Source organism: Callorhinus ursinus, unplaced genomic scaffold, assembly GCF_003265705.2.
Source record: "Callorhinus ursinus isolate GAN/ISIS: 27379988/994484 unplaced genomic scaffold, GSC_fseal_2.0 scaffold1, whole genome shotgun sequence".
Classification (NCBI taxonomy): domain Eukaryota; kingdom Metazoa; phylum Chordata; class Mammalia; order Carnivora; family Otariidae; genus Callorhinus; species Callorhinus ursinus.
In genome coordinates this window covers 12,517,116-12,589,204 of record NW_027397063.1, presented here as the reverse complement: position 1 = coordinate 12,589,204, position 72,089 = coordinate 12,517,116, and the positions used below count along the sequence as shown (strand labels likewise).

Sequence of the window (72,089 nt, the reverse complement as noted above, 5' to 3'; positions counted from 1 at the left end):
CCAACAGAAGATCATAGGGGAAGAAAGGGAAAAAATGAAACAAGATGAAACCAGAGAGGGAGACAAACAATAAGAGACTCTTAATCTCAGGAAACAAACTGAGGGTTGCTGGAGTTGGAGCTGGGGAGGGAGAGGGTGGCTGGGTGATAGACACTGGGGAAGTATAGGGTATATGCTATGGTGAGCGTTGTGAGTTGTGTGAGACTGACGAATCACAGACCCGCACCCCTGAAACAAATAATACATTATATGTTAATTAAAAAAAATTATGGTCCAGTAAAATTCTCCACATTTAAGTTACTCACAAGACACTGCCTATTCTTAACTTTACTAAAGTAAGGTCATTTTTAAAAATCTGGCATTTTTAATTTTAAAACATTAAGAAGGAGATAATCCCAGAATAAAGATAGCCCTTTAATGAAAATCTCAAAAAAAAAAAAGCTCTCTTATATTTTGGAAATATTCCTACTTTTCATATAGCTTCCTCTTCCCCTCAACCCATGAGATGGAATCAGGTGATCAGTCATTCTATGGCCTCTGATTCCCACTCCCCTAACAAACTATGAGCATTTTGCCCACTTTAGGATACTGTTTGGTTCTGATAGTTAATTATTTGAGTAATTCGTTTCACGGATATTAAATTTCATTTTTTTAAAGATTTTATTTATTTATTTGACAGAAAGAGAGACAGCGAGAGCAGGAGCACAAGCAGGGGGAGTGGGAGAGGGAGAAGCCAAGCAGGGAGCCTGATGTGGGGCTCAATGCCAAGACCCTGGGATCATGACCTGTGCCAAAGGCAGACACTTAATAATTGAGCCACCCAGGCACCCCAGGGATATTAAGTTTTAAAGATTTATTAAATATAGAATTTTTTATATGAATCTTTGCAGGAATGGCTTATGTTTTGAAGTAAAATTATAATTTTTCTATTCAGATCCCATTTTCTCTAAATTTCAATAGTTAGAATTCTCCCTAAAAATTTGCCTCAGAGCATCTGTCACTTCTTACCAGAGTGCAAATATACACACCATATTTCCTTTAGCAGTTATGTGAAGGAGAGAATGCAATGGGGGCCTTGGCTTAATTTTTAATGTTTTCATATGTACAAGACAATGTGCAATTGTATTAACACAAAGGGTTGAGTTTTTTTTTTTAAGATTTTATTTATTTATTTGAGAGAGAGAGAATGAGAGACAGAGAGCGTGAGAGGGAAGAGGGTCAGAGGGAGAAGCAGACTCCCTGCTGAGCAGGGAGCCCGATGCAGGACTTGATCCCAGGACTCCAGGATCATGACCTGAGCCGAAAGCAGTCGCTTAACCAACTGAGCCACCCAGGCACCCAAAGGGTTGACTTTTTTAAAGTCAGAGCAAACTCTGAATTTGAGTGGGTCTCTGAGTAGAAACAAGATTTACAGTGGTGCAGGCCATCCTCTTAGACTCATTGTGATTCAGCTCTTAGGATGATATTAGAAGTAACTACAAAAGAGATATGCAAACTTGATTCTTTGGCAGAAAGAAAATTTGGTGATTCCGTAAAGGTCTCCTGAGTTTTGGATCTGAAACACCTGAGGCAACTGCCCACTGAAAACCATTTGAAAGACAATTTGCGACCTTGCTACTGGCAGTTGGTTGAAACTGTTCCCACTACCTGAAGACATCAGATGATTATAAGGCCACAAATATTGATCACATGTTGTGTGTTACAAAAACACATATGCCTCCCATCACAGTCAGTTACACACTCTGATTCCCTCCCAAGCAAGATAAAGGAGGCCATCTGGATCAACTGTGTTTTCATCTTGTCATTCCAACTCTTTCTATCAGTTTCTGGGGAGTGTGAATTTAATACAACTCTAAGTAGAGCCGGTGGTTGTGAATCTACTTGTGTACTTGTCACCGTAAAGTTGTTTTCCTGGCTAAAGACTCTATTGTGATATATGGATTCAATAAGCCATAAGTCCTTACATAATGTTGCTACTTGAACCCTGGGAAAAGAAAAGCAAATCCAAACCTGAAGAGTATGTCTATTCTTGGGAAAATAAACCATTGTTCTTTCCGGGATAAAAGAGGACCAATGCAGTCAACTTGCCACCAAATAGTCAATCAATTTCTTAGAAATTATACTATTAGTACTATACCAGGAACTCAGACTTGTTCTTTCTTATTGAAAATTTGGATATTCAAGCTGGAAGTAGCTAGATCAGCCTTAACATGTAAAAATGCATGCTATTGGTTCCATGTATAACTTAACTTATGCAAGTATGAATTCCTCATTTGTGTGTCCATCATGGCAGCAGTCGGATGGCTGTTGATAAAGACTTCCTAACATCAATTTGCTAATTAATCATTTTATGTTTTCTGGTGGAGATTAACATGAAAGACAAAGAGGTCAAATGATTTTTCTTTGTCAGGACTAGTATCAAAGAAGGAAATCTTTTTCAAATGATGAATTATTCTGATGATTGCATGAATTTGTTCCAGAATTCCAGGGCTCTGTGTAGTGTCTGTATCCTACTGGGGCTTGCCATAAGCTCTATACCTCATCCCTTTTCCACTGAAGTCATCTTTAATAATTTAGAGTCCGCTGGTTTGTGGTTAGGCTATACAGCTACTATAAGAATTTCCTCATAGGAGTTTCATTGTTTGAACCTCCTTGTTGGTGTTAATAGAGCACTCATACTTTGTTATAAGTGTTCCAGGTATGGGAAAAATACAAAAGGAGTGAGATGAGGCTTAAAGGCTATCAGTGGCCAACAGCAAACACAGTCAAATTATTTATTACAGAAAGGGGAGAAATTGGAGGGGGAGATGAACCATGAGAGACTATGGACTCTGAGAAAAAAACTGAGGGTTCTAGAGGGGAGGGGGGTGGGGGGATAGGTTAGCCTGGTGATGGGTATTAAAGAGGGCATGTACTGCATGGAGCACTGGGTGTTATATGCAAACAATGTATCATGGAACACTACATCAAAAACTAATGATGTAATGTATGGTGATTAACATAACATAATAAAAGAAAAAAATGAAAAAAAATTATTACATTCATGTAGCAGATGGAACTCAAAATTTACTAGACAGTGATCTATGGTCACTACCTTAATCACTGGTACCCTGTAGAACATAAAACAAAGGAAATGTCATTTCTCTGGAGATTCTATAGTAATTTGAATTGATGTATGCTATGTCAAACATTATTTTAGTATCTCTTCTATAGCTATCTGGTGTAACAAAGAATTTGTAAATTAATTTATTGTAAGCAGTAGTATTCCAGTATGAGAAAATATTTTGGGAAGCTGAGTCAAAGCCCCCCAAAACCAATTTCTGGCAAAGAAAATGAAGTTAGCCTTAGGAAAAAGAAATTACTATTTCAATTAATTATTTTAAAGGCTAACAAAATAGTCTAAATAACTGTGGATGATAGAAAAAAAGAAGAAATTGAACTGATAAAAGAATACAGATCTGAGAAAGGATCTGATGATGCCCAAATTTTTGTAGAAGGAATTTTTCTTCCTCCATTGGATGGCCCATATTTTGGTGGTCATTGGGCTATTAGTAGGCTAATTCTCAGTGTAGTGTATTACAGAAATTGGTCTACATCAAATATTGAAAGAGAATGTGGGCAATAGGGTATTTACTGATGTCAGAGGGTCAACTGGAAATGAAGGAGTTAAAGTAGCTGGGTTATGATCCATTTCTCCCCAACTACTATGGGCTGAGTGCTCTTGGGAAAGAAAAAAGAAAGTGTCTCAGTCTGATAGTCTTACAAAAATGATAATTGAACATGAAGTTTCCTAGAAGAGTATTACTATCTATAGAATGCTTTGAGCAATGATTTTCTTATTTTAGGATTGTTTATGACAAATAAACCTACAATATTTGAATTTGTGAGACATGGCTCCTTGAAGCATACCACGTAAGTAAATAATTATCTAGTATAAACAACAACTAAAAGATGTTTAAGAACTTAAAGAACGCTGCTGGGCAAGGTGACCTACCAACCTTATTTAAAGACCTTGTTTACTTTGGGGTGATAGCATGTGTCAGATGTGGGAAGGGGCAAATTTTAGAGTCAGTTGAATGTCTTCTCTCTGAATCTTCTTTGCTTGTAACTTCATAATTGTTAGTAAAGCTTACTTCTGGGAAAACAAAACAAAACAAAACAACCTATGATTTGTGTGATTCCAATTACATAGGCAGATTTTTGTGTTAATATTCCTACTTTTTAAGCACTTTGCTGAAATTGATTTTGTGATACTTTAATGAGAATTTATCTATCTCAATTCATAGTTAAATTGACCTGTAGTTTTAACTTTTATTTGCTCTTTCTTAAAACTGAGGAAATAAATTTTTATTACTTTCATAAAAAGGATTGAGAAATATTCCATATATATATATATTTTTTTTTAAGTTTAGGTAGACTTAAAATAACATAAGAGGTTAGAGACGTGAGCATATGTCCATGATTTCTTCTTAGGACTAACTCAATATTTGAAGAAATACAACAATCAGGTCCCAGTTGGCATGTTAATGACAATAAGTTGCATAAAGATCTCATTGTAGATTGCAGGTATCATAATGTTCTCTTCATCATGCCATGTAGGATTCCAGGCCTCCATGATAATGTACTGGTGTGCTCCACTTGATGCCTGGTACAAAGCCTGAGATTTTATTGTTATTCAGGGGGCTCAGTGGAGAGTGGCCTGGGATTTTGCTTAATAAGGAGCTGAGATTTAGGTAATTCTAATGAGTTCTGTTGACCCTGGTGTAAATGGTAGTAGAGTGGACCTATGGGATGATGTGCTTCCCTTTCTGCACAGTTGAGAGAGAACATTCCCTTACACTGGCAAGGTTGGCTGGTCAAGACAGAGTGGCTGGGAAGTTGGGGATGGGGAGCAGGTGGAGGATGGAATGGAGCTTCCTTCCAGAAATTCAACACAAAGTCAAGATTTTGTTTTCCTCTTCAGCCCCCAGTGAAACTGGTGTTTTGTCGTTTCTACTTGCTTTTCCATTGTACAAGAGACCCTAATTACTTGAAAAGTCCAGGAATGCAAAATTATGAGCAGATAAAAAAAAATTACAACTCACTTGAGAAGACTCAGGAACTTGAAAAGGGAAGACAAGGTAAATGTCCAGAATAGTTGGTTTGCATTATGAGTAGAAATAGCAGAAGAAGCCAACTTTAATTCTAAACAAAACTTTAATTCTAAACCAAATTCTCATAAGAATATTTAAGAAGTTAAACTTAAGGTAAGAAAAAGACTTTCTGAAATTTGAATACAATGTAAATTTAACATTAAAAGCTATAGTAGATTAATTGAAGATGGGATAGTTAGTGTTTAAAGATTTGATGCTCATACATCCCCCCAATTTTCTTAAACTATGTACCTTCTTGCATATTTTAAGGTGATACCCAAAACTAACTGCACCTAAAAGTTGCAGATAAATGGTACCATTTCAGCATATTGTAAAAAGTGGCTTTAGAAAATAAAATGTTCATACCATTCTTTTATTACAACAAGTAAAGGGGCGCCTTGGTGGCTCAGTCAGCTAAATGTCCAGCTCTTGGTTTTGGCTCAGGTCTTGATCTCATGGGTTATGGGATTGAGTTCAGGCTCCTCGTTTTGCAGGGAGTCTGCTGGAAAGATTCTCTCCCTCTGCCCCTCCCCCTGCTCTCGCTCTCCCTCTCTCTCTCTCTCTCAGAGAAATTCATATTAATGTAAGATATTTCATAATTATACTTATTTTTGATACTGATTCTATAATATTTCTTTGCTATTAAATAAGTATACAAAGTGAAATTTTATTATTTTTCATTCTTGTCCCCATAAGGTTTTAAGTATTAAAAACATTATTTTGGCTTGAGGTATTATTTTAGTTATTATTATAGGCTATTAATCATAGAATCAATATATTACTAATTTTATACATAATTAATGACTATCAAAACTACATAAATATATACCATTTACAACAGTAAATGGGTCTTAATTCTCAATAGCTTAGCTTAATATGGCTATCATTTATTGCTTGTGTAAGACAGGATTCAACACTGAGTCTATGCTTAATTTCCATTTATATTGATGTGAAATGGGGTGAACTTCACTGTGCAATGTCACTTAGCAATATGCTAAAAAATCATACAGTGTTCTTTCATGAAAAATTATCCATAATGGTTATTCCATGGACAAATCATTTAGATCTTTTTTTTTGGCCATGTTGAAAATAAAGAACTGGAAATATTTGATGTGCAAAATCATTTATTTCCCAATTATTAGACACATTGACTAGACAACATTGTTTAGGAATAAACAATGAAATTGAAAATAAAATGGGGGTACCTGGGTTAGTCAGTAAAGCATCTGCTTTTGACTTGGGTCATGATCCCAGGGTCCTGGGATTGAGCCGTGAGTCGGACTCCCTGATCAGTGGGAAGTCTGCTTCTCCCTCTCCCTCTGCTCTGCTTCCCACACATGTGCTCTCACTCTCTCTCTCAAATAAAGAAATAAATAAAATCTTAAAAAAATAATAAGAGAAGAAAATGAAGGAAATAGTGATAAAAATCAGGATGAGATTTTCCCCAAGAGAATGAGGATGGTTATGTTCGGGTTAAGGAATGCCAGGAGATTCCAGAGAGAGAAGAGCTATAAGTGGATAAATTATTGTTATTCCATAAAAAGTGTACAAATATCTATATACACATGTGTATACATATATATACACATATATATGTCATAGAGAAATATGTAATGTTAGAATAAAATGGAAATTTAAAAAATAAAAATAAATTAATAACATCAGGCTAAAATTAATACTAAGGGAATTAAAATAATAAACTTCAAAAATATAAGGGGGCAAGTGTCAGCAGAGGACACATGTATTTGGTTTTAAAAATTGCAAAGTTTTGCAGACTTTTCCACATTGAACATTTTAAGACAATTTTTAAAATCAAATAATAGTATCAGCCCTAAATATAATGTATTTCAGCTACTATCCAAATATAACCAAGTTCCTACTGAAGAAACCTGTTTATATTTCTGCAAATTGAGGGCATGACATCAGACAAATTAGATATGGTAAGTTATAAAAGAAACTATTATAAAAATACTCTTTATACATCAGGGAAATGTGCTTGCATAAAGATAATTTTCATAGAAAATGTAAAATTCTCTGTCAGCAAAGCCAGCAGATTTTTTTTTCCATCTAGATTAAGAAGATCATCTCACATGATGGAACTACCTGCAAAAAATTCTCTCGTTCACCGACCCCATCTGAAACATTGTGCACCTTTTTCTGGGCCAAGGACTTTCAGATGATCGTTATACAGGAAATTATAAAATAATACATCATTAATATTGCATTGTAGTTTGATATCAGAGCAATTCTGGCTCTAAGATAATGAAAGATCATCAGGAAAGTTTTGCTAAGAAGAAGGCATGAGAAAGTTTTTGAACCAGAAAGGAAGAAAACCCCAGCTTTTGAGTACATTATATTTGTTCCAAGACCCAATCCCAGCACAAAACAGTTGTTACGTCCTGAGAAGTCCTGGTAACTTTCCTAAGCCTCTGTGTCTCTTTATCTGCAACATGGGTTTTGTGAAGTTTAAAAGCAATGATACATGCAAAGCACTTAAAAAGTGCTGTCAGTAACAGTGTTACATCAGAGAGCTGGAATGCATCCCAGGCAAACAATGTGTGTTAAGGAAGGAAGAGATGAATGATATTAATACCAATATTAATATTTTTGAAACATTTTTCTTAAAGTACAGCATATATAAATTAAAATGTGTAAATCTTAGCTCAATGAAATTTTATAAAATAAATGCTCCCATATAACTATCACTCTTGAAAATACTGGCCTTAACTAAGACTTGAGTGTTTCACGTATCCCCCAGCACAGGAAACCACCAGAGATGAATATTCATCGGTTTTAAACTTTATAACAATGAAAGCATCGGTATGCAGTACTCATATGCTGCAAGAGCCTTATGGCTCAGTCTTATGCCCTGAGAGTCATCTATGTTGTTAGGGAGTAGTAGTTTTGTTTTGTTTTTTCATATTTTTATAGCAGCTCTGTCCAACAGTAAATAATGTGTACTTACTAGGTAATTTAAAATTTTCTAGTCATCACATCCAAAAGGTACAAGTAAATAAAGTTAAATTTACAAATGTATCTTATTTACTCCAATATATCCAAATATTAGTTTAGAATGTGATCAATATAAAAATTATGAATGGGGTATTTTATATATTTTATTTTACTAAATCTTAAAAAGTCACTTTGTGTTTTACACTTTAGCATATCTCAAATTTAATTAGCTTAGATTTCAAGTGCTTGGTAGCCACATGTGTCTAGTAGCTCCGGTTTTGCACAGTCATGCTCTTTGTTTCTCTTATATTGATTTAGTTCTCTTATATTCTCTTTCAACCGTTAATTATTATGTACATTCTTTCTAGTTTGGGGCTATTACTATTAATGCTTCTTTGAAAATTCTAGTACATATTTCTTGGTACTCATATGTATGCATTTCCATCTCATATGCATGCAGGAGTGGAATTACTTTTAGTCTATGACTATGCATATGGGCAATTTTATAAATTGCAGGGAAATAATTTTCCATAGGGTTGTTCCAATTTACCCTCCTGGCAGTATTGTACAAAAGTCCAGTTATTTCATATGCTCTCAGATAGTTTGCATTGGTATTTCTTTTTAATATTTTAGTCACATTGGCTGTGTACCACTTTATATTGCCTTTCCTTGATGAAAAATTGCATCTATGTGTTTTATTAGTCATTTTGAAATCTTTTTTTGTGTGGGTGAAGGTTGCATTCTGATTTTTGCCTATCTTAAAAATTGGTTGACTATATTTAGTTATTTACCTTTATGAATTTTTGTATATTTCTATATACGTTCTGGATACACACAACACACACATATTAAAGTTAAAGGATTTGCTTTACGAGATACCAAGATTTAGTTTAAGTCTGTAGTGATTGAAGCTAAAGGGCAGAGAGGATTAAACAGAGTACAATAGAATAGGGAGTCTTGAAACAATCTCACATGTACACGGGTATCTGATATATATAACAACGGTACCACTGCAGTGCAGGAAGGAGAGGATGACATTTTCTTTTTCTTTTTTTAAGATTTTATTTATTTATTTATTTTACAGAGAGAGAGACCGCTAGAGAGGGAATACAAGCAGGCGGAATAGGAGAGGGAGAAGCAGGGGGAGTGGGAGAGGGAGAAGCAGGCTTCCTGCTGATCAGGGAGCCCGATGTGGGGCTCAATTCCAGGACCCTGGGATCATGACCTGAGCTGAAGACGGACGCTTAATGACTGAGCCACCCAGGCGCCCCAAGGATGACATTTTCAGTAAATAATGCTGGATAACTGGATAAACCAAATAGACTTCTGGGTATCAGTATAAAAGAAGAAAATTTCCTCAATTTCTTCCTCACATCATACACAATAATAAACTCTAAATAAATTGTAGGACTATGTTGAAACACTGAAATAATAAAGCTTTTAAAAGAACACAAGATAGGGGTGCCTGGGTGGCTCAGTCGGTTAAGCGTCTGCCTTTGGCTCAGGTCATGATCCCAGAGTCCTGGGATCAAGCCCTGTGTTGGGCTCCCTGCTCAGCAGAGAGCCTGCTTCTTCCTCTCCCTCTGTCCCTCTGTCCACTTGTGTATGTGCTCTCTCTCTCTCTTGCTCACTCTCTCTCAAATATATAAATAAAATCTTAAAAAAAAAGAACACAAGATAATACTTTAATGACCTTTGTATAGTCAAAACACAAGGCATACAGAAAATGGGGATTGAATATCAACATTTTTAATGATGCATGTTTACTTTTATCGGAGTTTATTGCTAATCTGTGATAGTGTTATGCAAATTATGTAAATTATTGAACCCATTGTTAATAGATAATAAAGCCAGATGTTTAAACATTTAAAATCTGTAATAGAGTCTAACATGAAAAGTTAGTGTCCCTTCCACCCTTTGCCCTCACTCACCCAGTTAACCTTCCTAGAAATAATCATCATTACCCTTTTCTTGGGATATAAGGGGAACTCTAGATCTTTACCTCATTTTTGCTTCGCTGTCTACTTAGAACAGAGTTTCCATCAAGGGTACAATACCAGGTGTTAAATAATTTAAATTACATATAAATATTAGTATTATGAATACAAAATTATTGCTCTCTTCTTTCAGCTAATGACTTCATTGCAAGTCCAAGTATCTCCACTTTTAATAATGGTGATACTATGCTTCATTTAGATCTGAAGGTTTGGGGAAGAGAAATAAGACCCCAGGACAATGAGGTTCCCTCAAGGTGACAACTTGTGAAAAATTATACATAAATAATACTTCCAGAATTCCCAGTTCCTGACACAGGTTCTTTTTTTTTTTTTTTTTTTTTCTGACACAGGTTCTTAAGCTTGGTTTTGTTTTGTTTGTTTTTTTGTTTGTTTTTTTAAGATTTTATTTATTTATTTCAGAGAGAGAGAGAGCAGTGGAGAAGCAGAGGGAGAAGGACAAACAGACTCCATGCTGAACGCAGAGCTCGAGGTGGGGCTCGATTACTCAACCCTGAGACCATGACCTGAAAATCAAGTCAGACGCTCAACCGACTGAGCCACTCAGATGCCGCATAGGTCCTTAAGTTTTGCTCTTGCTAGTGGAGGTGCACCCTGTCATTCAAAAGTGTTATTTCATCAAATATTGTGTGAACACGTGCCACTAGCATTATACTTGATGTCAAAATAGATGGATATAAAGAATCTTCTAGTTAATAAAAATGTCCTAGTGAGTGGTATAGACAAATCTGAAAGCTTATACTAGAAGCTATATTTAATTTAGAAGAGAATATAAAGAAAGTGCAGGAAAAAGTTTTCAGTATTTTAATCTGTTAATTCTCAGGGGAGGAAGAAACATTTGGCCTGGTCTTTGAACAATAAGTAGAAAGCATTCCAGTTGAAAATTAAGACTGGTCAAGCAGATGGACTATATTCCAAAGAGAGCTGCTTATCATTCATTTACTCGCTCCTGCACTTCATAAATTCAAACATTTATTGGCCAGCTTTTGTATGCTAGTTGTTACATTAGACATTGAAGATACAAAAGTCAATGATTATACAGGAGTCTGTAGCATAGTGAAAAAGATAATAATGCAAACAGATGATAGTATTGCAATTGTGATATTGTTTAAACATAAAAACCCCGTGCATCCTTTGTGACCTTTAGTAGTTGCTATTAAAATACCAGACTCCAAAGATATTAAGTATTTGCTTTTAGGGTCTCCTGTGTCTGTTGCCTCCTTTTTTTTTTTTTTTTTTTTTTATTCCTCTGGTAGTATACTATATTGCGACCCACTATCCCATGCTCTGTTTTACTCTGAGGTAGAGCAAAGTTTTATGGACACATTGGAGAATTTTGATTAGATCCCTCATGCCCAACTGGAAGTATCCAAACAGATGTAACTGGAGAGCTTTGCAAAGATACCTATTTCTTCTGCAGAGGTCATCTGCTAGAATATAAAAGGGACGGATGCACGCAAAGGACACGTGAGACCTGATACAAGGACAAAAGTCTGTGACTCTCAATTATGTGATTCAGAGCAATGTTCTGAAGCTTATTTAATAAAAAGATCTAGAGTGTGGAATCAAATACACCTGAGATAAAGATCCCCAATTATCCTTTAAAATTTAGACTTCTTTTTAAAGATTTTATTTATTTATTTGACGGAGAACAAGCAAGAGAGAGAATGCACAAGCAGCGCGGAGGGGCAGAGGGAGAGGGAGAAAGAGACTCCTTGCCAAGGATCAGGACCTGAGCCGAAGGCAGACACTTTACCGACTAAGCTACCCAGGCACCCCTAAAATTTAGACTCTGAGAAAAAGTTTTCTCTCCTATAAAATTAGCTTATGATGTTAACCTAAAGGGCTTTAAGAATATATGAGTAAATTTCTTAGGATAATCCCTGTTCTTCAGTATCTATGTCAGCATTTGCTTGAGGTTTATTTTGAAAGCATCTGAATATCTTAGGAAGACATAACTGTGATGAAAGTGGAAGATATGAAGTTACATGAATTTCAGGGATGTAATTTTCAATGCAAAAGGCAGGTAAAATTATGTCACATATCAAGTAAGCAAGCTGGGGGTGGGAAATGGGGAGCAAAAAACAAACAAACAAAAAAAAGCAAGGGCATTCCAAGAAAGGGAGAGTAAAACATTGTCCAAGAACACACACTATAAAGCAGGGCAATGGAAGAGAGAACTTGCGCAACAGAGGTGCAAATTGTAGTTAATAGTCTGGAAGGAAGGAAATGGCGGCTGCCCAGTCACCTCTAACTTGGAACACACATGATGAGGAAAACTGCAGAAGCTTTTACCCTATGTCCTAAAATTAACTGTTTAATTCCATGAAGAAATCACTACCAAATCTGATATTGTAACTCGATTCTCTGATGATGTGCAGTCTCAGATACTAAATTCTGCCTTATGGTGACAAAATTTAATGGCATATATACATTTATAAAGGCAACTATTAAAGAATTATGTGGCTGAAATATAAAGGATTATTCTATCTGCAAGGCCATGATCAATTGTTTTTAAATCAGTGTAAAAATAAAGGGCATAACTTCTAGAAACACAGCCCCAAGAAAAATTTATAAAGTTATCTAAGCTAGACATGAATAGGTTATTTAAGTGCTTGACTTTTCATAATTTAGATCCTGTGGTGATATTTTTTTCACTAAAGCCCATCTATTAACTCTAGAACATAATGAGGCCCTGAAAACAGAAATAGAAGAAAGTGTTGATCAACTCTGTAAAGATGTAATCTGTTATCTTGTACAAGTGTAGAGGGAGGCATGGCTCATCGGGAAACTGAACAAGCCAACATAACAGTGAAGCTGCTATGATCATCACGTTTTCTCGTGGTGGATGGTGGTGAGGGTACATGGGATGAGGTGTGGTTGTGTGTTGGCTGAGGAGCTCAGACTTAAATTTCATATTAGACCGCCGTAATATGATCATATGTTCTTAGATATTTAGTATTTTTATTATTCTCTATATCTCTAAGTTTTGTTGTTTTTATTTGTCTTTATGTTTGTCATTTTCATAGTGTGGATTTCTAATAAGTTATTACTATCCCCCTGTAGAATTGTATCAAAGGGAATAAAGGAGGGTAGGTATAAAAGAGAGAGAGGGAGAAAAAAAGAAATAAGGAAAGATTATTAACTTTGAGTCATTTTGGATGGAAAGAGGAGCAGACAGATATTTTTATTAAATATCCCTAGTGCACATGAACTTAAAATTCAATTATTTTTTTCTATCATTCTTATGCTGGAAGAAATAGAAAGAAAATTAGAATAAAGCAAATTGAAACAACATCTATAGGCAATAGGAGAAAGATTGTGGAGTGAATGAGTTAATAAAATTCCTCAGAAGGCCTAATTTACTCCTGAGCCTTACCTTAAGTAAGTATTGGAAAGATTTAGGTCAGGGTAAAAATGTATTTTATCTTTATGTCAAAGCTCTTATTGGGATAACTAAAAAAGACTAAATTAGATCTTTAGTACCCTTCATATGGAAAAAAAATCAAATATATATAGAAACTTACATGCCCCTATAGTTAAACAACCTTTAGTTTGATTGACAATTTAAAATTATAAATAAAAGATAAGTTTTAATTTACCAGCTCAGTATGCATTGTTGGAAAATTTAATCATACTTGCATAACAAAATTTATTAACCATAATTAACTAACCTTTAGCAAAATGTATTTTCAATTTCCTCCTGTCAAGATATCTGGAAAATTCAAAGTTAATAAGCACTGCATATAAGCAACTCCATTCATATAGAAACTGGCAAGTACTAGATGGATGTAGCAGTCAAGTTCTAAGTTAATTAAAAAGTTGTCAACCTATCACAATGTTCACTTGAAAACATATGAAGAAATATTTTACATCATTTCTAAATAACAAAAAAGTACATGTCAGTTATAAAGTAGTACACTAAAGTAACCTATTGATTAGCAATATTGGATCAGCAATATTTTCCCCTAAGTCCTTCCTATTGTGAGAACATCTGACTTTCATAACTTAACAAAGCCTAAATTAAAATCTGATTATTTAATACTGAATTTTATGTACATATTCTGTATATATATATATATATATATATCCATATATCTCAATGACAGAATATATAGGTGTGTGTATATACACACACACAAATTAGGAATACTCAAATGAAGTTGCTCAGAAAAGTGAAACTAATTTATGCTTTAGAGGTTAATAAAATTCTACACTGGGGCACCTGGGTGGCTCAGTCATTAAGCGTCTGCCTTTGGCTCAGGTCATGATCCCAGGGTCCTGGGATCAAGTCCCACATCGGGCTCCCTGCTCGGCGGGAAGTCTGCTTCTCCCTCTCCCATTCCCCCTGCTTGTATTCCCTCTCTCGCTGTGTCTCTGTCAAATAAGTAAATAAAATCTTTAAAAATAAAATAAAATGTTACACTTGGGGTCATATTTTCTTTCTTTTTTTTCAGGAATTTTTCTGAGCTATTGTAGCAATGGTGGTGAAAATAGAAGGAACAAGAATAGCAATAATAAATAAGGAATAGCTGTTTAAGAATAAAATGAGTAGAAGTAACCTTGAGAAAAGCAGGAGAAAGTTGGTTGGCAGAGATACTATGGTGATTTTATCAACAAATGAACAAACTATTATTAAACATCTGTAGAAGCCAGCCTGAAATTTGGCCAGGCCCTGGTATTGGAAAAAGTTGATAGACATTCAGTTTGGTCAGAAGAGAAGCTACTGGGATGACTAAAGGGACCGTATTTTCTATAGGATGAATACCAATTGACCTTTCCTGCACAAAATTTAATTACAGTGCTATTGACAATGATAATTTGTATTACTGTTTTATTTCATCTTAAATTCTGAATCTTCAGAGTTATAAAATATTCTAGGCAATTGAAAGCCAATCAAAGGAGCTGAAACCTATAGAATCAGTAATGTTGGAAGGTCCAGGGGACAGTGCCAGCACACCACCTAAAGGACACCCAGAAATTTCTTTTGTCTATTTCTAAGTCTAACAATGTAAAGAGGAAAAAGGGATTCAAGATTACATTCTCACAAAGTTGTTTTTCCCTCTCCATACATTCTTGGTTAATAGGAAATATTTATGCTTCTTGGGATTTGATGGATATTTTTGTTTTGAATAAGAAAAGTAAACAGCAAAGCAGTTACAAAGAAAACAAGCATTTTTCCCCAGTGTTATCGAGCCCTGGTAAGTGCTATGTCTTAGTCATTACAGTGCATGGTAACAAAGGCAGTAGTAACAGGTGGCAGCATGAATTTAAATTACATCCAATGTTCTGTGAGACTGCAGGAGGTCTTCTATATCAGTTTCTTGAGTGTGCATCCGAGACACCCACAAGATTAAGTGCTGCAAACTACTCTACCCATTTATGTCTTTCTATTTTACTAGAGTGCTCACTTTCTCTCAATATATGAGTCTTTTTTACTCATCAAAGCATTTTATAATCAGACTGACTAAAGAAATCCTGGATCTTTTTTCTTCAAGATGACAAATACAACAAAACAAAATGATTTGTCTGTTAAGCCAACTCTAGGAAGGTTGGTGATGACATGGCACTTGTGTATTTACACACAAAACACACACTCACTTATGATAATCTAACCTGACTTCACAGCCTGACCTTTGCAAAAAGAAATGCAATCACATAATCCTTAAAAAATTGTATCAAGTTTCTACTGGATATTATTTACTGGATTTTTAAAATATCAGACTTTTTTTCTTTATAACATGCTTTAGAAAATATAGAGAGGCCAAGCCTTGTTAAAAAAGACCAATTACTCCCACAAGCTTCGTTTATTCTGCCACTACCATACATCTAGTTATTTGAGAGAGAAATAATCTGTTCAGAACCATATGCTATAGATTTTACCTCTTGAAAATGACTCGTTTTTCTACTTGTCTTCATCTTCACCAAGCCCATCTTGATTGAAAACAATTTCATCTCGTGGCAGTATTCAATGACTCTTGTCATACAAAATTCATGAATGTAAAGTCATTAAGAGTTAAATTGCTTCTCATTCTTACAAGAAATCTTTAAAAATCCATTCTAATACTAATCTATAGATCATAAACAAATGAAATAAATAATTAAATCTCATGTCACATGCCTAAGAAGAGAATTGAACGCAGTATTACTTAAAGATAAAAAGAGGCCTCCTTATAAACAGAAGCAAATAGGTAGGTCAATTATACTTCAATAAAAAAATTTAAAATAAAGATACAAAAGAAGCTTCTTCTTAAGTCAATATCATAGACCTCTACTTCTTAAAAAAATGTTTTCAGAGAAAAAGAAAATATCTTATATAATTAATATTATTTTATTGGTATGATCATTATATGTTTGCCCTCTTAGGGCAACAGCTATGGTAAAATTATAAAATTTGATAGATCATACTTTCTCATATCAATAATGTTTTATTCCCACTTCCCCTCCATTGATCTTTCTTTTTCTCCAATAACTATTCATTTGAATGGGTCATAGTAAGACGAATACAAGGTTGTTATGGGTAACTCACTTTGTTAAAAGACCAATGAAATTATACCACAGAAAACAAAAACTTACCACTAAATATATTGCTGAATTTCCAATCCAAACACCTACAGGAAGTCCTTTACTCAGCCTCTCAATCCTTAAGGCTCACTTGCAGGGAGTCACTGTCTCTTTCAAACCTATTATCTTCTCAAATTCTAGAGATTCCCATAACTCCTGCAAAGAGAAATTAAACATTCCTTCACATAATAAATATATGTCCATCCATAGGAGACATGGTTTTACTTGTTAAGCAGGGTAACTTACCACTTCACTGCCTTGACCAGCCTGTTTCCTTTGAAACTAGGAACTAATTAGTGAAACCAAGTTAAATTAGTATAATTTTAAATTAGACCTAAGAATTTTATTTTTTTATTTTTTAAAGATTTTATTTATTTATTTGACAGAGAGAAACACAGCGAGAGAGGGAACACGAGCAGGGGGAGTGGGAGAGGGAGAAGCAGGCTTCCCGCGGAGCAGGGAGCCCGATGTGGGGCTCGATCCCAGGACCCTGGGATCATGACCTGAGCCGAAGGCAGACGCTTAACGACTGAGCCACCCAGGCGCCCTAGACCTAAGAATTTTAACTACACAAAAGTCAAAGGGCGTATTAACTACATTCCTTTGCAAAATATGCTCCTGCAGTGACCCCTTATGAAGAGAGCAATGGATGCAGTAAGGACAATGAGAATGGAGTGATAGTTTCCTATAGGTTTGCAGAAAATATTAACCTAGTAAAAAGGTTGCATACTACTATAAAAGCTGCTCACTACACCAAAAGAACTTAATTCTGGGACTCTGGGTTGGATCCCATGTATTTTCTTTCAGTGAGGACCAATGGCCTATCACATTCTCAGCTCTGCATAACTCAAAAACTGTGCCTCCAAATGTTGGCTGGATTGTTTGTTTTGTTACTGCCTAACACAATCTTTCTAAATAAATATCTATCAACTATGAATGCATTCTAGAATAAAAATAAAATGTTAAACTAAGAAAGAATGCAATAAGATGTGACAAAATAATTATTTTCCATAATTTTTAAGCTTTTAAAACAATCAATCAAAAATACTAAATTTACCAAGGAAGATGGAAAAGTACACAGATAATTCACGGATAAAAAACAACTGTAAAAACCAATAGGATTTCCATTGATAATTAATGAAAGGCAAATTAAAAACAGCATATTATAGTGATAATATTATATAATTTTTCATCCTCCCAACTGGAAATAAAATAATAGAAAATAAAACTCGGCTATTGTAAAGAGAGAAAAGACTGATATTCTCAAAAACTGCTCGTTGAAGGAAATATTGGTTAATCTTTTGAAAAAAAAAAAAAAAACCTTAGAAATTTCCATCAAGACTGTGAATAGTTTTTTACTTGATCAAGCTTTTTTATCTATTTGTTTATCCTGAGGAATAATCACACAAAAAATACTATAACGTATATAAAAAGTAATTATTTAGCCAAAATTTGATAAATACTTATTATAAAATAATCATAGCTTGGAATATTTTACAGCTTTAAAAATAATTTCTTTGAGATGGGAGTGCCTGGGTGGCTCAGTCAGTTAAGTGGTTGACTCTTGGTTTCGGCTCAGGTCATGGTCTTAGAGCTGCGAGGTCAAGCCCTGCATCCAGCTCTGCACTCAGTGTGGAGTCTGCTTGAGATTCTCTCTCCCTCTCCCTCTGCCCCTCCCCCTGCTCATGCTCCCTCTCTCTCAAAATAAATAAATAATTAATTAAAAAATAAAATAAAAATCATTTCTTTGAGAGAAATTTAGTAAGAGGTAATATTGATAATCATACAGTAATTTTAAGTTTAAAATTTTGAAAACTATCATCACTCCAAATCACATTTCCTCTTTTCCAGTAAGAGGATTTACACATTACTCTCCTTTGCTATGTGACTTGTAGGACCACACTAGAGAGAAAATAATATTCTCTACCTCATTGCTAGGTTGACAATGTCATTTGCTTTGCCAGTGATATGTGAGTGTAAACCATGCACATTAACGACCAGCAAAGGTTTAAGAGACATTATATATTCCACCCCTCTCTTAAAATTTGACAGCGTTTGTGTGTGTGTGTGCATGCGTGAGATATACATATATATATATGTATAGCTGATGAACAGATAAAGAAGTGATAGATGATAGATGATATATGATAGATAGATAAATAGAAAGATAGATAGATGATAGAAAGATAGATGATAGATGGATAGATAGATATATTTTGTATAGATAACGTTTTGTTTACCTTGCCTCACGAGACATATTTAGTAAGAAGTTGCTATGGCCAATGTCAAAAAGGTTGCTGTGTTCTCTTTTAGGATTTTGATGGTTTTCTGTCTCACGTTTAGTTCTTTAATCCACTTCAAATTTATTTTTGTGTATGGTGTAAGAAATTGGTCCAGTTTGATTTGATTGTATCTTGCTGTCCATTTTTCCCAACACCATTTGTTGAAAAGACGGACTTTTTCCCATTGGATATTCTTTGCTGCTTTCTTGGAGATCAATTGACCATATAGTTGTGGGTTCATTTCTGGGTTTTCTATTCTGTGCTATTGGTCTATGTGTCTATTTTTGTGCCAATACCATACTGTTTTGATCACTACAGCTTTGTAACATAACTTTTTGAAGTCTGGAATTGTGATACCTTCATCTTTGCTTTTCTTTTTCAAAATTGCGTTGGCTATTCAGGGTCTTTTCTGCTTCCATACAAATTTTATGATTGTTTGTTCTAGCTCTGTGAAAAATGCTGATGGTATTTTGATAGGGGTTGCATTAAATGTGTAGATTGCTTTGGGCAGTATAGACATTTTAACACTATGTGTTCTTTCAACCCATGAGCATGGAATGTTTTTCCATTTCTTTGTGTCATCCTCAATTTCTTTCATAAGTTTTCTATAGTTTTCAGAGAACAGATCTTTTACCTCTTTGGTTAGTTTTATTCCTATGTATCTTATGGTTTTGGGTGCAGTTGTAAGTGGGATCAGTTCCTTGATTTCTTCTTCTACTGTTTCATTATTGGTGTATAAAAATGCAACAGATTTCTGTCTATTGATTTTGTATCCTGCAACTTTACTGAATTTGTCTATCAATTATAGCATTTTTTTGGGTGGAATCTTTCGGTTTTTCCATATAGAGTATCATGTTGTCTGCAAATAGTGAAAGTTTGACTACTTCCTTCTTGATTTGGATGGCTTTTATTTTTATGTTGCCTCATTGCTATGGCTAGGACTTCCAGGACTATGTTAAGTAGTGGCGATGAGAGTGGACATCGTTGCCTTGTTCTTGATCATAGAGGAAAAGCTCTCAGTATTTCCCCATTGAAGATGATATTAGCTGTGGGTTTTTCCTATTTGGCCTTTATTATGTTAAGTTATGTTCCGTCTAGGGTGCCTGGGTGGCTCAGTTGGTTAAGCGACTGCCTTCGGCTCAGGTCATGATCCTAGAGTCCCGGGATCGAGTCCCGCATCGGGCTCCCTGCTCAGCAGGGAGTCTGCTTCTCCCTCTGACCCTCTTCCCTCTCGTGTTCTCTATCTCTCATTCTCTCTCTCTCTCAAATAAATAAATAAAATCTTAAAAAAAAAAGGTATGTTCCGTCTAACCTTACTTTGTTGAGGGTTTTTATCATAAATGAATATTGTACTTTATCAAATGCTTTTTCTGTATCTATTGAAAGAATCATATGGTTCTTATCCTTTCTTTGATTAATGGAGTGGATCACATTGACATGGATTTGTGAATATTGAATCCCCCTTGAAGCCAAGGAATAAGTCCCACTTGATTGTGGTGAATGAATCTTTTAATGTACTATTGGGTTCAGTTTCTAATATTTTATTGAGACTTTTTGCATCTATGTTCATCAGGGATATTGGCCTATAGTCCTCTTTTTTGGTAGAGTCTTTAACTGGTTTTGAAATCAGGGTAACGTCGGCTTCCTAGAATAAATTTGGAAGTGTTCCTTCCCTTTCTATTTTTTGAATAGTTTTAGAAGAATAGGTATTAACTCTTCTTTAAATGTTTGACAGAATTTGACTGTGAAACCATCTGGCCCTGGACTTTTGTTTGTTGGGAGATGTTTTACTACTGATTCAATTTCTTTGCTGGTTATTGGCCTTTTCAAGTTTTCTCTTTCTTCCTGTTTCAGTTTTGGCAGTTTATATGTTTCTAGGAATTTATTCATTTCTTCCAGGTTGTCCAGGGTGTGGGCATATAGTTTTTCAAAGTATTCTCTTATAATTGTTTATATTTCTGTGGTGTTGGTTGTTATTCTTCCTCTCTCATTTGTGATTTTACTTATTTAGGTCCTTTCTCTTTTCTTTTTGATAAGTCTGGCTACTGGTTTAACAATTTTATTAATTTTTTCAGAGAGCCAGCTCCTGGTCTCACTGATCTGTTCTATTGTGTTTTTGTTTTTGTTTAGTTTTTCTAGCATTTATTTCTGTTTTAATCTCTGTTATTTCCCTCCTTATGCTGACTTTAGGCTTGTTTGTTCTTCTCTTTCTACCCCCTTTAGGTATAAAGTTAGGTTGTGTATTTGAGATTTTTCTTGCTTCTTTAGGTAGGCCTGTATGGCTATATATTTTCCTCTTAGGACCACTTTTGTTGCATCCCAAAGGTTTTAGAATGTTGTGTTTTCATTTTCATTTGTTTCCATGGATTTTTTTTTTTTAATTTCTTCTTTGATTTCTTGGTTGACCCTTTCATTAACATCATTTAAAAAAAATACCCAGGCTCCTGGGTGGCTCAGTTGGTTTAGCAGCTGCCTTCGGCTCAGGTCATGATCCTGGAGTCCCAGGATCGAGTCCCACATTGGGCTCCCTGTTCAGCAGGGAGTCTGCTTCTCCCTCTGACCCTCTTCCCTCTCGTGCTCTCTATCTCTCATTCTCTCTCTCTCGAATAAGTAAATAAAATCTTAAAAAAAAAAGTATGTTGTTTAACTTCTATGTATTTGTGGTCTTTCCAATTTTTTCTTGTGGTTCCCTTCAAGTTTCATAGTATTGCAGTCAGAAAATATGCTTGGTATGATTTCAATCTTTTTGTACTTGTTGAGGCCTGATTTGTGACTTAGTATGTGATCTATTCTGGAGAATGTCCCATTTGTACTTGAAAAGAATGTATATTCTGCTGCTTTAGGATGGAATGTTCTGAATATATGTGTTAAGTCCATCTAGTCCAGTGTGTCATTCAAACCCATTGTTTTCCTTGTTGATTTTCTGCTTAGCTGATCTGTCCATTGATGTGAGTGGGTGTTAATGTCCCGTACTATTATTATATTATTATCAATGAGTTCTTTCATATTTACTAGTAATTGTTTTATATATTTGTGTGCTCCCATATTGGGGTATAAATATTTACAATTGTTAGATCTTCTTGTTGGATAGTCCCCTTTATTATGATAGTGTCCCTCTTCATCTCTTGTTATAGACTTTGGTTTAAAATCTAGTTTTTCTGATACGAGTATTGCTAATCTGACTTTCTTTTCATGCCCTTTACATAATAAATGTTTCTCTCTCTCCTGACTTTCAAACTGCAGGTATCTTTAAATCTAAAAATCTTATAAGCAATATATAGAAAAATCTTTTTTATCCATTCTGACACCTAGGTCTTTTGATTTGAGTGCTTAGTCCATTTATATTCAGAGTAATTACTGATAGATATGTATTTAGTGCCATCTTATAACTTGTTTTGTCATTGTTTCTGGAGATTTTCTCTGTTCCTTTTTTGTCTTGGTCACTTTTGGCCTTTCCTTTCCACTCAAAGAGTAGAAGGATCAAAATCCTCTTTAATATTTCTTGCAGACCTGGTTTAGTGGTCACGATCTCCTTTAGTTTTTGTTTGTCTGGGAAACTGTTTATCTTTTCTTCTATTCTGAATGCCAGATAGCCTTGCTGGGTAGAATATTCTTGGCTGCAAATTTTTCCCACTCAGCAGGTTAAATATATCATGCCACTGCCTTCTGGCTTGCCAAGTGTCTGTTGAGAGATCTGCAGCTAGTCTTATGGGTCTTCCCTTATAAGTAGTGGACTTCATCTGTCTTGCTGCTTTTATGATTTTTTCTTTATCACTACATTTTGCAAATTTAATTACAATGTGTGTCTTGGTGTTGGCCTGTTTTTGTTGATTTTGATGAGAGTTCTCTGAGCCTCTTGGATCTGGATATATTTTCCTTCCCCAGATTAAGGAAATTTTTAGCTATTATTTCCTCAAATAAATTTTCTGTCCCCTTTTCTCTCTCTTCTTCAGGGACTCCTATAATACAAATGTTATTATGTTTGATAGAGTCACTGAGTTTGCTAAGTCTATTATCATGTTCCTTAATTCTTCTTTCTCTCTTTTGTTCAGCTTCATTATTTTCCGTTATTTTGTCCTCTATATCATTTATTCATTCCTCTGCTTCTTCCAGCCTTGTGTTCATTGCATCACATCTGTTTCCAACTTCAGTTATTGCATTTTTCATTTCTGACTATAATTTAATAACTGTAGACCTTGAAGGTATATGTAAGATAGTTTGTAAAATATATAAAATATGAGTAGATTATTCATAAAATTTATAAAATGTAAAATATAAACTAATACATAGACTATATATTTCTATATAAACTAATATTTATGTACTAATTAGCAGAAATAAAATATTTTACAAAGTCATATTTATAAATTATTAGTATGGGTGAATATATATGATTATATTTTTCTTGTATTAATAAAAATAGATTTATGTATATTTGCTTTCAGTCATTAGTTTCATATTCTTAAATATGACTTGAATATTCCAATATCAAGATGCATCTTTTAAGTCTTAAAAAATGTATGTACGACTAAAACAATTAGTTTATTACATAAGATAAAGTGTGTAAATTTTTATTTAAAATTTTTCATAAATTTGGAAATTTTTTATTTATATTATGTACTTTCTTAAAGGCATTTATACTTTTACAATTATTTTACATTTTTAACTATGTATTTTTCAGGAAGTGTAGGGATGTAGTATGTGGTATTTGAAGTATGCAAGGCTGGTGAGTGTGACACTAGCATAGTCTGTATTCCTATTTTATGTAGAGTCTTTTATGGTAATTATGTTATGTTACATTTTTAAAAACTGACAAAAAGTCCTTTTAAAGACTAAGAGTAAGAGTAGCTCATTCCTGACACAACATTTGCAGAATAACTAGTGAATTGATATCTGTTTCTTGTATTGTAGTTTTATGTATTTGTTGTTGACTCATCTTTACATGCAACCTATCCAGAAATCTGCAGCCAAGCAAAACTTGGGTAAAAGACTTAAAATGATTCCCTTCCAAATAAATTTGATATTTAGTTTGTTTTCTATTTATTTCACATTATTTTTTCATCTTTCATCTTTTAATTTTCTTTTGATTTTCACAAGATAAATTTTTACTCTTAAGAGACATCTCTACAAATATTGACTTGATAGTGTATCTATTTTTGTCCTGTTAATACCACTTCATCTCATTGCTTTTGTCATTCAAGGTAGTTGAGAAAATATGGAACTTACTCTACTCTATATAGGGTTAAATAATATTTTTCACTTCATTATAATTGTGTTTAAGATGTTATAACTACAAAACATGAAAAATATAAAAAATAGAAAAAAACAGCAAATGAAAGGGAAATGCAATAGTGAAATAACACTGATAAAATGAATTGCTTAGCTAAAATATATTTATATTTCTAAGAAATAAAAGATCATAAGTACATTACCTCACATCTTCGCTGCCTTTTTTTAATGAGAAATGTAAATTTAAGTGACTTTAGTAAATTTTTTTTGCATAAAAATCACTACAAAATAAAATAATATATCTGATGCACCAACTTAATCAGCATTTTCCAAACAGTTACAAAGTCCCTACTATGTACTGGACCACTCCTAACCTTTAGGAAAAAGAAAAAAGAATAGTATATAATGTCTGAAGTCTATAGTTTGTAGTCTGGGTCATTAGATAGACATCTAAATAGGTAATGACAACATGATGAGGTAAGTGCAAATAAAGAGCTAGGCAGTTACTGCCCCATGTCATCTAGTCAAATTACTTTGAGTGCACTGAACCCTTCCAGCAGCTAATGTGTGCAATTTGATGAAGTGTGTGCAGAGTGTCACCAGCATTCCAGTCATTGTTTGCTTTAAATCACTGCTGAATACCTCCTTTTAGGCACCCAGTGTTCTCCTCCATCAACTTCTGCTTTTATATCAGTCATTACACATCAGAAGTAAGTCACATCATTGTGGGTGGTGTTTCCTGTTTACTGTAGTGCAGAATGCAGTGCTGAGCAGCTGAGGCTTTAGGGTATGGGCTCAACCATGTCTCTTCCACTTACCAGTCAGAACAAAATATTTCATTGCTTATACTTTGAATTTTTTTCTTCCTGATAAAAAGTGATTAATAACAACACCTACCTTAGCAAGTTATAATGTAGGCAAAGCCTTAGCATGGAATTTGTTATATGATACTCACTGAATGATAGTAATATATAGGAGTCATAGCAATTACTGCCAACACTGATCTTGTCATTGTTATTACATCATTTTGTTTACATCTGTGCAATAATTGCATCATAATTATGCAATTAATAAAGGAATGCAAATTGAAAGCACAAAGGAATATAGTTATTATAAAATGATTAATATGTGGGGCTGTATGTATGCTTAAGAACATAGCCTTTGGGAATAAATTGCCTGGGTTTAAATCCCATGTCACTCGCTAGCTTACAATGTGAATATGGTAAAAGTTTTTTTATCCCCATCCTACTTCAGTTTCCCCATCAAATAAATTAGAAAAATAATAGTTCCTCTCTCATGAAGTTACTATGAAATTATGATTTGAAAAGTAAAGGACAACATGATACCTAGCAGATAATAAGTACTATATAGGTGTTTTATCATTAACATTACCATTGTCATTATTATTAATAATACTATTAATATTCTCTTGGAAAGCATATAAAGTGTATGTGGTTACTCTGATCTTCTATCCTTCTAATACCTATGTCACTTATTCTTTGCCACTTTGTAAGGAGAGCTGTTTTTCAGCTGCTTCCACCATAAGGGTAAAGGAATTCCTCCAATGGAGATGTCTTAGGGGTCCAAACTTCTTTCTGAAACCTGGCAAGTAGTCTCCATAAGATGTCTATATGAAATAGAACATAGTGCATTAACGGATACAGAATTCTTATCACTTAAAAGGAATTCAGTGGGTTGAGCACCTTCCAGATGTTGTTATTATAACAGCTTTATATCTTTCCTGGGCTTCTCCATCTCCTGTACACACCTCATCTTCTCGCTGGTAGACATCACTGTTCCCAGTCTTTTCTCCTTGGATCTTTTCTTTCTCTTGTCTACCTTTTCCCTGAAAGATCCCCATCACATCCACAATTTGAAAAACCAACTATTTCACTAGGCTTGGTCTTCCTCCTGAATTCCAAATGCTGATTTCCACAGGCATATTGAATGTCTCTTCTCCACCACCATATGGGGCCACAGGATTTTTAGACTCATCTTCTACAAAACTGAACTCTTCTCATCTACCTTACTAACTAAAAAGGGCATTCTTTTTGAATGATATCATCATCTATTCATCCCCCCAAGGGACTTGGAAAAATGTTATGAATTCTTCCCCATCCTTCATACCTTATACCTAGTAAAGTGTCAGAATTTCTCTTCCAAAAGCTCCATGTCACCCTACTAATACTGCTCTTGTCTCAGTCTAGACTTCATCATCTCTCACTTGAACTAATGCAGTAGCCCTTGACTACCCCCTTTTTCTCCAGTGTGATCCCTCTCCAATGTCATCTTTCTCTAAAGTAACATAAATTAAGGGTACCTGGGTGGCTCATTTGGTTAAGTGACTACGTTCAGCTCAGGTCATGATCCCAGGGTCCTGGGATTGAGCCCCGCATTGGGCTCCCTGCTCAGCGGGGAACATGTTTCTCCCTCTTCCATTACCCTTGCTGTGCTCTTTCTCTTTCTGTCAAATAAATAAATAAAATCTTAAAAAAATAAAGTAACATAAATTAGAATGCAATGGCTTTGCTCTACTTAAGAATCTTCAGTAAATTCCCATATTACCAGTTTACATTCCTTACCATGATATATAAGACCATGCATTATCTGATTCTTGTATGCATTCTAGTCTCATTTTTGTATGTCAGTTCAGATTTATTTAAAGACTCTAAATCTCTTCTCATGCTGTTCTCACTGCTGAAAATGTTCTTTCCTCCTCCACTTCAAAATTAAAGTCAATTATTTGTTCTTATTAGATTGGCTTTTGTCTAATTTAAATGTATCAATTGAAATCAGTTAATGTAATTTACTCTTTATTCTCCCACAAACTTCATGTATGCCTCTTTTCAAACTCACTCAGAGTCATTTATATTCAATCCACTTTTTCCCACTGGACTGTGAACTCCATGTAGTCAGGTTCTGGGGCATGATCTTAGTTCTAATCCATGCTGCAAAACAGGTTCTGGCATATTGTAGATGTTTAAAATATTTTTTGAAGTCATGAATAATGGAATGAATAAGTGAATAACTCATGTAAGTTGAAGGATTTTTTTCAAAAGCTGGTTGATGTCATTTTACTAAAAGATGTTTCATTGGGTTAAACTTTCAGAAAAATGTTGAGTTCAAAGTGCAATGCTAATGAAAACAACAACCAAGAACAAAATTGTGAGACAATATTTTCCTAAATAACTAGACATTATCGACAGAAAACAACCAAAAAGATAGAGTCATAAAGGTGAACCTATTTTATTTAAAAGGTAGTGATTCATTAGGAAGACTTTATTGTGGTACCACAAGAATTCTTAATACATGGAACCTTAATAATTCAAAGGACCCTAGGAATTACAGTGTCTGATCATCTACATGTGCACGAATCACCTTTGTAAAAGTCCTGACATAGTCATTCAAATGTAATTTTTAAAAATGCACATCGACAACAATACAATAATAGTAGGAAATTTTAAAAGCCCCCTCACTGAAATGGACAGATCATCTAAGCAAAATATCAACAAGGAAATAAAGACTTTAAATGACACACTGGACCAAATGGACTTCACAGATATATTCAGAATATTCCATCCCAAAGCAACGGAATACACATTCTTCTCTAGTGCCCATGGTACATTCTCCAGAATAGATCACATCCTCGGTCACAAATCAGGTCTCAACTGGTACCAAAAGATTGGGATCATTCCCTGCATATTTTGGGACCACTACGCTTTGAAACTAGAACTCAATCACAAGAGGAGAGTCAGAAAGAACTCAAACACATGGAGGCTAAAGAGCATCCTACTAAAAAATGAATGGGTCAACCAGGAAATTAAAGAAGAATTAAGAAATTCATGGAAACAAATGAAAATGAAAACACAACTGTTCAAAATCTTTGGGATGCAGCAAAGGCAGTCCTAAGAAGAAAGTATATAGCAATACAAGCCTTTCTCAGGAAACAAGAAAGGTCTCAAATACACAACCTAACCCTACACCTAAAGGACCTGGAGAAAGAACAGCAAATAAAGCCTAAACCCAGCAGGAGAAGAGAAATAATAAAGACCAGAGCAGAAATCAATGAAATAGAAACCAAAAAAACAGTAGAACAGATCAACAAAGTTAGGAGCTGGCTTTTTGAAGGAATTAATAAGATTGATAAACCTCTGGCCAGACTTATCAAAAAGAAAAGAGAAAGGACCCAAATCAATAAGATCATGAATGAAAGAGGAGTGATCACAACTGACACCAAAGAAATACAAACAATTATAAGAACATATTATGAGCAACTACATGCCAGCAAATTAGATAATCTGGAAGAAATGATGCATTCCTAGAGATGTATAAACTACCAAAACTGAACCAGGAAGAAATAGAAAACCTGAATAGACCTATAAACACTAAGGAAATTGAAGCAGTCATCAAAAATTTCCCAACAAACAAGAGCCCAGGGCCAGATGGCTTCCCAGGGGAATTCTACCAAACATTTAAAGAAGAATTAATGCCATTTTTCTGAAACTGTTCCAAAAAATAGAAATAGAAGGAAAACTTCCAAACTTGTTTTATGAGGCCACCATTACCTTGATCCCAAAACCAGACAAAGACCCCATCAAAAAGGAGAATTACAGACCCATATCCTCGATGAACACAGATGCAAAAATTCTCACCAAAATACTAGCCAATAGGGTCCAACAGTACATTAAAAGGATTATTCACCACAACCAAGTGGGATTTATTTCTGGGCTGCAAGGTTGTTCCATCATCTGCAAATCAATCAATGTGATACAATATATTAATAAAAGAAAGAACAAGAACCATATGATCCTCTCAATAGATGCAGAAAAAGCATTTGACAAAGTACAGCATCCTTTCTTGATCAAAACTCTTCAGAGTAAAGGGGTAGAGGGTACATATTTCAATATCATAAAGGCCATCTATGAAAAACCCACCAGTGAATATCATTCTCAATGGGGAAAAACTTAGAACTTTCCCCCTGAGGTCAGGAACACAGCAGAGATGTCCACTATCACCACTGCTATTCAACACAGTACTAGAAGTCCTAGCCACAGCAATCAGACAACAAATAGAAATAAAAGGCATCCAAATCGGCAAAGAAGAAGTCAAACTCTCACTGTTTGCAGATGATATGATACTTTATGTGGAAAACCCAAAAACTCCACCCCAAAACTGTTAGAATTCATACAGGAATTCAGTAAAGTGGCAGGATATAAAATCAATGCACAGAAATCAATGGCATTCCTATACACAAACAACAAGACAGAAGAAAGAGAAATTAAGGAGTCGATCCCATTTACAATTGCACCCAAAACCATAAGATACCTAGGAATAAACCTAACCAAAGAGACAAAGAATCTGTACTCAAAAAACTATAAAATACTCATGAAAGAAATTGAGGAAGGCACAAAGAAATGGAATAACGTTCCATGCTCATGGATTGGAAAACAAATATTGTGACGATGTCAATGCTACCTAGAGCAATCTACACATTTAATGCAATCCCTATCAAAATACCATCAACTTTTTTCAAACAAATGGAACAAATAATCTTAAAATTTGTATGGAACCAGAAAACACTCCGAATACCCAGAGGAATGTTAAAAAAGAAAAGCAAAGCTGGTGGCATCACAATTCCGGACTTCAAGCTCTATTACAAAGCTGTCATCATCAAGACAGTATGGTATTGGCACAAAAACAAATACACAGATCAATGGAACAGAATAGAGAGCACAGACATGAACCCTCAAGTCTATGGTCAACTAATCTTCAACAAAGCAGGAAAGAATGTCCAATGGAAAAGAGACTGTCTCTTCAACAAATGGCATTGTGAAAGTTGGACAGCCATGTACAGAAGAATGAAGCTGAACCATTTCCTTACACCACACACAAAAACAGACTCAAAATGGTTGAGAGACCTAAATGTGAGACAGGAGTCCATCAATATCCTAAAGGAGAACACAGGCAGCAACTTCCTCGACCTCAACCACAACTTCTTCCTAGAAACATTGCCAAAGGCAAGGGAACCAAGGGGAAAAATGAACTATTGGGAATTCATCAAGATAAAAAGCTTTTGCACAGCAAAAGAAACCGTCAACAAAACCAAAAGACAACCAACAAAATGGGAGAAGATATTTGCAAATGACATATCAGATAAAGGGCTAGTATCCAAAATCTATAATGAACTTATCAAGCTCAACACCCAAAGAACAAATGATCCAATCAAGAAATGGGCAGAAGATATGAACAGACATTTTTCCAAAGAAGACATCCAAATGGCCAACAGACACGTGAAAAGTGCTCAACATTGCTTGGCGTCAGGGAAATCCAAATCAAAACCTCAATGAGATATCACCTCACACCAGTCAGAATGGCTAAAATTAACAAGTCAGGAAACGACAGATGTTGGCGGGGATGCGGAGAAAAGGGAACCCTCCTACACTGTTGGTGAGAATGCAAGCTGGTGCAACCACTCTGGAAAACAGTATGGAGGTTCCTCAAAAAGTTTAAAATAGAGCTACCATACAACCCAGCAATTGCACTACTGGGTATTTACCCCAAGGATACAAATGTAGTGATCCAAAGGGGTACATGCACCCCCATGTTTATAGCAGTAACGTCCACAATAGCCAAACTATGGAAAGAGCCAAGGTGTCCATCAACAGATGAATGGATAAAGAAGATGTGATACACACACACACACACACACACACACACACACACACACACACAATGGAATATTATACAGCCATCAAAAGGAATGAAATCTTGCCATTTGCAGTTACATGGATGGAACTGGAGGGTATTATGCTGAGCGAAATAAGTCAGTCAGAGAAAGACACGTATCATTTGATCTCACTGATATGAGAAATTCCTAACTTCAGGAAACAAACTGAGGGTTGCTGGAGTTGTGGGGTGTGGGAGGCATGGGTGGCTGGGTGATAGACATTGGGGCGGGTATGTGCTATGGTGAGTGCTGTGAAATGTGTAAGACTGAATCACAGACCTGTACCTCTGAAACAAATAATACATTATATATTAAAAAAAAGAAGATAGTAGGAAGGGAAAAATGAAGAGGGGGAATTTGGAGGGGGAGACGAACCATGACAGACTATAGACTCTGAGAAACAAACTGAGGGTTCTAGAGGGGAGGGTCCTGGGGGGATGGGTTAGCCTGGTGATGGGTATTAAAGAGGGCATGTAGTTCATGGAGCACTGGGTGTTATGCACAAACAATGAATCATGGAACACTACATCAAAAACTAATGATGTAATGTATGGTGATTAACAGAACAGAATAAAATAAAATTTAAAAAATACTAAAATTAAAAAATGCACTGAGAAACAGAACAAATTTGCTATTGCTAGTCATTCATTCCCTTGTTAAAATTTTTTTAAAAATTTATTTATTTATTTGAGAGAGAAAGAGAGCAGGGAAGGAGGGGAAGAGGGAGATGGAGAAAGAGAATCTCAAGCAGGTCCATGCCCAGTCTGGAGCCCAATGTGGGGCTTAAGCTCAAGACCCTGAGATCATGAGCCGAGGCAAAATCAAGATTCAGACGTTTAACCAACTGAGCCACGCAGAAACCCCTATCTTTTTGTTTTTCATTGTTAATTAATATTAGTTTTTTTATGTGAAAATCAATATATATGTTTTTATATTTGTTCTTAGAAAAAGATTAAGAAACTTAAAATTATGCACTTTTGTTATTATGAATGTTGAGATTATAAAATCTCTTACCTATTTCCTGTTTGTTTAAAGAGTTATCAAATTTCCTCACATGGGTTTCCTTTTTAGAACAAAAGGAAAAACAAAAGAACAAAAAGAAGTTAGACAAAGGGAAAGAGATGGAATGAGAGAAAAGGAAGGAAGGAAGGGAGGAAGGAAGGAAGAAGGAAAGAAAGAGAGGAGGAAAGAGAAGGAGGAGGAAAGGAAGATTGTTCTTACTGAACTGAAAAATTCCTCTTTCAAAATTAGGTTCACTAGTTGTCTTGAATAACATGGAAAAGTTAAGTCTATAATAAATATAATGATTCTACAACTATCTACTATGAAAGTCTTTATAGTTCTCCTTAGATTTTGCTTTTTCAAGTTAATAATGATCTTTTCCTTTCCTATCTATCTCTCCATTTATTTCAAAAAAGTTATCTGAAGTGATAGAGAAATGTCCAGTTTCAGCAAATCAGCTATTTTTCTTCTGTGCTATTTTTCAAAAAAGAAAATAAGCTCAAGTATATTTTTAAGAAATATTTGGGTTAATTTACACAAATCCAAATCAATTATCTAAATCTTTTTTTTTTAAGATTTTATTTATTTGACAGAGAGCAGGAGAGAACAAGCAGGGGGAGCAGCAGAGGGAGAGGAAAAAGCAGGTTCCCTGCTCAGCCTGATGCGGAGCTCGATCCCAAGACCCCAGGATCATGACTTGAGTCGAAGGCAGTCGCTTAACCAACTGAGCAATCCAGGTGCCCCATCAATTATCTAAATCTTGTAGATATATATATTATATTTATATAAACCTACTCTTCCTATGAAATTTAATTTCATCCACAATTGTTCTCAGTGGGATATTTTAGGAATAGGCAAGTGATAGAAATAATTATTTATATAATATGCATTATTATAAATTATATATGAAAGGCAAATGAATATAAAAGAATCATAATAAAATAACTTGAGATTCCATGTTTTGTTCATTTCCACAAAGGAAAAACAAAGATATTATTGGTTCAATTAAAAAACTGATGCGGGGCGCCTGGGTGGCTCAGTCGTTAAGCATCTGCCTTCCGCTCAGGTCATGATCCTAGGGTCCTGGGATTGAGCCCCGCACTGGGCTCCCTGCTCAGCAGGAAGCCTGCTTCTCCCTCTCCCACTCCCCCTGCTTGTGTTCCCTCTCTCTCTGTCTCTCTCTCTGTCAAATAAATAAATAAAGTCTTTAAAAAAAACAAAAAACTGATGCATTTAGGGGTGCGTGAGTGGTTCAGTTGGTTGAGTTTCTGACTCTTGATCTCAGCTCAGGTCTTGATCTCAGGGTTGTGAGTTCAGGCCCCATGTTGGGCCCTCTATTGGGCATGGAGTCTACTTTAAAAAACAAAACAAAACAAAATTTATGCATTTACTTAAAGAAATTATGTGAGAAGTTTGAGTCAACTTTTTTTATAACTAAGACAGAAAATGATAAGCTTCATACATCCATGTGAAACTCAATCATGATTTCACTATTAACAAACATCCTAAGGCAGTAATGAAGTAAGAGGAGTTTGGTTAATTAAACATGTTAATAGTATTGACAATGGATAAGAAAGTGTGACACTATTTAATTAACATGTTGGTGATTCCCTACAGACCCTGACATATCCACGGATTGCTCTTACCAAAATACTTCATTGAGTATTAATGACATTACTTTCTAATCTATCAATCTACCTAGTGTAGAGTATTATATCAGTGACAACTAAATTTTAGAGATTGCATTTTCTAATATGGGCCATTTCATGAGTGTATGATTTTTTTGTACCTTTTTTTTTTTTACTTAGTTCATATGACAGAATTGATTTGCAGTACTTTTCTTGTCACTAAATTAAATCTTCCCACCTGAGAAAGAATCAGCAAGAACAGCTACAGTTAATGAATAGCTAATGCTGTTTTCCATGCAATTATCTTGCCTGAAATAACAGGAATTACATACAGCAGTTGATAGGATAATGTATTGGATATTATACTCCCTTTAAAAGGGTTTTATCTTAAATCATACAAAATACATTTTGACAGGACCTTTACATTCCTAATTATCTTAAAAAGAACTTCCTTCTAAAGTTTGTGTTCCTGAAACTATTTCTGTCCGTTCATTTCTCCACATTGTTTTCCATTTGCTTCTCTTTTTATTTTTATTTTATCTGGGTAAAATAGAGAGCAGCACTGCTTAATTTCGTGAAAATTATTAGTTTAAGGAGAATGTGGTCAGCTATAAAAGGTATGCCAACACAAATATCCTATGATTTGTCAAATCCCTTGCCATTAATAATTATTTGCATACATGGACAAGAAAAAATAGTTACCTGATGATAATTATAACAAAACAATCATAAAGGTGGTTTGTATTTATTAGGTTCTTACTAGGGAGGAGACAGTGTTTTAAGTCCTCCACATGTGTGAACTTATTAAAATGAGTAGCTGGCAGTGAATCAGATTTGAGAAAATTTGAACCCGTTTGGCCCTTGTCTGTTCTATTATTTGAGGTCAGTGGGCCAGAAATTACTAATCTGACATAAATTTTTACATTTGAGTAACAGTCTGGGTCAGTTGTCTGATATAATTCAACAATCCATTTAAAGTTAAGGAGAACCATATTGTTTCTCCCAGTTCCAACATTTGTTTTTTTCTATTAATGCTTATGTCAGTGTGACTTGGGGGCTGACTCTGAAAATAGAAATACTGTGGTCATCAATGATTTTAGAAAAAAGAGTTGAAAGAGTTAGCTATCTTTTGCTGTCTGTGGATCTTATTCATTCCTAATATTTAAAAGTAATACACATGCAAAACAAGCTTAGGATGCAGAGATGTGTTCTGAACCATGTGGAGTGGGTTTGCTTACATAGCAAGAACTCTCATCTCTTGCTTCCAGCAGTTGAGATTTTATTAATTCCTCAGGCTAATTCAAATATTGATGTTTTTCAGAACCATTCTTTTTGCAGTCAGGGGACAACAGAAGGAAGAAAAGAGAGCACATCAGCAAATCATATACACCCAAAAGAAATATTTGTATCTCAAGCAATAGCTCTGAGCTCCAAAGAGAAAAATTCAGGGGCAAGCATGAAATAATGATTTTTTAAAATCCCAAGGGTTATGTTCTCTTTCTATTCCAGAAGAAAAAAACTATTATTTATAACAAAGATTATAACACAGAGTTAATCAAACTTTCTTTTTATAATGGTACTTATATTTATTAAATTCTAAATGTGTGTTTTTATTATTTTTTAATTTGATTTATCTAAATCCATACAGTTTATTATCACTATAGCCTCCCCTTTTCAACAAATCTGTGAATGCAATTGCCTTCACGATTAATAGTTATTCTTCTCAAGAAGAAAGATAATTTGGGAAATGTTGCAGAATGGAATGGTCTTGCTAATTTTAGTCCAGAATGTTCTTTGAGGTGAAACCTTCCTGGGGAGCCCTCCCGATCCCAGTTATATCTATTTCTTTCCCCATGGTGGAAGATATATATTTTTTTCTGCTTGATATTTTCATAAAATGGGAAGTCTGCAATGCTGAAGACTTCAGAAGATCACAGTTTAAAAAAAAATGCATCACAATTTATGCATTCATCGGTTGTGGATACATACATACATATCTGTATATACAGTTAACCAGTGTAGCTCTCTCTGCTAAGGCAGATGTTACCGTGGAGCAGTAGACTTCTTTGGTATTTGAGCAGCCTGGCCGCTTCTATTATTCATTTATAAGTGATTTTAGCTAATATGATTAGGGTAAATTATTCAGACTCCAGTGAAATTCATCATAAACTCAACAAATCATATTTTCAATTTTTAATTTTTGTGTAAAATAACCATTAGAACATATGTGAGTCTGTTAGTCTGTTACTTGACAGTAGATGCTCACAAAATTAAACACAAAATTATAAAAATTATATACATCATATACACACACACACACACATATATATTCTTGATGATGCTGAACTTATTGCTCTTGATTTTAAATGCATTTAGCAGGTGTGCAGTAAGGATAAAGAAATTTATTTCTACTTCCTCTTGCCTTAAGATCCTTTGCTTTCAGATTCTTTTCCTATCCAAAGTACTCAGTGGCATTTGTACGACACATTCACTCTTATGAAAGAAAAAAATATCCAGTGAAATTGTTCCAATTAAGACACTGGTAACAATGAATTTGATGTGCAGAAGAATTTGTCTTCTAAAAAGAGGTTTCTTATGGAAGTTTTAATCCTAAAAAGATCCCATAATGGAAGTATGCCAGATCCTGTGTCATCTTTTCACTAGAGGTATTTTAGAGGATGGCCTGACCTTCAGTTGTAATAAGAGACTGTTATTATCAAAGTCAATGTTTGCATTGTAAGTTGGAGCTTTGTTTGCATGAAAGCAAGTGATTCCAGGAAGAAATAATTTTATGTGTGTAGGCAATTAAGTCTTAATAAGAAAAGAGAATCCTCTTAGTTATGTAACCACTTAAGTCAATCTGGCCCCAAAAGAATTTTCAGTTTTATTCCCTTGGGTGCAGTGTGGACTAGGGAATAAAGCAAGATACTTAAATGTTAAATGGGCCTCAGGCTCTGTCATCTAATGACATTTAACTCAGGACAACTCATGTAGGGTTTCTGAGATTTCGTTTCCTCACTTTTCTGCAAATTACCAAATCTAATAACCACCCTTTTCTCACACAACTTGGCTTCTCCCCACACTTTGCTTTGTTGAATGGTCCCTCTTTCTTGAAACTGCATTTTTCTTCCCTTGTTTGTTGTCTCTTCTCTTTCCATTTTCATCTTCAATCTCTATAGTTTTTTTTCTCATTTCCTTCAATTTTGGTGTTCCTGACATTTCTTGTTCAGTTTTCTTCTCTTTTCCATCTAACAGCTATCACTAGACCAGAAATGCTTGATTACTTCTTGTGTCATGTGCCTGTATGGCAGTCTTGTGAAACCTATGAACGCTTTGTGAGAATGATTTTTTAATGCATGAAATAAAATACAAAGGGTAATAAAGCAAATAGCTCAAATAAATTCCAAAAAATTTTAAAAATACTTTATTAAGATAAATTAAAAGATTTAGAGATAGGTCTAATCAGTATCATAATTTTAAAATAAGAATAATCAGTAATGCAGAATAATACAGCAACTACAATGTGATATGAAAATGTGACATGTTGGGGATAAAGCAGACACTGTTAATACTACTGTGACTTATTGCTTATATTAATAAATTGAAGGAAATGACATTTTTTAAGAGGTTAGTGAAAATAATGATGATTATTTTTTTCTCTTCAAGTTCACAACCCCATAACTTCTGTGTATGGACCCTTTAGCTTAAGATGACCTGCTGGATCCCTTCTTCCCCTCATCCTCTATTTACTCACAGTTCTTATCATAATGCTTTTTAATAAATGATTTATTGTCTTTCTTACTGATATGACTGGAAACTTTTTGAGGGCATCAAACTTTTTGTTTCTTTAACAACTTTGCTAGAGTGTAACCAAATATCTTTGAACAAGTTGAAAAAATTCAATTTTATTCCCTCTCTTCTCTCTCCTGAAATCTAGATCTCCTTAAGCAATGGCTAATAAGATCCATCCATTCCTAGTGTAAGCGTGAGGTGTGATGCAGCACAAAAGCTATGACAAAGTCCTAAAGAACCTGCTGGCTGTAATACATTGTTACTAAGACTGTTGATTGGGTTATCTCCCATGTTTACCCTCAACTAAATAAATAAGCCTATTTATGTGTATAGTAAAGCAAATAAGGAAAAGTTAAAATATTCTCACTCAAAGAGAAAGAGAAAGGCAAATGAAGCTATTTCTATTTAGCCCTGCTTTATTACATAGGAAATACAACACAAAAGAGACAAAATAGTGGGAAATTCTAGCCAAGCCAAGGCAAATTTAAGCCCAAGTCCCTCCAACTTAAGGGAGGAAAACAGTAAAATGACACAGCTCTGACATTTTTGACAGACATCCCCCTTAACAAAAGCAAGTTATCAAATGCTTAGGTGTGAGATGCCTCAATTTGTTGCCATATGCACATAGATCTATAAGCCCTTGTTGTGAAGTCTCTGAAAGCATAATTCTATCACAGAAATCATGCACTTTGTGATATTCAAAACAAAGTCCACCCGAAAAATCTTCAAGATCAGTTACCAAAAACTTAAATAACCACTCAGTAGTTGTGAAGGCATTAAACATCAAGTAAGGCTTAAGACTGTAGGCTCAAGATTGCAGCTCACATCTGGAATGAAATTTCTCACCCCATTTCTTTTTCTTAAAATTTACAGTGTTGATTATGAGCAATGTGTATGATTCAGAAAAATCAGCCAACTTGGAATTATAACTTGCACTACTGGATTTGTTTACAAATAAAATAAAACCAAGGAGAAAAATGGAGACGTGATTATAAAAGATACTAGAATGTGGGAAAGAGATTAAACATTATTAAAATATCATTTCTAGGAATTAGAAACTGTTTTATAATTAATAACCTAACAACTGCACAAAATGGTAAAACAGAAATTAAAAATTTCATTAATGAACAGGAATAATGAGGTAACATAAGAAGATTGGGCTTGGATTTTTCTACTACTGAAGATTAATAATAAATACATAAGGTCTATATTCACAATTAAGACACACATTTGATTGTGGAGATAGGTAATTTATAGGTTGTGCAAACACAGTCACCCTGGACTACAATCATGACATGAGCTGGTTGCAATTTTCATTTCACCATCCCTGGAGTCAGACTATTTCCACTACTGTCTATTTCACTATATGTACTGGAGAAAAGAAAATGTGTCCTTCCTACAGAAAAAAAAATGCAATATAAAAAAAATTAAAAAATAATAATCCTAGACAATATGAATCTTTAGCACCATATTGTCAAGTTGGTTGTTAAGAAAGATTAACATCTAAGAGATAGTCTAGTCCTTTGGGAAAGAACTGACAATAAGAAAGAAAGCCTTGCAGAATGATTTTTTAAAAACAATATTATATGGGTATAGTGATTTATAATGGTTTTATTTTTTTCAAGACTTTAAAAATTGTTTTGTTGGGTTTATATTCTGGATATTAAATATGTGAAATAATATTTTTTATTTTATTTACATAGCAACAATGTAGAAATTCCTTTTAAGAAATTGTATGTGGTATGTCAGGATTCATTTTAAAAATAAATGTGTGAATTTTATAATATTAAAAAATATAAATTATAATATACGGTCAGTTTTGTTCCCAAATGTTCAATTACAAATTATCAGTGCCTCTTGACAGGGCTTCCCTAGATGGGTTAACTGTTTCAGGTAGGAACCTCAGCAGGCTCTCTGAGCAAAGAAGGAGCTGGTGTTCATTTGAAAGCCAAGGATATACCAGCCACTTTTCATGATGGATCCCATTGTGTCTCAGAATCACTGTAAATTAATTTTTTTATTCATTATTACGTATGTAAAAATTAAATTTAAGATAAATTAAATGATTTAACAAAAAATTTTAATCCAAATCTGTTTGAGTCCAGAATGCATCTTGCATTCTAGTCTATTACATGATGTATTTGGTCCTTATGTCTGAGACATTGATACTTATCATTTCAACAATATCACTATTTAGTGTTGCTTATTTTTTAATTAATTAATTTATTTATTTGACAGAGAGAAAGAGAGAGAGAGCACAAGCAGAGGGAGTGGCAGGCAGATGGAGAGGGGGAAGCAGGTTCCCCGCTGAACAGAGAGCCAGATGCAGGGCTCGAAGCCAGGACCCTGGGATCATGACCTGAGCTGAAGGCAGACACTTAATTGAGCCACCCAGGCACCCCTTTATTGTTGCTTATTAAGTTTAAATATTTTTGGCAAGCGCTGCCAGAGGTAAGAATAAAATCTTGAACCAACCATAAACAAGACAAAAATTTTTTTCTATAAGTATAAGCAGAAGTGACTGTCAGCAAAATGGAAAAACTTCTATAGTAGAAAATAATTGACAAAGTGTTTTTTATTTATTTTTAAGAATAATTACAATAGTAACTGACATTTATTAAGCCGATCAGTTATTATGTGTTAGTGGCTGTCCTAAGGTATACATATATGGTGTATATGTACATGTGTGCATTTGTGTGTGGACACATACTTACATTTTTAAATTAGTCATTTTCACAATCCAATGAGTTATCTATTATTATGCTCATTTAATAGGTCAGGAATCGAAGCACAGAAAGATTAAATGACTTACCCAAGACTATACACCTAGTATCTGATTCAGGAGGCTATGAACCTGAGCAATCTCACTCCAAAATCTGTGATATTTTTTTAAGATTTTATTTATTTATTTGAGAGAGACAATGAACATGAGTGAGGGTTTGGGGGTGGGGAAAGGCAGAGGGAGAAGCAGGCTTCCTGCTAAGCAAGAGCCCCCACACGGGGCTGGATCCCAGGATTTTGAGATCATGACCTGAGCCAAAGGCAGACACTTAACTGACTGAACCAACCAGGCACCCCCCAAATCTATGATTTTTAACACTAAGTAAGATGTCTTAATATTTTGTTGTCTGCAAGTATAGAAGTTTGTCATTTCCTGTTAACAAAATTACTTACTTTTAGGTACATGCAATCTTAGAGTGTAATAGACGAATACCATGGCCACAATAAAATCACATGCACACACACAAAAAAACTTCCATTTCTATCTTCCAGGGAAATAACTACAAAAATGTTCAAGAATCACATCAGAACTTCACTTGGAAAGTGGCCCAGGACAATAAAAAAGTTTTGGGAACTGTGTGGTTCACAAATCAAATAGCAGTGTGAAAATGAGTACGTTGTTTTACTTTTCAGGTTCTCACTTTTTTACTGTAAAATGTGTAATAATATCTATCTTATGGTATTTTGTGAAAGAGAAATAATACATGTAAAAAATTGCCATTTGGTAGACAAACAATGATGAATACATGCATCAATAAAAGTAACCAGCAGAATTCATTTTTGTTTCCCTTGAAAGTGGAAATACTATCACACTGGAAATAGGGATTTTAGTTTCCAGCATTGGCTTTTTAACAACAGAGTAGAATATCTACTGTGGACTTTTCCCTGAGGAGAGCCTATAAAATACTGGGAAAGTTATAGGCTCTCTTATAATGGAGAAAGTGACCAAAGAGCCTCAAAAAGCCCCAAATAGAAAATATACCTTCATGTTCTCAGCACATTTTGAATTATAGTAGACCCCAAGGAAAACAGCATGAATCTATTGAAAGCACGAAGTTAAGACTTCATGACCACTCTGGGTAAAGCTCTATTTGCCCTATATACAATGTAAATATAATCCCACCATTTATTCCATATATTTTAGTTGCTAAAACACAATTGGGATCTCTGGCTCTAAGAGAAATGGGTTTTTGGTAGTAAGAATCTGTATTATCAACTTAAAATAAAATAGCAATTTATCCACGAACCAATCACACATCAGGGAGAAAACTACTGTTCTAAATTATGTAACAGGAGTAAAAAAGTGGTTCTAAGAAGCTTCTAAGTCATCATTCAGAATGAAAGTTTTAAATTTACTTAAATTATCTATAGCTTGTATAGACTTGTAGGATAACAAAATATTTTTAAAGTGCTGATCATGCCCAAAAGTTGCATATATATCCTCAGAAGCATTTGAGTTGGGATATAGAAGAACAATGTGGAGCACTGCTTGCCTCTAAATCTGCCATATTTGTTGTAGAAAAGGAACAGCCGTATGGCCTTTATATCAAAATACTGGTCCTTGAAGACCACCATTTGCATTTGCAACTCCTTTTTTAATTTAAAATAAGCAGAGATGGTCTGTGCTTATGTTAATTATCCACAGCTTCCTGAATTAATTTCCTCAGATTCTGATTTTTATAAAAAGAAATAGCATACATTTTTTTTATTCTGTTTTTAAAAGAAAGACAGAAGTTGTAGGGCAAGAAAAGAATACACAAAGTTCTAGGGGTGTGACTTTTAGAAAAGCAAATTGATTAACAGAAGAGGTATATAGAGTAAACTGTCATTGGCAAAACTGAGATTCCTGGCATTTAGAAATGCTTTTTACTTTTCACCTATTGCATTGGCAAATTCCAAAATTTTCAACATAGGCTGCTGTTGAGGCTGTGGGGAAAAGACTTGCTGGCAAAAATGCAAAATGGCTCAATCCCTAGTGTAGGAGGTTGGTAATATCTAGAAAAATTACATATACTTTTCCCCTTTGATCCAGCAACCCACTTCTAGGAAACTACCATCAAAATGCAGAACGACAAATGCACAAGACTATTTGCTGACATACTGATTGTCATAGTGAAAGACTGGACATCACCCAAATGTGATAAATATGAAACTGGTGGTTACATTGTGGCAACAATACATAATAGAGTGCTGTATAGCTAAAAAATGGAGTAAGGATATCTCTTGTATAATATTTAAGAATGACCTCCAGAATATATTGGTAAGTTAATAAAAAGCAAAGCTGAGAAAAACAATCATTTATAATTCAGAATTCATCATTCTCAGTTATGTATTTATAAAATTATATAATGTTTTTATAGAATTTTATAAAGTTTTAATATTTGGGCTGTGTCCCTATCATGGCACTGAGAATATTATTTCATAAAGATTTTCCCAGTTTTATTACACAATGCGAATTTAAACTTGAAAAAATAAACTTACGAGATTTATTTTGCATGACTTATACTAAATTCCAAGTACATTTTGCTGGATGTAATAGTCATCTTAAAACTGCATTAAGTAGTATTAAATCCAAAGTTCATTGTTTATGTATAAACATTTTTTTTCATTTTACACTTAAATTTTACTTTCCACTGCTATTCACTTAGATTCTATGCTTTATTTCTACCCCATGTGATTATTTCTGATTTTGTAAGGGAATGCCATATACACTGGCAAATTTCATTACATGGACAGCCTTTATGGGAAATTCATTTCACTAGTCTTTTATAATTTTTCAGTTGTTTACAGTGAACCATCGCCTAGTTTGTCCAACCATGTAAATGCTTGTTATTTCTTATTGATTATATGAAGCAGTGTTTTATTGTTTTGGCAAACAACATAGAGAGCCTATAAACCATAATAGACCATGGATTTTTTTCCAAGTTAAGCTCTGTTAACAAATGGAGAACGTATGTATAATTTACGTATATTTTTGAAAATAGTATAGTAATTTCAATAAATTTGACTTTCTTTAATAATCATATAACAGATGCACTAAAATAAACATGCAGCTAACAAATATTTCAAGTTCAGGATTTTTTCAAAGTGTTCTTGGTGTCAGTTTGATTCAGGGGGAAGATAAACAGCAGTTTGTGGAGAGATTTTGAATTAGCAATAATTGCGCCTTGGATAAACCTCATTGGCTATGATACCGCCATTGTGCAAAGCTTGTGGAGAGATTTTGAAAAAAAAAGACATTTTCTTATCTCTGATCAAGCATTCTTCACTGGCTTGCTTCTGGAGCTGTCCACTATCAAGAATAATTCTAAGGAGAATGACATTTACCATGTAAACTTGACCAGGGTAGACCACAAAAGGATGGTCTTCAGGCATACAAAATCCTTATTGTTTATTATGTTGATTACCTGTATTAGATGAGGTAAGCAACTATTCCTTACATATTGTCAAAATCAACAATTAATATTTAATTATCCAAATTATTTTTTCAAATGAATGGTTAAATTCTCTTAAGTTAGCAAATCACTCCAGTTGACTTGGTAATTTCCACTTTCCCACTGTACTTTATCTTACATTAACCAGAACTGAATTTTTGATTGCTAGGAAGAAATTTATCTAAGCAACCATAATCACAGCGACACCAATACCCGAAATATTATTTTAAAAGTGTGAGTTGTTCTTTGTTTGAAAAGATGTGCTCCAGCTTTACAGAAGCAAACCACTCAAATATAAATTTCAACTTTGGATGACTCACATAATTAACTCCTAGGGAAAGGAAATGAGTATTATACAGCATGAGACACAAAAATATTTTCTTTCCAATTGGGCATCAGTTGTTGTAACCTTTTTGAGCGAACAGTTCCTCTCCCACACTAACACTTGCACATGAAATCTAATTTGCTTTTGCTGACCCAATGGGAGATTTTATTAATTCTAAACTAAGTAACCAAGTCCACTGGTAGCTAGTAATGTACATTTGAAAGAGGTGTGGCTTAGAGAGTACTAAATTCCAGATTTTACCATGAACAACTTTTGTTCTAATCACTGGAACTACCTAGTAGCATGCCTACCAATGTGGTCAACTTGTCAGGAGATGAGGATTATAATTAAATAATACATTACTTCTTCCTGACATATCTCATCAGGATGTTCAGTGTGAGGGTCTTCTGTTAATTCCTTTTTCACTGCAATATAGTTATGTGGGAAATATTACTATAAATCTTTTTGTACCTGAAATATTAATTTTGCCATCCAGAGAATTTTCTCTGGAAAAATAAAAAGTTTAATAAATCCATATCATACTTCTTTTTCACTTCCAGAGATCATTGAGAAGAGCTGGTCTTCCCAAGAATTTGACCCATCCAACAGTAAAAAAGCATACATTAATTTCAAAGCTTCTGCAAATCTTTGCAAAATAAAATGTGTCCCATCAGAAATTCTGTAGTCTAACGAGACATTTTAATTGGGCTGCATTTCTCACATGTGAGTGACATTTCATATTGTTGGGAAACAGGAAAAAAAAGATAAAAATAACATTTTCTTAAGGTTAAGGAAACCTGGGAATTTGATAATGAAAAATTTTCTTCAATTCTTTAATGTGAAATCAGACTACTCTATGCTGATTCATATTAATATTTTTCTTTAAAATTGTCATGTGTTTGTATGTGTGTGTGTGTGTGTGTGTGTGTGTGTGTGTGAGCGCGTGCATGTGAACATATACGCTGGGTTTAAAAGTTACCACAGGAAGAGGAGAAAGGCTGATCAGCTCTGCATGGTTTTATTGTTGCCTGGGTAGTCCTTACCTTAGAATTTGCTTATGTGAGCTTCTTTATCCTTGGATTTTTGGTAGCCAGAAAGAATAAATCATAAAGTGAGAACGATTCTTGTGGGAGTGAATAAACTTTTAAGAGAAGTTCAGAAATATGCCCTGGAATGAGTGAAGAATGAGACTCTTGGAAATTAGGGGAAAAAAGAACAAATCACAAATCTAGGGAGTAGGACTAGAGATCATCCTGAGGCGGGTTTGTCTTTAGTGTACGAGTGGTTTTCCCTTGGACTACTGGAACAGTACATTTATCCCTGGCTTCCAAATTATATCTTTCTATTTCAAAAGTCCCTCTAGTTATCTTTACAATCTTTGTGTTGATAGAATTTTGTATAGCTAACCAAGAGAGTTGGAAAACAAGGTTTGGATGACCTTGTACCACTCTTCCCCAGAAACAAGTGCTCATGGGATGAACATCATGTCAGGTGTACATAAGTCCCAAAACTACAGACAGAGATCAATAAAAAAAATAGTGTCCAAGGCAGAGCTGAGAGAAAAGAAAAGAAGGATATGGTAGAAATAATTACAATACCAGCAACTCTAGTACACTTGAGGCACTAGTCCATTAAGAGGAATTACTTGTATAAGAAAAATATCACTTGTAGGGGAAGACAGCTATTGTTTTTTTGCACACTGATTGCATACTTGGTGTTGAAACAACTGTGTTTTAGTTTTCTCTCATTAGAAGTCTGATTACAGGATTTATCCACCATAGATACAGTCTCTGTATGAAGAAAGGATGCTGATAGCTCTAATCAATGCAGATTTTTTCTTTTTTATTACCTTAATTAAAAAGAAAATTATTGTTAAAAAATGCTAACCATCATCTGAGCTTTCAGTGAGTCATAAACTTTTTGCCAGTAGAGGCTCTTGCTTTGATGTTGATAGCTGCTGATCAATAGGGTAGTGGTCACTGAGAGTTGGGGTGGCTGGGACATTTTACTAAAACAATATGAATGAAGTTTGCCACTGTTGTTTCCTTCTTTCATGAATGATTTCCATGTAGGATGTGATGCTGTTTGATAACAATGCTGACTTTTCCCTTAGACTCTCTCCACTTCCATTATGGTAGTCACCATGAAGTTGCAACCAAAGGTTAATCTCTTCAAGTGCTCATAGTGAATGGAGACTGAGCTGCTTTATTTGTGAAATTAAATTGCCTTCTTTTTTAAAACTCCTTTGCTTATTTTTGTTGTTATCAAATAATGTTTTAGCAAAATGTTGCAATATTGAAATGTCAATATTCATTTATGAAATTCACTGCAATGCTTTAAATGGACCCAAGCAGCATAAAATGATTTGTATGCAAAACACTTAGTGTCTAATCAGAGTCATAAATTTGAGTGAACATTAAATCAATTAGGTTTATGTGATTCACCAGCAGTTTATAAGATTCTGTGATCATACAAAATGCAGAATAAATAATAATACATATATTAAGAATTTTCCAAATTAAACTCACTGAATGAGTTTGTTGCACAAATAATGAACATGCAATTAAAGTAGTGGGACATATTCTACTCCTAAAGGCAATTTAAAAACTGATAAATCATAAGTTGTTTAAAAAATAATAATAAACATTTTTTTCTAAAAATCTTGCTTTATTATTATTTTACTTTTGCCTGGTAGATACACAGAAGGTACCACTTATATGAAATTTCTTAAATAATATACTCTAAATATGATAGCTTCAAATACAAGAACTATAACTATGCTATGAAATATTCATGTGATTTTACTCATTTTGTGTATGAATTAAATGAAATGTAATATTCCTGATGTGCAAGGGAAATAATTAGAAATCAAACTCTCAGTTTTCCTTTATAAATAAATAATGATAAACATTTTATTTGATAGGCACTAACAGCAGGATACCAGAGCAGGAACCATTACTTTATCATTCAACATACTCTAATCTTGTGACAAACTTTGGAAGCATGGCTATGTAGATTTTATTAGAAATACTATTGTTTTCAAGCTACGACACTCAAAAAAGAGCATTTTCAGTGCTTTATACCCTCATCCAACTTCTCTTAGAGTTCTGAGACTCAGACAGGGTTTTATTACAGGAAGTGGAGGTGAAAATGAGTCCAAGATGTTTCCAAGTCATAGGGAAATTCGTGTAGAGAATTGTGGAGAGGATACAAAAAGGAGAAAAGGGAGACCCATAAATGTTCTAGTTTTTCTGCTAAGTTTCTTTGTGGCCTTACAAAGCTCAGCCTCTTGGGCTCAATCTTCTCATCTGTAAAATGATGTGGTACTACTAGTCATTAACAGGATAACTTCAGAGTTGGCTTTTGAATATTGCTACTTTATTTTGTTAAAGATTTTATTTATTTATTTTAGAGAGGGGGAAGGGCAGTGGGACAGGGAGAGACTCTCAAGCAGACGCCCCACTGAGCCAGAGCCCCGACACAGGGCTCGATCTCACAACCCTGAGTACGTGACCCGAGCTGAAATCAAGAGTCAGACACTTAACTGACTGAGCCTCCCAAGTGACCCTGAATATTGCTACTTTAATATTCAATATGCAAAAAGCTAAGGAACATAATCAATACTAACTTTGTTATATAATCAATTCAGGCACAATAAGAAGAGTCTTAGAAGGAAAATCTGAGATGTGAGGAATGTAATGAATAAAGAATCATCTGGAGGAAAAAGTAAGCTTGTAAAATATATAAAGGACTTAGTTGATGTAAGATAATAAAAATACCTTTACAAATAATGATAATGACAATATCTATAATAATATCAAAAGTTAATTTTGAATTAAAAAAGTCAAAAATACTAGAAAATAATATCAGAACAAGGATGATGAGAGTAAAAGTGTAATAAGATCCTTTATTATTAAGGAGGGGAGTTTAATATCCATTAAATGGAGTTTGTTAAGTTAAGAATGGATGATAAATAGTTTTATTTTTTTTTTAATTTTATTTATTTGACAGAGAGAGAGGAGAGAGGGAACACAAGCAGGGGGAGTGGGAGAGGGAGAAGCAGGCTTCCCGCTGAGCAGGGAGCCTGATGTGGGGCTCCATCCTAGGACCCTGGGATTATGGCCTGAGCCGAAGGCAGACGCTTAATGACTGAGCCACCCAGGTACCCCGGATGATAAATAGTTTTAAAGAAACTGGTCAGCTGTGTGGAAAAATAAAAATGTGTACCTAATTTTTGTCATGTACTGTTTATCCATAGGGAGGAAATAAAATTAAATCCTAAGTCTTCACATTAAAGATTGAAATGTGAAGGTAAAATGTATTAGCTTCTATTGCTACATTACAAGTCAACACGGTCTTGGCTTAAAACAGTATCCATTTGTGATCTCACAGTTCTATAGGTCAGGAGTCTGGGTAGGCTCAGATAGGGTCTTTGCTTAGGTTCTCTCAAGGTCACAATCAAGTTGTCCAGACTGGGCTCTTGTCTGGAGGCCCAGGGAAGAACTCTCTTTCAGTCTCACTCAATTTATTGGCTGAATTCAGTTATTTGTGGTTGTAGGACTGAGGTCTCCTTTCCCTTGCAGGCTGTTAGCAGGGCCCACTCTCTACTTCTAATCCTCCATGGTTAAACTACACTGGTACATCAAACACTTCTTGTACTTTGAAACTCTGACTTCTGCTGCTTCTGCTACCTGGAGGAAATTTTTCTGCTTTTAACAGGCTCCTGGTAAGCACACCAGGAGATTTATGAATCTTAAGATCAACTAACTGGGACTTAAATTATTTCTGCAGAATTGCTTCACAGCAGTCCCTAGTTTAGTGTTTGATACCAATGGATCAGAACCTTGGATAATGACCATTTTTAGAATTATGTCTACTACTCAAAACTTTTAGTATATTTATTTATGTATTAAAGATTTTAGTTATTTATTTGAGAGAGCGTGAAAGAGAGAGCACGAGTTGGGGGGAAGGGCAGAGAGAGGGAGAAGCAGACTCCCCACTGAGCAGGGAGCCTGATGTGGGGCTTGATCCCAGGACCCTGAGATCATGACCTGAGCTGAAGGCAGAGGCTCAACCAACTGAGCCACTCAGATGCCCCCACTTTTAACATTTTTAGAAAAAAATGTGAAAATATATTGAAAACCTAAAAGTGATGTAGGCTTTCTTAAAAAAAAAAAAAAAGACACAGGAGGCACTAAAAATAAATAAATTATTAGATAACGTTCAATACAAAGCCTCTTTCATCCAAATTCCTTAACATGGAGAAGTCATTTCCAATACTTACAACTGATAAAAGAATTGCATCCAAAATATAAAAAGAATTCTACAAATTAAGAAGAAAAAGTACAATAACTTGATACAACAAAAATGGCCAAAAGATGATCAGACATATTACAAAACAAGCCATTCAAAAAGCTTATTAACATGTCAGAAGATACTCAAAGTTGGGGCACCTGGGTGACTCAGTTGGGTAAGTGGCTGACTCTTGATCTCAGCTCAGATCTTGATCTCTGGGGCATGGAGCCTATGTAAAAAAAAAAAAAAAAAAAAAAAAAAAAAAAAAAGATACTCAAAGTCATTAATCATCAGGGAAACTGTAAACCCAGACTTCAATAACATTCAATATTGTACCTATTAGACTAGAAAGGAATTAGCAGCCCACCAAAGTGGTATGTGGCTTATTTTAAACTGGAAACATCTTAAAAAGCAGCAGAAAAGAACATTATCTAAACTTAAGCAGAGCCTCCCTCCCAGAAAATACAGCTGTGCTACTGTCATTGCCCCCATTCTGAGGGGTTTTCCTGTTTGCAAAAAGACTGACTCTAAGCTCTGAGGAAGTGTGAATTCAGCCACCATAAATTCCCCTACGGGGAAACTTCCAGTTAGAAAGAAGACAGACTGCCCATTCTCATTAGCATCAAGAAGCCCAAGAGAACTTTCCATGCTGGATCCCCCTACTCCTGGAGCCCACTTCCCCTGGAGCCCTGAGTTTGTTTCTGTTGTTGTTGAGTTAGTATATAAACCTTAAATGTGGCTACTTACTGAGTTACTCATTAGTGAGTGCAAATGTGTGCACTTGTAAATAGGCTTTGCCTTTTCTCCTGCTAATTTGTTATCAGTTAATTCAGAGCCCTCTCCCCCATCAACTCAAAATTAAAATTGTAGGAAAAAAGTTCTTCTCCCAACAATTTGTCAAACGTTAAGAATTTTAACAACACCTATAGTTGGTAACAATTAAGAGAAAATCCTTATGCCTTGTATAAGTTAGTATATTTGGAGAACAAATTACCTGTTTGGAAAACAAATGACCATTATTTTATAAATCTGAACATGAACATATCCTGTAACCAAGCAGTTCCCCACCTATATGTATTCTAGAAAATCTGCATAAATGCACAAGAAATGCAAAAAAACAAGAGTCTTAGGTCATAGAAACTTGTTTATAACAAAAATCCAAAAACAATCCACTTAAAGCAGCAGAAATAAAAGGTGTATTATAGACACACACACACACATTGGGATATTTTATATACACACACATACACACACACACGGGGGGATATTATATGCAACAGTTCTAAAACTTTACTTTCAAGAAAAATGTATACTCTAAAAATATAAGGACTCTGTGATGGCTAACATTACGCCAACTTGACTAACCCATGGGGTTCCCAGATAGTTGATCAAACATTATTCTATATGTTTCTGTTAATATTTAAACTGGTTCAGCTGAGTAAAGCAAATTGTCCTCCATATAGTGTGGGTGGGCCTCATTCAATCAGTTGAGAATCTGAATCAAAAAGACCAACCTCCTCAAGCAAGAGGGAATTTTAGCTGGCTGCCTTTGAACTTTTTCTGCAACATTGGCTCTTCCTCCATGAGAGCTTTTAAAGATTTTTATTTTTTATTTATTTATTTGAGAGAGCAAGAATGAGAGAGAGAGAGAGAGCACATGAGAGGTGGGAGGGTCAGAGGGAGAAGCAGACTCCCCGCTGAGCAGCAGGGAGCCCGATGAGGGACTTGATCCTGGGACTCCAGGATCATGACCTGAGCTGAAGGCAGTCGCTTAACCAACTGAGCCACCCAGGCGCCCTCTGCATGAGAGCTTTTACACTTTTAAACTGTAACTTCAGTTCTCCCTGGATCTCTCATACCACTGGCCCATCATGCAGACTTTGGACTACCAGCCATCATAACTACATAAGTCAATTCCTTATAATCAACCTTTCTCTCTCTCTCTTTCTCTATGTAGATATAAATATAGATATAGATCCTATTGATTTGCTTCTTTAAAGAACTCTAACTAATATAGGGTACAATTTTGGGGGGATTATATAGGCATTGATATTTACTATATTATTAATTAAAACAGAATGATTCTTAAAATATTTATTAATTAATTGAAAAGTAACAAGAAGTCCATGGTATATTAGCATCAGTGGCCAAATTTCATATTAAAAATAATATTTTGCCAAAACTATTACTGGTGAAAACTCACACCAAATGCTGGTGAGGCTGTGGAGCAAAAGCAGCTTTCATTTATTGTTGGTGAGAATGCAAAATGGCACACCCAATTTGGAAGACACTTTGGTACTTCATTACAAAACTGAGCATACTATTACCATACGTTCCAGCAATTTTGCTCCTTGGTAACTACCCAAAGAACTTGCAAATGTCTGTCCACACAAAAACTTGTACACATATGTTTGTGACAGTATTATTTATAATTGCCAAAATTTAGAAGCAACCAAGATGTCTTTCAGTAGGTGAATGGATAAATAGACTGTGGAATATACAGACAATGGAATATTATTCAGCACTAAAAAAAATGAACTATCAGGCCAAAGAGACATGGAAGAACCATAAATACATATTACTAGGTGACAGCAGTCAGTCTGAAAAGCTACATACTGTATGATTCCAATTTTGTAGCATTCTGTAAAAGGCAAAACTATGGAGACAGTGAAAAGATTAATGTATTCCAGGAGTAAGGGTGGGAGAGGGATGGATAGGCAGAGTGCGGACAATCTTTAGGGCAGTGAAAATACTCTGTACGATACAGTAATGGAGGAAATATGTCATTATACATTTGTCCAAACCCATAGAATGTACAATACCAAGAGTGAACACTAAGGTAAATGTAGGTTTATCAGTTGTAAGAAATGTGAGTGACGGATATTCTAGTGAATAATGTTAATAAAGGGGGAGGCTGTGCATGTGGGGACAGGGTACAGGATATAGGAAATCCCTGTACTTTCTCATCAATTTTGTTATGAACCTAAAACTTCACTGAAAACATAAAATCTTTAATTGGTGAGAGGAATGGCATTACTTTACATTTTTGCGAATTTTTTAATGCCTGCCTTAATAAAGAATAGCCTGCCTTCAAACTATTTTTGACATGTTGTTCTGGTGAAAGAATGGAAATTTGTTTAACTATTATACTTTTTAACTAACATATAAATTAGCTGTGTTCTTTTTATTATCAATTGTAACATAATAAAAATGCTTTTAAAATATATGGACTAGTGCTTTTCTTGTATATTTCTAGCTCCCTTTCAAGTCAATGAAAAAATTATTTTTACCTCTACACTCTAACATTTTTCTAAAAAATTCTTTTCATTTACTGTACCCAGGATTGTATATTGCTATAGAGACCAAGTCTCTCACCATAATGACTTAATCGTGAAAGAGCCCTGTTTGTCAGGATCCACAGACCTATCAAAAATATATCTTTCTTTCCTTACCATTATATAATATTAATTCTAAGTATTTGACAATAGTGCTCGAAAATCAGCAACAAATGTGCCTCTTCTCCCACACATCATTTCCCAATTTATCCTTCTCACTGCATCCTATAATTGAACGAATGACTTGGCACTCCATCCAGTTACCCAGAGAGCAAAATACTTCAAGAAATTACCACTTAGATGACAAAATTGTACTTCAAATTTAACACATTCTAAAGCAAACTCTGAATTCTTCTCAACATCAGCTCCCAAACTGCTCCTATAATACTATTCTCTACCTCAAGAAGTAGAGCTACCGTTCACCCAGGTGCTTGGGGAATCAAAACAAAACAGAACTAACCTACAAACTAAAAGTTAAAATCACTATCTCTCACAAACAATCCATTGACATTGACTAAGGCTTTGCTTTCAAATTCTATCCCTTACGTAATCACTATCTTCCACTGTTAATCAGCTAACTGCTATAGTGCCATGATATTGACTCAAGGCAGCTACAATAGTCTACTAACTGCACCCCTGCTTCCACTCCTGCTCTGCTCTTCTCTATACAGAGATGAGAACGATCCTAATAAAATATATATTGGGTCATGTCACTCTCCTGATCTAAGCCGGCTATTCTCTTTCTGTCTCTCTCAAAGTAAAACCTATTGCCTGAACGATGGCTTTTGTCTGCGCTGTCATTTCAAGTCTAACTTTTTCTCACTCCTGTTCTGTCACTTGCCATTTAAAAACTTCCAAACACACCCCCCCTTTTTGGGCCCAGGCACTTACCAATCCTTCTGCCTGCAATGTTTGTTCAGGAGCCTTTCTCCCTTCTTTCGTTTCTTTCCTTAAATGCTTTTTTCTTCAATGGTAACGTCCTGACTACCTAATGGAGAATACCAAGCCACCCCATTCCATTTCCCATTACCTTGCCTTGCTATAGCATGTATATTTCTACTTATTGTGATATATTTTATATGTATTCATACATTTAATTTTAAAAATCTCTTACCTGTGTCTATATATGTGTGTGTTTTTATTTATTTTATTTTTATTTCTTTTAAAGATTATTTTATTTTAGAGAGAGAGAGGAGCACATGGTGGGGGGGAGGAGACAGAAGAAGAGGGATACAGAGAGAATCCCAAGCAGACTCCCTGCTGAGTATGGAGCCCTAGGTGGGGTTCCATCTCACGACCGAGAGATCCTGAGCTGAAGTGAGATCAAGAGTCAAGAGTCCGACGCTTACCCGACCGAGCCAACCAGGCACCCGCTATATGTATGTTCTTTAAATTTAAGGTCTATGTCCCTCACTAGTTTGTTAGTATCTTATTTTGTCAATATGTTCATCTCTAATACCTAAAACAGAGCCTATTCATTTTATTTTTATTACTTTTTAAAGATTTACTTACTTATTTCAGAGAGACAAAGTCTGTGAGTAGGGGGTCGGGCAACAGGAAAGGGAAACAGACTCCCTTCTGAGCGTGAAGCCCTATGTGGGGCTCCATCTCCCCACCTGGAGATCGTGACCTGAGCCAAAAACCAAGAGTTGGTTGCTTAACTGACTAAGCTACTCAGGTGTCTCCGTGCCTATTCATTTTAAACACTCAGCATATTTTTGCAAGTTAATAATTAATTAATGACTTTATAAGTAAGACATTTCTCTGAATCAACATCAGTTCCTTCATCTTTGTTTTTCTGTAAATTTTATACCTTCTTGTTCTTCTACCGCTCTAAGGTAGATATAGATATACATATAGATAAAAAGTCTTAGCCCAGGCTGCTATAACAAGATATAGGCCTTTCTTGACTTACAATGGGGCCATGTCTTGATAAACTCACCATAAATTGCAAATATCATAAGTTAAAAATGTATTTAATACACCTAACCTATTCAACATTATAACTTAGCCTAGCCTCTTTAAAGATTCTCAGAACACTCTCCTTAGCCTGAAGTTGGCCTTACCATCTTACACAAAGCCTATTTTATAATAAAGTGTTGAATATCTCATGTAATTTATTGAGCACTGTACTGAAAATGAAAAACAAAATGGTTGTATCTTACAGAATGGTAGTAATTGTATCAGTTGCTGACCCTTGTGATCGCTTGGCCTACTGGGAGCTACAGGCCAGTGCTACTGACCAGGGGGGACAAAAGAGAGGGTCGTACAGCTTATCAATTGCTAGCCCAGGAGAACAGCAGAATTCAAAATTTGATGTAAAGTTTCTAAGGAATGCTTATCCCTTATGTACCATCATGAAGTCAAAAAATCCTAAGTCGAACCATCATAAATTGAGGACCATCAGTATCAAAAACTGTGTGGCTCAAACAACAAACATTGATTTCTCCTGGTTCTGGAAGCTAGTAATTTCAAGATCAAGGTGCCAGCAGATTGAGTGTTTGGTGAGATACTTCTTCCAGGTTTGCCTATGGCCACCCTCTTGTATCCTCAAATGGATACAAGTTCAAGTGAGCTAACTTTCTAGTCTCTCCTTATAAGGGCACTAATCCTATCATGGGAGTGACATTCCCCTGACCTCATCTAAACCTATTACCTTCCAAAGATCCTACCTTCTAATATCATTACAGCAAGGCTTAGGGCTTCCACATATGAATTTTGGGAGAATACATTTTCAGTTTGTAGTGAATATATATGTATATATATGGTATATATATTGTTGGTGAATATATTTATTGATCCTCTTTCCTTCCTACCTTCTATTTACCATGGCTTCTACTATGCATACTTTTGGTTGCCTTACAGATCCTATCTTATGCCTTCTCACTGTGTGCCTCTCAGTATCTGTACTACTTGGCAGCTCTGTGTCTCCTAACCCCTCCATTTGGTCCATAGCTTAGACTAAGACAGTCATAGACCAGACACTAATGTGGTGAGATGCTGCTCTGACAACAGTTCTTATAAAATCATGCTCATGATCTACATTTCTAAGATTGAATATTAGGGGGAGAAAAAGCCCTGTATTAAAACTAACGGGAAAATTTTAAAATTATGATTTAGAATGCATTAAATAAACTGTGATTTATAATTATTATTCATAATTAGGCCATTTTGTGACTAGCAATCACGCTACTAAACTTTATCGTCCAATTATTCTAGATGAAAATCATATCTTTTGCTCTGTCTTGAAACCTCCAAACTTACCCACTCTCTTAATCTCAGCTGACTTTATGTTCTGATAATCTATTGCTCTATAACAAGCCACCATACAATGTAGGTCTTAAAACACCATATTCCATCTGACCACAACTTACTTACAACACCCCCACATGAAAAGTGCATAAAAAATCTCCCTGCTCCAAGGCATTAAAAAACAGAACAACAAAAAAACCCCTCTACCTATTATGTGCTTTTTTGATGTCCAGGATCTCATCATGAACCAAGCTCAAGTGAGAATAATGATTCTTGATTATAGTTTTTCAGATACACACACACACACACACACACACATCACACACACTCCATATCCCATACCTTACAATCTGAAGACCCATTAACTACAGAGAAAAGTTACCTATCGAACCACTTTCCCAACTTACAGCAACATGGCATGCCTTTAGGCAGCCACTCCCATTCAGATGAGGAGAGGAGAGGGATAAAGAGACACCATAAATTCACAGGTTCATAGCAATTTTGAAGTCAAGCCAAAATTATAATGCCAGTTCCTTGATAAAGATCCAGCTATGTTCCTTGGGAATGATTCTCTGCAGCCTAGGTGCCTCTTTCTGAATCATTCTTGCATTTGTATGAGAAATAGTCTGTGTTTGCCACTGGGGAGACTCCTCATTTTCCTCTTGCCAAAAGAAGTTTGGGACCTCACAGTCTTCTTTTCATTCTGTACCATTTCTGCCCTTTTAATGCAAATAAGCAATACATAAAAACTTCCTGGGTAAGCTATATGCCAATTTATAATTAAATCCATAGACCAAAATCACAACCATTTTGTATGCTAGGTTTTCTTTACCTGGGTCACTGATGAGGGTGACGTTGGAAATGTTCTCAAGAATCTTTGAGACTATTCTTAAATGGCACAGAAGTCCCCATCTTATATCGTTCTGAAATCTTACATTCCTTTGATATCTTTTTCCCTGAGGCCATTGATCTGTTGACTGTGGTTTGGACCTTTGCCATAATATATTTTCTTTACTTTTTGTTTTTGAAGATTTATTTATTTATTTGAGAGAGAGAGAGAGAGCGCAAATTGGGGGGAGGGACAGAGGGAAAGAATCTCAAGCAGACTCCCGCTGATTGCAGAACCAGACGCAGGGCTACGGCTCGATCTCACAGCCCTGAGATCATGACCAGAGCCAAAACCAAGAGTCAGACACTTAACAGATTGAGCCACCTGAAAGACCCACCATGATATCATTTATTAATTTGATAATCACATGCTGCAAAGTATTGGGGATGCAAACTAATTTTATATTTAAATCCAACTAGTCTCTATTCTTTTACATTTTTTTCTGAATTCTTCTTAAAAATATACCAGTTTCTCCCTTAGATCATATTCCTTCTTTGTATTTTATTATATGCAGCTAAACAATTTGGAATTAGTTTGTGTAGAAATCTCCATAGTCAGATCCAATAATTTCCTAGGTAACATTTCTATATACCATAGCACAGGCAACAGTTTTACTAAGCTTCCTGCCATCCACAAATATTAGTCATCTTTTTTCCTTCCCTCAATAATATTTTTCTCACTTTCTTTAAGTTCTTCCAGTAACTGCCAACTGCCTTTCCCGAGTTGAGTGTTTTATTATTGCAGCATCCCATTCCTGGTACTAAAATCTGTTCCAATCATCAATTTTTGTGTAAAACACCACCACAAGATATAGTGGACTACAAAACCAACATTCCTTTATTTCATTTATGAATATGTGATTTGGGTATCAAAGTGGGAATGGGTGGTCTTTGTTCCACATGACATAAGCTGGGTGGTTCAGCTGAGGGTGAAATGATTCCAAGTTAGGTCATAAACTGTCAAGTTAGTCAACAGAATTTGGCAATAATTATGGATCCCAATAAGGCATATTCTATAGGGGGAAAAAATGGCAGGCAAGAATCATAGATCTTAGACAACTTCCAAAATTCTTCACCCTTAGTTTATATCCCTGGGACATTATACTGAAAATGGTATCTGCATCCCAACATTCCAACTCAGCTTCTTTATGACATAAGAAGTGAACAAAGAGGAGAGTGTTTATTCAAGTTTCCTGCCACATCTATGTACTCTGACCCAGAATTTTTCCTCTTCAAGACACTGGAGTAAGGATTTTCCTAAATGAGATTTTCTTAAACTGATTTCATAAAATGATAGGTGATAGGTTCTATTAAGTCTCATAAATTGTATGGAATAATGTACACATGCATTGAAATGTCTTTTTCAATGAGTTAATATGTAACTAATGTCCTCCTGCTATGTCCATATTTTTTTCTAGGGTCTTCTCTGCTATTTAACGTCAATATGCCTTCTCTTTTCTAGAGCCGGGCCCAATTTTCACCATAACACACCAGTTGAGTGGGCTTTCCTTTTTTCTACCTTTATCTAAATTTATATCTTCTGTCTAAGTTCCATTTACAATGAAATCTCAGTAATGCTCATCTCAGGTCATTGTATCTACAATTCTCCTATTCTCTTTGGAGTGTGATGTCATATTTTAGTGCTTCAATTATTGTTATTTACCTAGTGTGTGCATATATTTGACACAATAATGACATTGGTTAAAGGTCTGTTGAATTAATGAGTTGACAGATATTTTGTCTTCCAAACTAAATTATAAGCACTTGGTCAGAGAACTTTAAATGTTGCAAGGTTTAAAAAAAAAAAAATAGGAGTGCCTGGGTGGCTCAGACGGTTAAGCCTCCAACTCTTGATCCTCACTTCAGATTTTGATCTCAGGGTTGTGATTTCAAGCCCCGCATTGTGGGAGCCTACTAAAAATTGTTTATAAAATTAAAAAAAGTAAATGAATGGGTTAAGTGTGTGTGTGAGAGAGAGAAAGACAAAGAGAGACAGAGACAGAGAGGAGACAAAGAGAAAGAACAGAGGATGTCCTTGAGAACTGGTGGAGATATTTAAGTGTCTAAATGACCAGCTTTCTCCTGGAAAGAATATTAAACACTATGATAGTATGATTCAATTTTTTTTCCCTTTTCTAAGACACTTAGATAAGAAAGTGTTCATTTGTAAAAGCTGCATTATTTTTATTCTTTCATCATTACCAATATGAATGTTAACACTTAGTTCAATGCTGACCATAATTTTCTGATGACCTTTCTGTCCAACTTATTAGAAATTCCTTCTTGGGGCACATGGCTGGTTCTGTCGGTAGAGCATGCAACTCTTGATCTAGGGTTGTAAGTTCAAGCTTCACCTTGGACATGGACCTTACTTAAAAAAAATAATAAATAAATAAATAAATAAATACTTTTTTATTTCCCTGACCCCTTTCCAGGATTTACATTTCAGAATATAATCACTTCCTATCTCTTAATTTTGGTAGTGCTAATATTAAGCATGAAAAGTGAAACTTCAATTAACTAAGCATTTTCATTATTTGTTTTAATTTTAAATATAAATGATCATCTTAGTTGGTTTCAGCTTTTGTAACAAAATTCCATACACTGAGTGACTTAAACAGCAAACACTTATTTCTCACAGTTCTGGCAGCTATGAAGTCCAAGATCAAGGCACTGGCAGATTCAGTTTCTGATGAGAGCTCTTCTCCTGCCCTGTAGATGGCTGCCTTCTCCCTCGGTCTTCACATGGCAGAGAGAGCTGAGAGCTCGGATTCCTTCTTGCAGAAGAACACTAATCCCATCCTGGGGCTCCACTCTCACGACCTCATCTAAATTGAATCACTTCCCAAATGCCTCAATTCCTAATACCACCACTTTGGGGGTTAGGGCTTGGACATATGAATTTTGGGAGGACACAAGCATTCAGTCCATAAGAATGATTTAGATTTATTTGTAGGGAAGGAGCTATTCATGGAGGAATAACTAAAATGCAGAAAGAAAAGTTGAATGTTTAAAGAGTAAGTTCTGGGGCTCCTGGGTGGCTCAGTCGTTAAGCGTCTGCCTTCGGCTCAGGTCGTGATCCCAGGGTCCTGGGATCGAGCCCCGCATCGGGCTCCCCACTCTGCAAGAAGCCTGCTTCTCCCTCTCCCGCTCCCCCTGCTTGTGTTCCTCTCTCGCTGTGTCTCTCTCTGTCAAATAAATAAAATCTTTAAAAATAAATAAATAAAATAATATAAAATAAAAAGTGAGTTCTAATGGATCAAATAGATAATACCAGTGTTAGTTCAGTCACAAATGAGCTTCCAGAACTCTAACATATTTGTAAGTTTTTTGTTTTTTGTTTTAAGTAGCCTCCATGCCCAGCATTGAGCTCAATGTGGGGCTTGAACTCATGACCCTAAGATCAAGAGTCGGATACTAAACCGACTGAGCATCCCAGGCATCCCTTCATCTTTGTAGGTTTGAAGGGTTGAGTCAGGGTGCCTCAACTGTCCTCGGCAGTAGTCATGAGTCAATGAGAGTCAATGATGACTCTCTTTCCTCTTGGAAATTTGGCTGCACAAAAGCTCTCCTCAAGAGTGCTCTTGCTGCGTTGATTCCACCTGTCAACAGGTGGCTCACCTCACTGGGCAGATGCTCCCTATGTCAATATTGGGTAACCCCTAGAAAGAAAACGGAAGCATTCCTTCTTCCCTTTTCTTTTTGTTTCAAAACTGGATCTGAGAACGTTAAAGTTCAGACTTCAGGGGCTACTGCTTGCAAACCCAGTCCTGATCAGGGAACCCCTAAAACAAGAAATATTGATAATGCATGTGGTAAAAGTGAGACATATACAGCAGAGAGAATATGAGAATGTAAAGAAGTGGTAAGAATACTTCCACATTAGTTATGAGAATATGAACATAAGATTATTCCCTTGAAAGTTATTTGTGGGATCTGGTTATGTCTATAAACAATATACCTTTCCAATGTTGGGTACAGAGCAGGCACTCAATATTTCATTGTGGTGTTGTAGTTGTTTCTGAATGGATGGATAAAAGCAATTTCACAAGGTACTATTTTGAGTAATAATAAAATATATGTGCACACAGCATATGCATAGTGTTTGATAGGAAAAGAAGATAATTAATTAGTACCCATTTTACATCTAACACTGTTGGGCAATGACTAACAGTGTGCAATTGCTCTACTAAAGAATAACAAGAAAACACAAGTAGGTTCTATTTTGTCTAAACATCAAATTACTTTCTGGTGGATTAGTCAAATATTGTAAAGCCTCTTTACTAACATCTTCTGGAACACATTGTACTTCTTACATTTAAATATTTAAATAATGGCAAGACTTTTCACTATAGGGTTTAGATTAGTTTTTGCCACAGAATAGACAATTCCTAAGGCAGCCTATAATTCCAATCCATTAGGCTAATAGATTGCAGCTGCTGTGAGCAGTGGGCATGTCATTTTTTGATAATGAAATCTAGTAACACATGGAATATAAAGATAAACTGAAAAAATGACTCTACATAGCTCACATAAATGGTTATCTTTTTTAATAAAAGTCTCATATTTTTTCTGTAAAATCCTATTAATTATGCATGGCCAACAGAACTTTTAGAACATTAACTTCTAATATGTATGAATAATTGCATTATAAAATATTCAAGAAAATCACTAGAGTAATAGATATTTTTTAGAAATAATATTTAACTAGTATTTTTTATTTCCTTCCTTTCAATTTCTACTTTTATAAATCTACTAGAATTACTCATCTTTGCTTATTTATACTCCATTTGTCATTATAGATTTTGTTTCCCCAAAGTGTGTCATGCTACCAAATTGTTGAAGCTTTCTTAGTAGAGCCCACACCTGCTTACAGGAAGAGTGAAACATGATATCACAGCAGGGCTGCTGGAGTCAATTATTTTAAATTCTCTGAGTCCTTAGTACCATTTCAAGGAAAGCAAACTACTCTTTCTTAAACCCATTTCTTGGGTTTAAGAAACCCATTTCTTAAAAAAATTGACAAGTTACATGTTTTGTATTACACCTAATTTTTATGATCCCCAAACTGAAATCTCCTTCCTTGGTTGAGATGAGCGGGAATGCAAAACACAAAACCCACCGATTTTAGCCCCCAACAGACCTTCCCCTTAAGAAAAGAATTCAATTACACAGTAAGTCTTAGATTTTCTCATTAAAAATTGATCTCCTTACAATAAATATCCTTCCTCCTTTTCCTATAAAATTTAGTGCCACCTTAATGCTAAAATTGATTGCATGATATAATTGAGAGTGTCTTCATCTTCATTTTATTCAATTATATAAATTTTTTCCATTGTTTACTCAGATATTCTACTCTAAATCGATATTCATCAATATCAATTTCAACATATATTTGCATTGTGTTACAGAGAATAAATGTAATACCTTTTGGCTGTTTACAAATATATATATACAGACAGATACACACAGAGACACAAGCAGAGAGAGAGAGAGGTGGGTGGAATGGAAGGGGGGAAGGGAAGAAGGGAAGAGAAGAAAAAGAAGGAAAGAGGAACAAAAATGAGGAAGAAGAGCGAGGGGAGGGAGAGAAGAAAGGAAGAAGAATGTAGACCCTGAGATGTGGAACATATTTACATACACATACACACTCACAAGTTTCCTTCGGCAGAGAGGAATGATGGGAGAAAATAGGGCAAATAATTTAAGTATAACTTAGGGGTAGAGCATTAGCAACAGCTAGCTTCCTTAAAGAAATGGAAGTAGAGGGTGAGGTGGGGGAGTTTGGAGGATATGAGATGTTTTAATCTGCCAAGTGTCCAGATGACAACATATAAGGATTCTAGCAGACCCACCCAACCGACTCAGCAACATGCATTTATGGTGACATGATGGTTGCAAGGCAGATTCCTGAAAAGTGGCCTTTGGATGTCTGATTCCTGGGAGAAAAATGAAAACCCATAACAGAAATGTGTCCTCCATCATCACCTGAGGTGGGTGATGCTGAAAGATGCATGTAAATGATGTTGCTTGGCAACAGTTAACCAGCTTCCCTCTTCAGACAGTGATACTGTGGCACTATATGCCAACGGTGGACGTGAAGATTAACTCTGTTAAGCATTTTTTCATGTGTTTGTTGTCTACTTGTATATTCTCCTTTTTTCTTTTATATATCATAAAATTCACCATTTTTAAGTGTAGATTTCAGTGGTATTTTAGTATACTAACAGTTGTGTAGCCATTAGCACTATCTAATTTTAGATTATTTCCATCACTTTAGAAAGACACCCACTAGGGGTGCCTGGGTGGCTAAGTTGGTTAACCATCTGCCTTTGGCTCAGGTCATGATCTCGGGGTCCTGGAATCAAACCCCACATCAGGCTTCCTGCTCAGCAGGGAGTCTACTTCTCTCTCTCTCTCTCTCTCTCTCTCTCTCTCTCCCCTTGTGCCCCTCCCCACTGCTCACTCTCTCTCTCTCTCTCTCAAATAAATAAAAGAAAGACACCCACTAACAGTATCTCTCTATTTTCTCCCTCCAGCCCTAGCAACCACTAATGTACATTCTGTCTCATTGAATTTGCCTGTTTGGGATATTTCGAATGAAGAGAATCATACAATATATGGGCTATAGCAACTGACTTCATTCGCTTAGCATAACATTCAAGGTTCATCTGTGTTCTGGAATGTGCAATTATTTCATTCCTTTTTATTGATGAATAATATTGTTTTGTATAGATATACCACATTTTGTTTATCTATTCATTTCTCTTAGGCATAATCTTAAGGAGCAAAGTTGCTGAGTCATATGGTAACTCTAACTTTATGTTTTTGAAGAACTCCCAAACTGTTTTCCAAAGTAGGTACATAATTTCATAGTCCCACCAATGATAACTGAGGCTGTAATTTCTCCACAGTTTTGTTATTGCCTTTAAAAAAATTAGCTACCTTAATGGATAAAAGTAATATTTTATTATATTTTTGATTTGCATTTTCTTAAGGATTAATGATGTTGAGCAAAAGTAACAATTGTAGTGCACTTTCTGTCATTTCAATATGACTCGAACATTACATGTCCAAATATGCTTTCTGAAAATTCTAGTGGAAAAATAGTATAAGCAAATCTTATACAATCTCTTTTATTTCTTTTTAGTTTGTTTATAAAATGTAGCCTATGGTCCCTTGTAATACTGAAGAAAATCCAAGAAAATAGAACTAATATGATAATATATACAGGTACCCTGCTTGTTTTGCAAGCCCAAATGGCCCTAAAGCAAATAAGCAATCACCATCAATTTATATGAAAACATTATTGAGCATTCCCAGACCCAGAAAATAATCTCTCTTAGGCTTTTCTGATACTATAGGACCCATCTTTTGTACACCCATAGGTATACAAAATAAATCAAGATACACAGATGCTCACAAAGTTCAGAGCTCTGGAAGCTCGGTGCTGGGATGCTGAGTGTAGTTCCCAGGGAAGGAGCTTGGTGGGGCTGTTCTCGCTGCTTGGGATGTGATGCCTTTGTAATGGCCCATTGCAAATACTGAAGCACCTTTTTTCATAAAAGTGAAAATTATCTCTCTCTCCCTCTCTCTCTCTTTCTCTGGTTAGCAGAAAACAGAGACTAATGTAGGTCTTTTGTAAAAGTGAAGTGGAATAAGGCAAACTTTTGAAAAGCAAGGAATAAACTATGTCTTCTTCCATGGTATCCTTTTATGCAAGTAACTCAAACATAAACCAGAGAAAAGTATCTAGACTGTTCTCCCCATATTAATGTTGAAGCAGTCTGTGTTCTTAGCAGCTGCCTACCTGAAGTAGAATTGGAAGAAGGGGAAACTCAGATGAATGATAAAGAGGGAAGGAGTAGGAGTAACTAGTGAGAACCCTTAGACCAGAAAGCAAATCTGGTGGAGAAAAACATGTGAAATGAAGGGGATAAATAGGAAGATTAAGTAAAAAGAGATTCTGGACTGAAGGACAGGTGCGAAAATATCTCCGGTATCACATGGGAAACTCCACAGGAAATGTTGAGTAGGAATTACCCAGATTCAGTCTATTCCATGCTCAGCCATTGGCTGGGAATATATAACATGCAAACCTCTTATTTGATCAAAGATATTAGAGGAGGAAATCCATGTAGCCTTGTGTTTGGTGATGAGTTTTTATATACAAAAGCCAAAAGCACAATGAATGAAAGAAAAAACTGACAAATTGTCTTACTTTGAATTTAAAACTTCTGCTTTGCAAAAGACATTATCAGAGAAATAAAAGACAAGCCACAGACTTGAAGAAACTATTTGCAGAATACACATCTGATAAAGAACTCATATAGAAAACCTACAAAGAATTCAATATTTAGCATTAAGTAAACAAAACAAAACAAAAACAATTAAAAATGGGCAAAAAAAATTTAAACCTTACAAACATAGAGATGCCAAGTAAGCAAATGGAAAAAAATATTCAATATTATTTGCCATTATGAAATTATAAATTGAAACAACAATTAGAAATCCCTACATATATATTATAATGAATAAAATCTAGAAAGAGCTTAGACAATACCAAATGCTGGTGAGGATGCGAAGCAACAGGAACTCTCATTCATTGTTGGTTGGACTGCAAAGTGATACAACTGCTTTTTAAGACAGTGTGGGAGTTTCTCACAAAACTAAATATAGTCTTACCATATAATTCATAAATGGTGCCCTTACTTAGGATTATACAAATATTTCCATGTGACTATTTATAAGAACTTTGTTTATATTTACCCCAAACTAGAATCCACCCAAATGTTCTTGAATAGGTGAATGGATAGACAAACTAGACATATATACAAAGAATATTTTCAGCAACAAAAAGAAACGAGCTATTACTTTATGAAAGGACATGATGGAAATGGAAATGTATATTACTGATAAATGATGCCAACCTGAAAAGGCTATATATTGTATGATTTCAGTTGTATGACATTCAGGAAAAAACAAAACTGTAGACAGAATGAAAGGATCAGTGGTTACCAGAGGTCCAGTGGGAAGGGGTAGAGTTGAATAGGTGAAACGGGATTTTTTAAGGTGCTGAAACTGTTCTGTAAGCAACTGCAATGATGGATAGAGGCACTATACATTTTCCAAATTCATAGAATTTTATAGCATAGTGAACCTTAATGTATGCAAATTAAAAATCATTTATGATCTGGAAAGATCCCAGGAAAGAATGCAGACTGTGACAAGACAATCTACTTTATTACCAATATATGAGATAATCTCACAAAAGAAGGTGGAGGAAAAGGTGCTGACCTTGTAAATGAGTAGCTCTGTAAATGAGTAAAGTCTGTAAGACTGAAGACAGAATTAACTGCAAATAAGCATTCTACAGCTCCCCCAGAGGTAAGGTTTACAATTCTGATGCTGCTATACATGTATACAAGAATTAAATAATTAAGACAGTGAATAGCAAATGGTGGGAGTCAGGTTTTTCACAGTTGGAGTGGAATTTTACAGAAAAGCAATGAGAAAAGGCTAGAATCATCTGTGGGTAAGGGATTAGAATTGTAGACATAAGTGAAAACTCATGGTTAGCTTAATATAAATATACATGTTTACATATAGAAACATTTCTGAATATGTGAACATACATGGGTTGGTATGCACACATATATTTCACTTTTCTGTTAGCTGAGAATGTCTGAAAGGAATGACACACTAGTAACATGGAGTACACCCACATCATAGTTTTTAATACCATTATCTAATAAAAGCAACCACTGCTCCTTGGATAAAAGGGTGATGCTAGAGCTAGGGAAGACAATTTACACATTGAGCCTGAAGCATCTTGTAGTGCCTGAAAGTAAAGGAATGCTTAAAAAAACCTCACAGTGATGTGTATGCGAGAGGGGCTATTAGAGCCAACTGAAAGAATTCCTAATGGCCAAAACTGGAACAATTTGAGCAATAAATTAAAAAAATATATTTTTTAAATAAATAACGGATTTATTTATTTAATGGATCAAACCCTGGATTATAAAATAAATATCCATTTATACTGATATGAGTAAATGCTTGAATAAATAAATGAATGGGAAAGAAAAGAAAAAAGAGATAAGTCTCTCATCATCGAATTCCATATAATGTACTCACCCATTAAGAGAAGGAAGTATCATTCTCCCCCTTGTTAAATGTAGGTTGTACATTGTGACTTCCATCCAAAGAGCACAATATGGAAAGTAGGGGAAAAGAAGAGTAACTTCATAGTGGAGAAACCTAAAACCTCTACTTCAGGCTGGTGACCAAGGACAACATTAACAGTCGTAAGTCTCATTGATAATAATGAAAATGGCCCTTTACTTCTATGATCTTCCTCCCCAAACCCATAATCTCAGCCTAACCATGAGAAGAATATGAGACAAATTCCACTGGAGGGGCATCTTATATCTAACCAGTATTGCTCAAAACTCTCAGTCATCAGAAACAAGACAGAAACTGTCATATCCAGAGGAACCTAAGGAAGCAAGACAAATAAATGTATTATGATATCCTGGAAAGGGACCCTGGAAAGAGGGAAAAAATAGCATGATGTAAAAACTGGGTAAATCTCAAAAAACTGGGGCCTTTATTAAATAATAAGGTACCAGTATCAATTCCTTAATTTTAACAAATACACCATACTAGCGTAAGATGTAATAATATGGGAAACTGTGTACAGGGAAGGGCAGGGAGGGTATATAAGAACTCTATATGATCTTCTTAATTTTTCTGTAAGTCTAAAATTGTCTTAAAAATAAAGTCCCTTCTAGAAAAAGCTGTAGCTATGTATATATGTTACTTAAATTCTTGGCCACTATTCTATAGAATTCAGAAAGAATGTGTCTGAAATGTGGTTAAGGGCTAAGTATAGACGAAACATGATATCAGAGGGAAAAACTTCAATTCAATGAAAAATAAGAATCACTTGTTTATTATTTAATAGAAAGAATAGGAGATATTTCTTTTTTTTTAAGATTTTATTTATTTATTTGAGAGAGAGAGAATGACAGACAGAGAGCACAAGAGGGAAGAGGGCCAGAGGGAGAAGCAGACCCCCTGCTGAGCAGGGAGCCCGATATGGGACTTGATCCTGGGACTCCAGGATCATGACCTGAGCCGAAGGCAGTCCCTTAACCAACTGAGCCACCCAGGTGCCCCAGAATAGGAGATATTTCAAATAAATTTTATCCTTGGACCTTGAATAAATCAGGTGCTTTGACTTCCTTATCATGAACACAGTATATAATGCAGAATGAGATAATGTTATAAGTGAAAGCCAGTGACTAATTCTATTTAGACCTGGAAGGATATGGTTTTGGATATCTCAAAATAATTGCATAGACCTACCCAACCCATCTTACCACTTATTTCATTAAGCCTTCAAAACAATTTTCTGAGGTGAAAAAGGCAGGTGTTTTTGTAAAATAATTCTTGGATGACTAAGTGATATTTCTCCACACACATTTGTAATAAGCAAAATTGGGGGTAAATCCCAAGACCTGGCAATCTTGTAGTTAAAGCAATATTATTGCTGTGGAGTGTCAGCTGCTGTTGCAGCAGCAGAACTGGCACTATAATGTCTTAGAGGTGAGTATATAGTAAATGTTTCTAATTCTCTATTTTACAACACCTTCCATCTCTTTCATGTCACATAGAAACAATGCATCAGAGAGCAACCAATCCACCATGACTGTTTCTTGAGGTAATTTCTCTAATCATTATCACATAGATAGGGGATTTATTTTGACCACCATAGTACATGATTAATTATTTTGAGGTAGAGAAAGACAAAGCTGAAAAGGAGTTTTGAAATGGAAATTGTGACATTTGCTGTAGGAGCAATGATCTTACACAGAAGCCAGGTGTTGACTGTTTTACCATTCAGACAGACGGAAGTCCTGAGGTAGAGTCATTTTTTTTCTCTATTTGAAAAATTAGCTTAAATAATTCAAGCTTTTTTTTTTATTCCCTGCCAGATTTGTGCTTTGTATAAAATTAAGTATTACAAAACTTCTTCTATCGGTAAAATGCAGTCCTGTGTGTACGGATTTCCTTTCAACTCACTGCAATTGTTGTAGCCATTTCGAGTGTTTATGACACCGTAATGACCATTTAACATGACAAAATGATAATAAGAGCCCCATGCAACTGTAATTATAGAGATTTATACCAATAATAGGTTAAACATTTGTTTCAGAAGAATTTCCTAAAATTGACTTTCTATATATCTTTCAGACAGCATGGATGCTACACCAATAATATCAATTTCCCCTAGACATTTAGCCTATTTGCCTAGAACTTTATTGCACACCCTTTTACTAAACACTTTATTGGAGAGGTCTTTGGCATGTTATTCCACAAAGTACTCTCTGAAGTGTTGCATTAAACCTATTTTGTTAGCTTTTGCATGTATACCGTATAGTTACAGTCTGAGAAGGGGTAGATAAATGAAAAGTGCTAGATAGTTGTGGTTCATGTATCTTAATGACTTAAATGGTGAATTCAGTACTGGAAGAAAACCTTCAATTCATCTAATTTAACGGATGTGGCCAAATGAACCTCAAGATGATTTCTTAGATTATTCTTTCACTAATTCCTTCAACGGTGAGGTTTGGAAACCTGACAACCTGCACATAGTCCCGACTCTTCTCATGTAAGGATAAGCCAAAGCCATGGTAGTAAATGATCTGTTAAGGAGACTTCAGTGTGGTCAAGTACAGCCTGTAACATAGTCACAGCTCACCTGACAGAATGGGTGCCTATTAAAGCTTGGTCAAAAAATTACTTTAAGGAAGAATTATAGTCTTAGACTTTATGAAGTCTTCCACCTTAACCTAAGTGAAAACTGAGGTTTCTAGGTCTATTAAAAGTGATTTTTTTAATTTAAATTCAATTAATTAACTTGTAGTGTATTAGTAGTTTCAGAGGTAGAGTTCGGTGACTCATCAGTCTTATATAACACCCAGTGCTCATTACATATTTGCCCCCTCCTTATTGTCCATCATCCAGTTGCCCCATCCCCCACCCACCTCCCCTCCAGCAACCCTCAGCTTGTTTCCTATGGTTAAGAGTCTGTTATGGTTTGTTTCCCTCTCTGATTTCATCTTGTCTTATAAAAGTGTTGACTTTCTATATGTCTTCTAGCATGACCTCTTTTTCCCTTCTGGTTTCTAGTTTTCTGGTGATGGTATTTTCTCAGGACATGGCAAAGCATTGTTTTTTTCATAAGTGGTCCTCATCTAACTCTGTTTCATATAAGCATAAATGTATAACTAATTGAACGTTTTATTTGTGCAGCTGCCTCTTTCCTCAGCTTCTTATCTCTTTCACTTTCTATCCACTGATTGTAAGACTACAGTCAGATTCATACTGATGAAGCATCTTGTTACTACCACTACTGTTTCAGTAGTTTGCTCACATTTAATGGTCTGTATCTTCAAATGAAGAATTCCTTGTTCTCTTCTCAGCAACATTTTTTTAAAAGATGTATTTATTTTAGAAAGAATGAGAGGGGATAGGGACAGGGAGAGGGAGAGACAGAATCTAGCAGACTCTGTGCTGAGCATGGAGCACCATGCCACCTGAGCTGAAGACCTGAGCTAAAATCATGCGTTGGACGCTTAACCAGCTGAGCCACCGAGGTGCCCCTCTCGACAACATTTTTAAATATTTGAAAATCCTCTGATAATTAAAAAAACATTCCTTATAAATATTGACAAAGGACATTTCCTATTTGTGCTTCATTCTTTCCTTTAGGAAATACATATTTTAGGAGTTGCAAAAAGCAGTACCTTTTACATTACATCTTTCCTTATTTATTTTAACAACAAAAGAACATACTCATATTTGCTCTACATGGTCAGAGACTAGATTGTTTTTCAAGTTGCTTCATAATAAATTCTAAAACAACACCCAGATAAGGAATGAAATTGTAGTTGAGTTTCACAATAAACACACACACACACACCACACACCACACACACACACACACACACACACATATACACACACATTCCATCAAAGTTCAGCAAAACCATTTGGCAAAAACCTGATGTTCCTTACTGATCATTTCAGTTTTCACAACCGTGTTGAAGCTGTGGAGTATTAATTTAAAATAACATGAAGTCCAAATCAGTGCATTTTTTAGAAGTCTTGGGCTAAGTGATCAGCCAGATGGAGAAGATTTACTTTTCCAAAAATTGGTTTATATGAAATGAGATATTCCTGTGAGACACGAATATATAATTTTAGAGGTACTACTAAAACGTTCTGAGTGATTTACATATTAATTAAAGGCTTACTACATAAAAACAGCATTTTCAAATTAAAGAATTATATAAAGCTTCTTCAGTGTGAGAAAACATGAATGAAATGTAGGTAGGGAAATGAGAACTTAAATGAATTACTTCAGTCATCTCCCATAAATAAAAAAATTGCACTGTATAGCAAATTGATTCAAGAAATTAACTTAGCAACAAAATCAAATCAGTATCCTTTTGGATAGCTCTGTTTTGATTTTGATAGGAAGTTTCTTCCTCTGTGTTTCATTTCTTCCCTGTCATACATTTTCTTGACCTGCCATACCCACATGGAAAGAGCTATGTAGCAAAGCATATTTGTAAGAATGTCATAATTTTTTTTATGTCTAGAAATGCTATGATTTTATGATTTCATCATCTGCACTGTTTGAAGAATCTATTGTAGAACATTATATGAATGCTTTGGGCAGCTATGAAAGAGAAATGAGATATGATGACACCAAAACTAAGTAACTCAGTATTCATGCATATTTGAGTCTTATTCTATAAAGTTCCCATTTGTTATTTCTCTTAGAAGATATAACTTTCCCCTTAAGTTTAGCTCATATTGACACTGAAACAATCACCAATTATTGCCCAAAGTAGGTGCCTTTGTCAAGTCAACCAGATACTAAATTTGTATAGATAACCCATACGTTGATATAGTAATAATTCTAAGAGCATGCATTATTGACATAACATGACTCAGAATTTACTTCTAAACAAAACTATTCCTTTTTGGAAGATGAATTGGGTGGCATTTTATTCAAAATGGTAGGCTAAGTCAGAGAACGACAAACACCGTATGATTTCACTCACTTGTGGAAATTAAGAAACAAAACAGATGAACATAGGGCGATAAAAAGAGAGAAAGGCAAAGCAGAAAACAGACTTTTAACTCTCGAGAACAAACTGAGGGTTACTGGAGGGGAGGTGGGCGGGGCGATGGGTTAAATGGATGATGAGGACTAAGGAGGGCACTTGTGATGAGCACTAGGTATTGTATGTAAGTGATGAATCACTCAATTCCACTCCTGAAACTATCACACTGTATGTTCACTAACTGGCATCTAGTTGTGCTGAAGTGAGCACAACTAACTGGAATTTAAATAAAAACTCGAAAAAGAAAAAAAAG

At 35.1% G+C, this 72,089-nt stretch overlaps 1 pseudogene; it reads right to left on the bottom strand.

Annotated features, from left to right (window-relative positions):
- Positions 1-43,124: 43,124 nt before the first annotated feature.
- Positions 43,125-43,315, bottom strand: LOC141374450 (U4 spliceosomal RNA; annotated as a pseudogene).
- Between the last annotated feature and the right edge of the window lie 28,774 nt (positions 43,316-72,089).